This window comes from Antechinus flavipes, chromosome 3 (genome assembly GCF_016432865.1).
Source record: "Antechinus flavipes isolate AdamAnt ecotype Samford, QLD, Australia chromosome 3, AdamAnt_v2, whole genome shotgun sequence".
In the NCBI taxonomy this organism is placed as follows: Eukaryota; Metazoa; Chordata; class Mammalia; order Dasyuromorphia; family Dasyuridae; genus Antechinus; species Antechinus flavipes.
This window is the reverse complement of record NC_067400.1, coordinates 518,645,745-518,717,833: the sequence shown is the minus strand read 5'-3', so window position 1 is coordinate 518,717,833 and position 72,089 is coordinate 518,645,745. Positions and strand designations below refer to the sequence as shown.

The 72,089-nt window shown below is 37.4% G+C and overlaps 2 protein-coding genes across 2 annotated transcripts; one reads left to right on the top strand and one right to left on the bottom strand.

Annotated features, from left to right (window-relative positions):
- Window positions 1-15,335: 15,335 nt before the first annotated feature.
- Window positions 15,336-63,385, top strand: MOGAT2 (monoacylglycerol O-acyltransferase 2). The gene is made up of 6 exons (XM_051987084.1): window positions 15,336-15,482; window positions 31,412-31,590; window positions 50,911-51,115; window positions 54,212-54,386; window positions 55,942-56,141; window positions 59,436-63,385. Exons 1-6 carry the CDS (start codon window positions 15,392-15,394, stop codon window positions 59,588-59,590), a joined length of 1,005 nt encoding a protein of 334 aa, XP_051843044.1. The 5' UTR covers window positions 15,336-15,391; the 3' UTR covers window positions 59,591-63,385.
- On the bottom strand, window positions 41,859-43,393 carry LOC127555063 (histone deacetylase 2-like). The gene has a single exon (XM_051987083.1). It carries the CDS (start codon window positions 43,365-43,367, stop codon window positions 41,928-41,930), a length of 1,440 nt encoding a protein of 479 aa, XP_051843043.1. The 5' UTR covers window positions 43,368-43,393; the 3' UTR covers window positions 41,859-41,927.
- Window positions 63,386-72,089: the final 8,704 nt, after the last annotated feature.

Sequence of the window (72,089 nt, the reverse complement as noted above, 5' to 3'; positions counted from 1 at the left end):
GTCAATTCTCTGTATATTTTAGAAATGAACCCTTTATCAGAACCTTTGAATGTAAAAATGTTTCTCCAGTTTATTGCTTTCTTTCTAATCTTGTCTGCAAAGGATAATTCACCTTTGTTCTCCTAATTTGCTTATAATATCACTATGTCTAAATCTTGAACCTATTTTGACCTTATCTTAGTAAAAGATATTAGGTGTGGGGCAATGCCTAGTTTCTGCCATTATAGTTTCCAATTTTCCCAGCAGTTTTTGTCAAATAGTGAGTTCTTATCCCAAAAGCTGGGGTCTTTGGGTTTGTCAAACACTAGATTACTATAGTCATTGACAATTTTGTCCTGTGAACCTAACCTATTCCACTGATCTATTCTATTTCTTAGCTAGTACCATGGTTTTGATGACTGCTGCTTTATAATATAGTTTTAGGTCTGGCACAACTAGACCACCTTCATTTGCTTCTTTTTTTTTTTTTTTCATTAATTTCCTCGAAATTTTTGACATTTTGTTCTTTCAGATGAACTTTGTTATTATTTTTTCAGATCTATCAGATAATTTTTTGAGAGTTGGTATGACACTAAATAAGGAGACTAATTTAGGTAGTATTGTCATTATTATTATTATTATTATATTACCTCAGCCTACCCATAAGCATTTGATATTTTTCCAATTGATTAGAAAAGGGTGAATGTCAAAAACTATCTTTGCTTGTATTTTGAAAATAAATGATATTATTAACAAAGAATTGATCTATTTGGAAAGAATCAATATTAGCTATTCTTTTTGTTACATTTGTACACACAACATGCACACGTACACACACATGCACATATCAGTGATGCAATAACCACTCATTTAACCACATTAAAAGTTCTGAGTATTCTTTTCCCAACTCTCACTCTCACAAATAAATCTTGGGTATTATAATAAGGTTGCATCTCTTCCTCAGGGTTCTAGAAGTACTCCCGAAGAGTCAGCATTGGTTAGCTTGAGATCCCATTAGTGTCTCTCCCCAAGATTATCAGGTAAGAATCATTCTACTTAGCCTATGTGGCAGTTGCCAGAAGTCCTTTCCTCTTCCCTCCCACCATTTACAAAATACTTAAGTATTTAAGACTTGGTATAATTTCTTTCCGAAACACCTAGTGGAAATAAATCTTCCAGTCTTCTGTTTCCCAAAGCAAACACTGGTTCTGAGATACTGATAGGTCACTGGTGGGAAGTTGGGCAGTCCAAAGATCTTGACCCCTGAGGAATGACCAAGTTTCCTTAATCTTTCCAGATTTCTGTGAAATGTCACTCAAATCCCAAGGACTTTTGAAAGTGGTCTAAAGTCTATTATTATTGATTGATTTTAGTTGGTTAAGTTATCAGGTCATCTTATCTCTTACTTTACATAGAAAAGGATGACATGATTAAGTTAAAATTCTAGAGGGTCGTTCACTATTCCTGGTGGTGGGTCAGGGTGATGAGTAACAGAGCAAATGGCAAGACACCTACTGATTAGGCCTTGATGTCCTGGTGGAGATTGGAGTTAGCAATTAGCTAGGAGGCTGTTAGAAGGACAATAGTAAAAATGGAGAAGGAACAGTTGTGATAAATAATGGGGAAGTAGAATCAATGAGATTCAGCCCCATGTTCTAGGCTAGGATGCTTTCCTTGGAGTCATCTAGACTCTACCTACCAGAAGATTAGGCCCTGCAAGTGAATGAAATCAAGCCACTGCAGATCTTTTATCCCATGAACAAGGACAGCAAGATGTTAGGGATTCCTTCTATAACTTACATACAAACAAAAACATATAAGAATAATATTTTTTTTGTAAATAGAGCTTGGACTGACTACTTACTAGCTTTATGATCTTGCTCTGATATGACATGTAAAGTGAACTGAAAACAATATAGAAATGCTTCATCATTATTATTCTCATAATTGTTATCCATCATTTTCTGTTCACACAGAAAAAAAAAAAAAAAAAAAAAGGAAGCTTAGAGCCTGAAAAGGCACACAGAATTTGTTAGTGACCAAGCCAACTTGACTCCCATTCTGATACTTTGTCCATTGTTTCATGATGGGTCCCTGAGCTTTGGAATCCATAGGCTGGGGCCCTTTAGACAAACAAACCCACCCCCACACACATACATGCAAATGTAAATAATTACATTCACAGATAACAGTGTGTTCATCAGTATGTTTGTCTTTACTGCAAAAGGAAAAAGACATTTCCCCCCCAGACCTGCTTCTAGTTCCTCTAAGTTGGGAAAGATGGTCCTAATATTGAGGAAGCCTGGATTTCTACCTTTTTGTCTTTGATCCTTCAGAGAAGAGAGATTTTATTACTGGGCAACAAATATATTTGGACCCTCAGAAAATGGGAATAAAGAAAAGGGGATATTTATGAGAGGAGAAGGATGATGCGATAAAGATTGAGGAGATGGGAATATGATGATGATGAAACAAAAATTAAGGAACTTGGAGTATGATGTCCTAACATTTACTTAATGCTTATTATGTGCCAGGCACTGTGCTAATGGCTTTTCAGTTATCTCATTTGATCCTCATAATAATCCTGCTATTATCATCCCCATTTTACAGATGAGGAAACTTAGGCAATGAAAGATTAAATGAATTGTTTAAGTTCACACAGTTAGGAAGGGTCTGAAATTAGAAGTGAACTCAGGACTTCCTGACTCCAGGCTCAGTAATCTATCTACTGTATCACTTCCACTAAGAAGATGAGGGCATATGTATACACACACACACACACACACACACACACACACACACACACACACACACATCCATGGAGTTAGTGGGATAGAGAATGAGGATTTGGATTGTATGGATCTGAGCAGAGTGAGCTTGAATAAATCAGGATGGCAGAGTTGAGAGGTTAAGGACAAAGAAGATAGTTATTTTGGGTTTAGGAACAGAAGCTGAAAAGATGGAACAGGAACTAAGGAGGAGGAAGGATGAGTGGGGATGAATGGGGAGGGGTTGAGATGATTGAGTATAGGAATTAAAGATAAGAGACTAAAAAGTTTGGAGTGGGATAAGAATACAGTGTCTTGACATACAGAGCTATGAAATTGATGGTAGAAGAGGATGAAATGGGAATGTGGTTTTTAAAAGAGTACATGGCATGAGAAATCTGAAACAATGGGAACCAAGAAGATGAAGTGGTGGGGATGAAGAGGGCTCTTCACAGAGGCTGAGGAGATGGGTTGATAAAATAAGATTGTCTTGAAAAGAGAATAGTGGATTCATCCTTCCTCATACTATTCCATTTATTCCGGTGGAGGTCTCCCATCATCAAAGGATGTCTTCCTCAATCCTCAAGAGGATACCAAAATGTAGCTTCTTTCTCCAGTTTTGATCCAAATCCTCTCTATATAGGCCATGGCTTAGTACCAGTTTTCCACATGCAGCTGATGATTTAGGGTTAGAGTCAACTCTTCATCACTTCTGTCCAAAAAACATCAATCAAAAAGTATTTATCAAGCCTTTCCTAGTTGCCAGAGATAGATCTTAGCGTAGGAAGCAAAAGTAGACCTTATCTTCAATTAATTTACATACTAATAGGAGAGATAACATATAAATCATAATGTAAATAGGACCAGAAGGGCCTCCTAGAAGATCTTATGTTTTAGCTGAGCAGTATCTCTATTTTAATACACTATATACATATATAACTATGCACATATATAATATGTAATTTATATACACACACAACATATATAATATATATTTGTTATTTGTATGTATATATTTATTACATGCAGTATATGCATACACATACATGTGTATATATTTATATGTATATATTTGTTATATATAGTACATGTATATATACATGTGTGTATTTGCATGTATATATTTGTTATACACAGTATGTGTATATGTATATATATACACATGTTTGTGTATTTGCATGTATTTTGTGTGTAATGTATGTATCACCTGTTTTCAAAGACTCTCTCACAAGTTTATAGTTACTGTTATTATAGCTTTAAAAGTCAAATAAATTCTTGAGGGATCAGTGGTTGTGGCTGGCAGTTTTTGAGAGATTAAGAAGAGAACAATAATGGAAGTGGTTTGATGGAAACTGGAGAAGATGGAGAACAAAGATGAGGATACATTTCTTTCAACGATTATTTTATGAAAAAACAGAATTTTAGTAGTGAGTCTGCAGAGAGAATATTATAGTTTGAAAGAAATTATAGAACAGAAAAAGAAAATAAATCTTCATTCATTATAGAATGGGTTTAACTTTCACAAAGAGATTTTGCTTGATATCTTAAATAAACTGAATGATGAAACTTAAGAAGGTCATGCACAGTTACACTGATAATTCTGACTGTCATCTTTCTCTTAGTTAAAATCTTATAATTATTTATATCTTTGTATTATTTCTGATTGCTGTTAATAAATTGTATAATCAGTAACCTTTAAATTGATTTTGTCCTAGCAGATTAAGAGTTTTGACAATTAGAAGCATGATAACAGCCTTCCAAGGAAAAGCAGCTTCTTTAGCTCATTAAATAATAAATAAAAAATTAATTAATAATATTAAATGATTAAATGATAGACTGGTTTGGGGGTTCTCTGAGACTAATTGATTAATTAATAAAGAAGGTTTTTCAAGTTAGTATTTAATGAAGAAATATCCATTCAGAGCCCTGGATTACCCTGGAACTCAGAAATAATGTGAATGAGCATGGTAACACAAAGATTGATGGGTAACATATAAGTTTCATCAACACCTCCCTATAGCCTTGTTACATTTATATGAAATGTCATCTTCCTCATAGAATGAATTCCTTAAAGTTAGGGACTGTTTCATTTTGTCTTTGTATCAACAGTTTCTAGCTCAGTTCCTGGCAAATAACAGGCACAAAAATGATTGAAGGCAGCTGAGGGGCACAGGGAATAGAGTTCCAGGACTAGAGTCAGAAGGACTCATCTTCCTGAGTTCAAATCTGGCTTCAGATACTTATTAGCTGTGAGATCATAGGCAAGTCACTTAACTCTGTTTGCCTCAGATTCCTCATCTATAAAATGAGCTGAGGAAGGAATTGGCAAAACTACTCCACTATGTTTGCCAAGAAAACCCCACGTCACAGTCACAAGTAAAACAACTAAACAACAAAAATCTAAAGGAGCTGGGATTTTGAGTTCTTTTTTTATTAAAAAAAAAATTTCTATGCATTTCAAGGAGAACAAGGATTTCTAAGACATACTACTGTGCATAAATAATGCACCAACTTTCCCTTTCCTATAAGACTAAAACAGAGAAAAGAAATTGCTATTCTAGGTTTTTCTTTTTTTATATATATATATGAAAGTTAAATAAGTGTATTTTTATATACATATAAAATACATTTATTTATTTATTTTTGGTGGGGTGGGATAGGGATAGGCAAAGACAACATTAAGGGGGAGTCATTCATAGAGTCCAAGTACCTAGGTTTGAGTCTGTATTTTTATTAATTTTCTTAAATATTTCCCAATTATATTTTAATCTAGTTTTATCCCACTTGTATATTTTGAGAACCACTTGTCCCTTGACACTTCTGCTCTGTAGTACTCAATGTAAGTCCTTGTATTATGTTACTTTTGGGAGTTTGTATTACTTCTTATAGTCCTTAGTCCTTCAGGTACTAAAGTTGCCAATAATTCAAGGACAACTAAATGTGAGAATTTTCAAGGAAAATCACTGAGTCAGAGCTCTGAACCAATGGTACTTTATTAAAGGTGCTCTTACCACTACACCAACTAACCATTCTGAAGGAACTTATATTCTAATGGAAGAAAACAACAATTAAAAAGGGATTGAAAAGTTTGTAGAGAAAACCAGGGATAAGAAGATACCCACACAGGATTATGGTAGACATTCAAGAGAAATAGTGTTATGGGCCAGAACTTGAAACAAGATGCTAAGTAGTGGAATTGATAGAGACAATAGTTATCTAATTTAGAATGGTGCTTAACAGTTCTCTAGTTCAGTACATGTACTTAGTGCTTACTATAGTTCTACAAGATTCACACCTTTAAGAGAGCATATATAAGCATATATATAGGAGCCTCAGCCAGGAGCCAGTTGGGGAGATTCAGAAGCCAGAGAAGGCAGATGAGAACTCAAGCTCTCAGAACCAAGGCCAGACTGAAAGGCTCTCCAGAAAACTGCCCAGCCCCAGGAAGGAGATAACATAAGAAAAATCAGACCAAAAAGGAAAAAAAAGGCAACAAACAACAACAAGAAGAGTGGAAATACCATGCTGTGATCTACACTCAGTCCTCACAGGCCTCTCTCTGGATGCAGATGGCTCTCTCCATCACCAATCTATTGGAATTTGTACAGAGCCAGAACTCTGGAGAAGTATAATTGAAAGAAGTATAATTGAAACAAGGTGTAACTCAGAGGAACTGATGAGACAATGGTTATCTAGTTTACATATACTTAGTACTTAGCATGGTGATATAATAGTTCTCTATTTCACACACATTCAGTACTCTGTAATGATGTAATTATAATAGGGTATATAAGAACTGAGAACAGGAAGTCAGATGGAAATCAGACTGGCAGACTGCTGAGGGAGACTGGGTCAGACTATGACAGACACAGACTATGAAGGGGACAATAAAGATTTTGGACTTTATTCCTGACTATTCTTGTGGTGATTATTTTGCTGGTCCCAAGGCCCTGCAGAAAGCTAGCCCGAACATTACAGGATTTGGCCTGATTCACCTCATTGTTGAAAAGAGCCATGTTCATCAAAGTTGATCATCACATAATCTTGTTGCTGTGTACAATGTTCTCTTGGTTCTACTCACTTCACTTAGTATCAGTTCATGTAAGTCTCTCCAGGCTTTTCTGAAAACATCCTGCTGATTGTTTCTTATGGAAAATAATATTCCATAACATTCATATACCATAATTTATTCAGTCATTTGCCAACTGATGGGCATCCACTCGGTTTCCAGTTTCTTGCCACTACAAAAAAGGATGCTACAAACATTTTTGCACATCTAGGTATTTTCCCTTTTTTATGATCTCTTTGGGATATAGACCCAGGAGAGATATTGCTGTTTAAAGGGTTTACACAATTTGATAGCCCTTTGGGCATAGTTCCAAACTGCTCTCCAAAATGGTCAGATCAGTTCACAATCCCACCAACTATGTAATTATAAAATTTTCCATCCCTGTCCTGAGCTTTAAAAAACTCAGTTTTCCCATCTCCCCTCCAATATTTATTTTCAGATATTATTATCCAGAAAACATTTTTTAAATAAAATGAGTAGACAGAGGATATTAATTATTTTCTTTAAAAAAAGTTTTAATTGTCAGTTCCAATTCCCTTGCCTCCCTCAATCCCTCCCCCACTCACTGAGAAGACAAGCAATATAATATTCAATATATATGTGAATTCATTCTATAGATGTCTTTGTTTTTTTTTAGAGAATTATTTATTATTTATATCATATCCCCCCCTGATAGGCAAAAACCACTTCATTGCTCTTTCCTTCATGTCTAGTCTCTACAACTCACTTGAGACAAAGCTACTTTTTTGCTACTTACTCACAGGTGACAGTGACAGTGACAGTTGAACTGATGACAGAGTCTTTGAGCACATAGACATCTTTTACAGGTTGCTAAGAAAGTGTTATGCTCTTTTAATAATAATGTTCCCATTCAACCAGAGGATTGCCAAACTCCTCAGATTTTCTTTGAAACTCAGAAGAGGTTTTTTCTCTCTAGCTATAAATATCAATTTCCTTCAAATAACTCTTCTAATAGCAATTTTATTTTTTGAATACTCAGCTTTCAGCAAAATCAAGTCCTTTCTCAGAGAAAAGTCAATATAAAATCTATCTTTACCTGACTGTTTCTCACTCTTAAACAAAAAAAATCAATAGAAGGCAACATAGACTCTCTTGAGAGAAACCTTCTCTTTCATTCTATAGATGGCACTGGAGCAGAGATTGGTGAACTTTTTCTATAAAGACTCAGACAGTAAATATTGTAGACTTTGAGGAGAGAAAAAATCAAGCTATCATGTAAAAATGGGTGGGTATATAATAAAAAAGAAAATAAATTGCCACAAATTTTCATTGTTGAAGTTCAAAACATGCTAATATTAATTGAATTTTTTTTTTATAATATAGGTCTACTAATGAAAAGAATGAAATTCTTTCTAGGGGAATATATTTCACTGAATTAGGGTTAAAAGTTCTATCACCAAAAGCAATTGCAAATGTTTATCAATTATTGTTGACATCTGACAAGATTTTATTCATTTCTTCTTTGAAAATGGCTTTTCATAGAGATAAGTACTACCAAATGCTGATATTGCTCCACAAGCATATGATTTCAGTTGAACATATTCATCACTTGTGAGGCATTTATAGAATCCTATTAGATTCTTATCTTGATATTTACTTTTTAGCGAGTCATTGCATTATATATTAATTACTTCCAACTGAAGGTTAAATGGAACTTCCTCAATTGCATAGTTAAAACAGATTTTAAAATATGGAAATTTCTTTTATATTTGTATTGAGGTCTAAAAAACACTGTGGAAATGTAGTTTGTACTATATAAACCATATAGTTTATATAGTTCGTATATTTCTATAAAACTGTGTAGAAATAGAGCTCTTATTTCTTGTTTTAATTCTTGAAAGCATGGAAAGTGTTTAAAGCAACTTGAAATTACTTATGATTCAAACAGTGTTATTTTTCATCAAATTGACTTTACTGCAATATGCTTCACATATAAGTATAATTTTGCCTTGTAATTGTAAAATAATTTTATTAAGAGACTTTATCAAGTCTGCAGCAAAAGCAATTTCCAAAACCATTTAGTGTTTGATAATAGAGGTTAAGAGCAATTCTTAATTATAAAGTTTTCCATCCCTGTCCTGAGCTTTAAAAAACTCAATTTTTTTTCTTTTAATTTAAACTCTTCTTTCATATTTTGACATGATGAATATGTACTTGTACTTTTAAAAAATGCTGTCAAAACCATCATCATTCAGTATGCATTGAATGGCAGTGCAAAGGGATGAGCACCCCACAGTCTCTGTTCTGTTCTAACTCTTCAACTCTGCTGTTGATAATATAATTCCAAAATAATACATAAAGGAATGATCATGGCTGTGCTCCAATAATACATTATTTAAATTCAAAAAGTTTGCAGGCCATACAAGACAGAGCATGAACTAAAGATTGTCATTTGCCAAGGGGAAGCAGTAAGTCACTGACACAATTTCAGATTCAGCTCTCTTCCAGTGATCTTCCAGTGACTAGAGACCCCACTAGACGTCAGTACAGCTTTTCTTTCACTTCCTGAGCCCTGATTGTGACACTGCACTCAGCTTCTCTTTTTTCCTCTCTTTAACTCCTATTGGCATCTTCCTAGAGCATCTCCTCTGGTTTCTAATGCTTCAAATTAGTCTCCCCTCAGTTCTTGAGAATGACATCTAGTCACCCATCATTAACAGGATGTGAAAGTCAAAAATGCCACCTTTCTATCAGTTATAACTCCCACATAGTTACTCAAGGTCCTATTTCTTGTTTCAAACCTTTAAAACTCTAAAAATGGTCACATGCAAATGAGCTAATAAAACACAATGTCCTCCAACATTAATTACATTACTGCAGATATTGATCTGCCTCTGAATGAGTTTGTTGTTCAATAATTTCAGTTGTGTCTAACTCTCTGTGACCCCATTTGGGCTTTTCTTGGCAGAGATTCTGGTGTGGTTTGCCATTTCCTTCTATAGTTCATTTTACAGATGAGGAAACTGAGGCAAACAGCCAGGGTAATTTTTTTTTACAACATTATCCCTTGCACTCATTTCTGTTCCGATTTTTCCCCTCCCTCCCTCCACCCCCTCCCCTAGATGGCAAGCAGTCCTATATATGTTGGATATGTTGCAGTATATCCTAGATACAATATATGTTTGCAGAACTGAACAGTTCTCTTGTTGCACAGGGAGAATTGGATTCAGAAGGTAAAAATAACCCGGGAGGAAAAACAAAAATGCAGATAGTTCACATTCGTTTCCCAGTGTTCTTTCTTTGGGTGTAGCTGCTTCTGTCCGTCATTTATCAATTGAAACTCAGTTAGGTCTCTTTGTTAAAGAAATCCACTTCCATCAAAATATGTCCTCATACAATATCGTTGTCGAAGTGTATAATGATCTCCTGGTTCTGCTCATTTCACTTAGCATCAGTTCATGTAAGTCTCACCAGTCCTCTCTGTATTCATCCTGCTGGTCATTTCTTACAGAACAATAATATTCCATAACATTCATATACCACAATTTACCCAGCCATTCTCCAATTGATGGGCATTCATTCATTTTCCAAACTGAGGCAAACAGGATTAAGTGACTTGCCCAGAGTCACCCAGCTACTAAGTATCTGAGGCTGGACACTTAAACAGGAGCTTTCAATTAATTCACTGGAGGATAGCTCTCTGTAAGGTCTTGAGAACAGTTTATGTCTCTCCCATTTTATCTGAGAAGCTATGTTTATTCTCAAGGTGATTTTTATCAGTTTCTCTTATATACATATTCTTTTCTGACCACTTCAATTATAATGTCCACATATAATATAAGTAATGCTTTATAGATGGATTATGAAACCCTCTGAATGACATTAACAATCCTTCTAGGTAACTTCTGAGATCCTGAATCTTAGGGAAGGCAATTTTCTATGACTTTTCAGAAAATTCACAAGTCACTGGGATAATTTTTATATGTTGTTCCATGGGCATTTTTTACTGAAACAGAATGCACCAGTTCTCATGCCAAGTTTCTCCTTGAGATGATACTTCCATTCACCAGACACTAGAACAACTCAAAGGTAAATTTTTCTGGATCCACTCTTGAGTTATCAAGTTTTGACTGGGTTTCCCCAGAGTTTGGTATGTATTCCCTACCTACCAATTTTCTTCAAAGCTGGAGTGCAACTTCCCTTCTTCCACTTGCTAGTCTCCCCAGAAAAGACTTGGTTATTTATGGGTATTAAACTCTAACATCTAAAGAACTTTGGAAATTTTAAAGTGCTTCATAAATGTTAGTTATTATTGTTGTTATGATAGTTTCTGCTACAGCATGTAGGTGGCACAGTGGATAGACTGCTAAACCTGCAATCTGAAGGGCCTAAATTCAAATCCAAGTCACTTCACCTTTGCCTGCCTCAATTTGCTCAACTATGAAATGGGAATAATAATAGCATTTGCCTCTCAGGGTTGTTGTAAAGATAAAATGAAAATATATTTTTAAAGAGTTTTGAAAACCTTAAAGTGTTCTGTAAGTGCTAATTGTTGCCATTTCTAAAAATGAAGTTTTTTTTGCTAGATGGCACAGTGGATAGAATACTAGATCTAGAGTCAGGGAGACCTAAGATGCTATCTATGTGACCCTGGACAAGTCATTTATCTCTTCTACAAAATGGGAATAATGGCACTTATCTTCCAAGGTTGTTGAGAGGATAAAGTGAGAAAATATTTGTAAAGCACTTTGAAAATTTTAAAGCACTATGTGAATGTAAGATATTATTACTTTAAGTAGGCTGGATTTGATTGCCATCAATGCTGCCACTCCAGAGATATTTGCCAGGACTAAATATATCACAAGCTTGGTCTCCATGTTCTCACCACATCTGTGAATTTCCTAATGGATACTATGGCAGGCAGCTACATGGTCCAGAGGATAGAGGGCTAGCCCTGGAGTTAGGAAGGAGTGAGTTCAAATCAGTCTTTAGACATTTAGTAGTTGTGTGGCCCTAAGCAAATCATTTATCTTGTTTGCCTCAGTTTCTTCAACTATGAAATCAGGATAATATAGTACTCATTTCTCAGGTTATGAGGACCAAATAGAAATAACATTTGTAAAACTCTTAGTCTAATGTTTAACACATTAGCAGGCACTATATAAGGCTTATTACAGTGCCCTATCCCAAGGCATAAAACAAATTTACATAGCTTTCTCAGTCATTCTATAGAGATAACATAGCTTGTACAAGAATATGCTGCTAAAGACAATTGAGGAACCGGTATTAAGCACCTACTACATACCAGGTACTAGGGATATAATAAGTATTAAAAAAATGAAACAACCCCGAATTTCAGAGATTATTCCAGTGGGAAAGTTTTATGGGAGTCACCTGTTAGTGGGTGCTGGAGATCTAATTCTGACCAGCAGAATAAATCCCTTTATGTGAGAAATGATAATAATACAAGGAGACTGAGAGGCAGTATAAAATACCAGCTGCTATTATTATTATTACTAAAGGCAATAAGAAGCCATCAGGTTTGTTTAAGCAAGAGAGTCAGATCTGTAGTGAAATCTGCCCTTAAGGATAATTACTTTGGCAATATTTGTAGGGCAGACAGGAAACAAGAGGAGATTTGAGGCAAGGACTACAATTAGGAGATTACTGAAATGATCCAAATCAAAGGTGTTGAGGACTCCAACTAAGGTGGTAATGACAAGTGAAGGGGAGGCGGCAGCTGTGAGAGACACTGGGCAATAGAAACGGCAACATCTGGCAACTGATTAGATATGTGGAGGGAGGAGGGGTGAGAATCTGGGATAATGCTGAATTTATCAACCTGGGAGAATGAAATGATGGGCATGCCTTCAACAAAAATAGGTAAATTTGGAAGGAGACAGGGTTTGGGGAATGACTGTGCTGGTAAACGTTTAACAACATTGAGGCTGGACATGTATCCGTGATACACTTTTAAACTGAATCTGTGTGGTTAATGTTTTCACTTTCCATTTTTAAAGTCTTAAGTGACTAATCTGTCAATAAATTTAGCACTGGTTTTTAGTACTTGCTAATGTTTAAAGTGTAAATGCTTACCCTGAAAAATAAACTATTTGCTACCTCCTAACTGGTTCCATACTCCTAGTTTAGGGAGAAAGATACTGAACTTACAATACTTACTCTGTGCTAACACCTTACAATTATTATCTCATTTGATTCTCATATCAACCCTGAAAAGTAGGTGCTATTAGCACCTCCATTTTACAGAGAGGAAAAGTGAGACTAAATGACTTGTCCAGGGTCATAAAGTTACTAAGTATCTGAGCTGGAGGAGAATTCAGCTCTTCCTGGCTCCAGGCCCATTTCTCTAGTCTACTGTAGCACCAGCTGCTACAGTTTATCCCCTAGGAGAAACTCCTGTTTACCTCTTGAAATGTTATATGACTCTATTTTAACTTAAACGTCATTTCCCGCTATACTCTGAGAGCCATCCAACTGGGCTGTTAAAGTAGCTTCTATGAGTAATATAACACTGTCTCTTTCCTCATGGAATAAGACATCTCCTATCTCTGAAATTGAAATGACCTTCCCACATGGAAATTGACTGTGAAAATGACAAATTAATCAAGAAAGCTTCCAATCACTAGAAAATTAAAATGTATTTGGGAAGTGACAATCAGAAAAAACCTGAGGAGGTATTCTGGTGATTTTTTTTCACTTTCAATCAGGAATAAATTCCTGTTATGTGCCATGTATTGACATCTCTATTATCATTTTTATCTCTATTTTCCTGGTCAGATATACATCTAAGTAATGGGAATTGTTCTTGCTGCCCATTGATTGTGAGATATAACTCTAGCTCATTTGGTCCAATGTTGTTCATCTGCCCCACAGATTTTGTCTCTTTGATGACTGACCTCTAAAGCAGCTTCTTCAAGCAAAACAAAAAAATCAGAAGCCTTGAAAAACTTTGGAATATTTAGAAGAGTGCCAAATACAGAAGAAAATGGCTTCAGCTTTCACCTATTATTTGTTAAGATGCATAACTAAAAGACCTAACTGGTCTTCCTACCTTCTATGTTTTCCCTCTTCAGTCCATTCTATAAACTGTTGCCAGAGCAGTTTTTTAATATTTAATTTTTTAATTACATGTAAAAAAATTTTTAATTTGTTTTTTTTTTATTTTGAGTTCCAGATTCTCTCTCTTTCTCCCTTTCCTTCTCCCTCTCTGAGCCAGCAAGCACTTGATATTATACATGTTATATACATGCAATAATATATAAACATATTTCCATATTAATCATGTAATGAAAGAAAACAGAGAAAAAGAAAACATTAAAAAAGAAAAAAATTAGTAAGCTTTGATCTGCACTCAGACTCCATCACTTCTTTTTCTGGAGGTGGATAAAGCATTTTTCTTCATCAGTCTTTTGGAATTATCATGAATTGTACTGCTGAAAATAGCTGTCATTCACAGTTGGTCATTGTACAATACTGCCGTTATTATATACAATGTTCTCCTGATTCTGCTTACTTCACTTTGCATCAGTTTAGATAAGGCCAGGTTTTCTGAAGTGATCCTGATCATCATTTCTCATAGCATGACAGTATTCCATTACACTTATATACAATTTGTTCCATTCCTGAAATGATAGACATCCTCTAATTTTCCAATTCTTTGCCACCACAAAAAGAGCTGCTGTAAATATTTTTGTACAAATAGGTTCTTCTAGCCTTCTTTGGGATACAGATCTAGTAGTGATATTGCTGGGTCAAAAGAAACACATAATTTAATAACCCTTTGGGCATAGTTCCAAATTGCTCTTCAGAATATCAGTTTACAACTCCACCAACAATTCATTAGTATCCCAGTTCTCTCACATCCCGTCCAACATTCATCATTTTCCTTAGATCTTAGTCAATCTGATAGGGATGAAATGGAACCTCGGAGTTATTTTAATTTGCATATTTCTAATCAATAGTGACAGAATATTTTTATATGACTAAATAGCTTTGATTTCTTTGTTGAAAAGTGCTTGTTCATATCTTTTGACCATTAATCAATTGGGAAACAGAGCAGTCTTTCTCATATACTACTATAATAATCGTATTGTCCACACACACACAAAAATTCTGTAGTTCCAGATTGCTATGTGAAAATTGTAGAAATTCTTATTGTCAGCCCTCAAAGACCTCTACAATCAAGCATGACTCTCCCTTTCCTTTTCGTTTTCCAACAAGCCGGCTGTCAAGTACATCGTTCTGGGACTTAATTGCTGGGTCACCTTAGATATATCATTTTCCTTTTGAGATGGACAATCTCGGAAGGTTCTGGGAGGTCTTTTCAACTCCCTTTCTTATTTTGAGTGACAACTGAAGGCAGCATGGGGGGCGGGGCAGGAGCACAGCCCAAAGCAAAGGTTGACCAGCTTGGCCCCTGGGAAAGCTAAAGTCCCGCCCCCAGGAATGAGCTCCTGGCTGGGCGAGGTCAAATTGCTCGAGTCTTCCAGTCTCCGAGGTTGCTCGGCGAGTGCGGAGTCCCCGCCGGACAACCTAAGGGAGCTTCCCCTCCCCCCTCCCTCCCGGACAGCTTGCCGAGACCGCAGGGACCAAGATGATTTCCTTCGCGCCTCTCTCGGTGCCGCTAGAGCGGCGGCTGCAGACTCTAGCTGTGGTTCAGTGGATTTTCAGTTTCCTGATCTCGGGTAAGGAAAAGAAGGTAGTCCTGGATGGGACTGTCCCTGTGGGAATCTTCCAAGATCCCCCTGTCCTTTACTTTTTCAAGGCCCCTCGGGAGAAGAAAGAGAGTGGAGAGAAAGGAGGAGGAGCAAAGAAGGGGTCAATACTGACGAGCAATCTGAGGGTCCTTCAGCCTAGTCCCCTCTCCCCCTACTATCCCAAGGTCCTGATGATGGATGGGAAAGGAGGGAGACGGAAAAAGCCGGAGGGATAAGAGGCTCCATCCAGCATGCAAGGATTTGAGTTCTAATCCCTGCGTTGTCTTTTACTACCTAGGAGATCTTGGGCAAAGCCCCTAACCCCTCCCATACCGCCTTTTATAGTTGAACTGCTAGATTTTACAGATGAAAAACGGAAGCCCAGAGGATTTAGGGAGTCGGAGGGGAAAGGGATTTGTAGCCTGATCATGGAAGAAGGGAGGGGAGGACATTCTAGGAAGGTAATCCTCAACCCCATCTCCTTTTCCTCGAGGGTGTGGTGGTGATGAAGGGGCGGGGGAAAGGGTCCTAGAGGATAAAAGGAAAGTCTATCTAGTGCAGTGCCCTGAGGATGTGCTCTTGACCCCTGTGGAGTTCACCATTTTTTTTTTTTTATCAATGCTTTGGATGCAGGCAGAAGTGGCGTGCTTGTCCAATGTCTTGAGAGCACAAAGCTAGAAGATAACATATTAGCTGCCAGTCAGCATCTAAATGAGTGGATTGAAGCTTTTAAAGGTTCATTCCCACTCTACTACTTACTTGCCACTTGTCAAGTTTTGCAAGCTTCAGTTTCCTCCTGTAAAATAGAACAGATATAGGGTTGCCTAAAAAGTCACAATGCCGTTTAAGATTTGTAAGCTTTGGGGACATCCTGTATTTCCCCAGTGTTCCTCACAAGCATGTTCTGTGAGGCTAAAAAAGAAAATTTTGTAGGCTCAATTCATATCCTCAAAGTGAACAATATTCAACAAACATTTATTAAGTGCCTATTGTGTACCAAGCACTCTGGTGAATGATAAGATTTACCATCTACAATCAACCAAACTGTCATTACATCATGCTTTCTGTGTTACAATTTTAGTACAAAGCAACCTCTGTTGGCTTTGTGCAATGTAACCTGGAAGGGCTGATTTCCTGAGAGGAGTATAGCCTCCACTACGGTGAGCATTATGTAAAGTAGAGGAAATGTGGAGGCAAAGCTGAGAAGGGAGGAAGCACTCTCTATTAGAGAGATCTGAGGCTTTGTATATAATAAGCCAAGGTGCCTATCCTCTGCTTGGGAGTTAAGGAAGGGTCCTGAGGGAGTCAGAAGGAGTACCTTCCAGGTACTAGGGATGGCTGGGCCTCAAGGTAGCCTGCCCCAGAAAGGAAAGGGTTGTGTGATTTGATGGTGTTCAAGCAACTAGTAGATTTAATTAAATTCCACTAACATTTATTATGGGCCTAATTAATATGAGCAGAACACTATGCTAGATTCTGGGATACAAAGACAAGTGAAAAACAGGCAGTGTTCTCATAGAGAGAGAGAATGTGTGTGTGTATGTACGTGTACATATATATTAGGTTAAATATGTACAATTCTTTTAAACATATTTCCATATTTGTCATGTTGTGCAAGAAAAATCAGACCAAAAGGGAAAAACTACTAGGAAGAAAAAATAATGAAAATATTTTGTTCTATGTTCAAGCTCCATAGTTCTCTCTCTGGCTGTGGATGGCATTTTCTACCTCAAATCTATCAGAATTGCCTTGAATCACCACATTGTTAAAAAGAGCCAAGTGCAACACAGTTGATCATCACATAATCATCACACATACTATATAAAATGTTCTCTTGGTTCTGAGTGTTTATATTTTGCTGAGGGAGACACATATATAAAAAAATAAATAAATACACAATAATTTCCAGAGGGACAGAGCTCTGGCTTCTCCAGGAATTGGGAATGGCTTCCTACTAGGTGTGGCACATAATCTGTTGTACTGAAGGAAATGAGATCCTAATAAGTGGAAGTGAATAGGAAAGACCTTTGGGGGGAGAGGGCCAGGACCACTTGAGCCCACATAAGTTGAAATGTTGATTTCAGATCTAACATTCAAATGTTCCTCGCCTGACACCAAGTCTATTATTTTTTGTCTCTGGCTTTTCTTGATGAGTAGGATTATAGATTTAGAGCTATGAATCTATAAAATCAACCTGAAAAGTCATTGAGTCCAGTCTTTGTATTGTATGTGGAAATTGAGGCATAGAGCTTAGACTTTCCAAGAGACACCATTATTAAATGTCTGAGGTGAGATTTGAACCAAAGTTCTAAAACAGTGGTAGTCATTTCAAATAGAAATGAGAGCTACTTAATAAACATCATTTTTGACACCTCTACTTTAGAAGGCAAATCAAGCGAAATATTTCTCTATAGAAATGTTCCAGGATTGCCTGGGATCTAGACATTAGGTTGAAAGAGACCTGAATTTACAGTCTGAAAACTGAAATCTTGACTCTTCTGAGGTTTACCTGTGTGATCTTAGACAATATATTAATCTCTGGAACAATACGGTAAATATTTCCTCATCAGTAAAATAAGAAGCCTTCCAATTCTAACAGTGTGAGTTTGTGGATCTGTAAGGTGAGGAGTGATTTGGAGGCTGAGATGGTTGAAGCCCTGAAAGTGGGCTCCTCTTAGAGCTTATCAGGGAAAAGTAGGATAAGAGAAGAGAATTTACCAGGAAGACAAGATCAAAGGAAGTCTTGTTTAATGATAGTGAAACCTGAAAAATTTATTGGCAATGAAGAAGAAGCTGGTAGGTTACGGAGAGACTGAAGATTAGAAAGAAAGGATTGTGGGAGCAAGTAGAGAGGTTAGCCTTAGCAAAAAGAAGGGCTACTTCATTCTCTGAGCCTGGAGTAGAAGTGGGGAGAGTTAAAGATGTCAAGAGGTTTTGAGAAGATGAAATGAGGGATCTCATAATGGGAAGGAAGGAAAAAAGAAGGAAGATAAAGGAAGGAAGAAGAGAAGTGAAGGATGAAGGGAAGGAGAAGAAGAGAGGGAGGGAGGGAAGAAAAGAGGGATGGATGGAGGGAGAGAAAGAAGGAAGGAGGGAGGAAATATTAAGCACCTAGTATATGCCAGGCACAGTGCCAAGTACTTTACAAATACCTTGTTGATATCAGGATGTCAGGTAAAGACATCAGGCCAGGATGGCCTTTTGGAGATGAGGAAACTGAAGGAGAGTTTTATTCCAAGTAAAATAGGAGCAGGCAAATGCTGCATGGGGTGAGAAGAAGGAAGGGAAGGGGGTTTGAAAAGACAGGATAAAATTTTGTACAGATATTGTGGGGGAATGAATAGGGAGGCTATCATAGATGGATGTAACTATAGAAATAAGTGCTTAGTTGGGGTCAGAAAACGTGAATGTGTAGTGGATCCTATTTTCATGAGCCTGTGATTTCATCAAATATCATTCAAAGGCTTAGGAGCAAGAATAGAATCAGGTAGATGGTGAGGGTGACCCAGATTGTGGATTAGTAGGATTTAACAATGAATGGTGAAAGTCAGGGGTGAAGGACAATGAATTTGAGCGTAAAGGAAAGTACCTTGTTGAACTGGTTAATTAGACTCAAAAAAGATTGTGAAGGAAAGAAATCAACCAATATCTATCAATATAATTTATCAATATAAAGTATAAAGAATAAAATGGTTCCTACTCTATAAGGCAGCTCAATGGAGTCCCAGAAACAGGAAGACGAGTAAAAATTCAACTTCAGACGCTCATTAGCTGTGTGAGCCTAGGCAGATCACTTACCTTCTGTTTGCCTTAATTGCTCCCTCTTTATTTCCATTTTACAGTTGAGGAAACGATCTCCCAGATTGTTGTGAGACCTAAATAAGATAATATTTATAAAGCACCTAGCGTAGTGCTAGTAGACACAAAGTAGACAACTACAGAAATGCTTATTTCCTTTCTTTCCTCCAACTCACATTCTAATAGGGGAGTCCAACATATGCATATAAACATGTGTAAAGCACAAATAGAAAATTAATAAATATAAAGTTGTTAAATAAAAAGTAATTTGGAAAGGACACTAGCAATTAGGAATCAAGAAAGACTTCAAGTAGAAGATAATGCTTCACACTTTTTTTTACTTAAAAAAGTTTTTAAAATAACACTTTATTGATGTCTTTTGCTTTTTACATCATTCCAGTATCTTTCCCTCTCCCCTTCTCTCTTTAAAAAATTTTCCTCCCCTTCTCAAGGAGCCAGTCTGACTGACAGATAGCATTTTTTAAAGACAAAAAAAAAAAAAAAAAAAAAAAAGAGGAAAAAGTCAGCACAACTGATCAACACAATGAAAAAATCTGAAAACATTCAATGTGTAACACTTGTGGTCTCCCACCTCTAGCCAACCCATCCCAAATATTCTCTCATATTTTTCATTCAGGCCATTCTGGATCTTTGTAATTTTGCTACATTCACATTTACTTTTTTTGTGTTTGACTAATCTTTCTATTTATCTTGTGTTCATTGTGTGTGGTTTTTTCTTGGATCTGCTGAATTTAATTTGTGTTAGTTCAACTAGCTATCTTTTTCTATGTTTCTCATATTCATCACTTTCAACATTTTTTACAGCACAAAAACAAAATGAAATTAATGGACATTTATTTTAAAGACTCTGTGAAGTGGCTATAAGGAGGAAGTAAATTCCTGACTTTTGGGAAGACCAGTGCAGAGGCTTAGAGACTACAGGGGAGGGTCAGATTAACTGATCTCAAAGGGCAGGAAGATGGGTGGTATTCATTGAGATTATGAAGATAGATTGAGGCCAGGTTTTGTAGGGCTTTAGAAACCAAAAAGAGGAATTTATAGTTTATCTTAGAGGCAGTAGGGAGCCACTGTAGTTAATTGAGTAAGAAAATTACATTAATTTATGCTCTTAAAGACAATATCTTTGGCAGCAAAGTATAAGAGAAAGGAGAAAGGAGTGACTTGAGGAAGGAAAGGTAATGAGGAAGTTGTAGACAGAATCTAGGTGAAAGATAAGAAAGGCCTTGAAATGATATTTATGTGAGTAAAGAAACGAGTCAGATGAAAGAAGTGCTGTAAAGGTAGAAATGGTAAGATGTCACAACTGATTAGGTATATGGAGTAAGGGAAAATAAGGAGTTCCTGAATAATTCTTAGGTTCCTAACCTGGGAAGTGGGAAGAATGGTGATGAATTCAAGAGACACAGGAAGGTTTGAAAGAAGGGACAGAATGTTTGGGAAGAAAGTGAGTTTGGTTTTGGACAGATTGGGTTTGAGATATTATCAGGACATTTAATTTGATGATCATTGGGCAATTGATGATGTGGAATTGAAGCTCACTAGACAGACTAAAACTGAACACACAGAGAGACACATATATATATAAATATGTGTCTTTATGTGTGTGTAAATATTGTTGTTTATCCTTCATTCTTGAAGAGGACCATGGGTGATGCAGCGACACATGTGTGAATTGAATTTAAGGGAAGGTCACCTGCTTCACTTTCCCCTCCAGAGCCATCTGGGTCCAATGGCCAGATATAGATCAAGACAACTGGAGATGGTCCTGGATGCAATGGGAGACTTATGTGTGTTTGTGTATGTATGTGTGTGTATATATGATATTTGCAAAGAAATGACAGTTTAACCTGTCAGCACTATACCAAAACAGGAAACATTGAGGAGAAGAGAAGAGAACTAGGACAGAACCTTAGTTAACACAGAAGACATGTTCCGAATAATGAGCCAGGAAAGGTACAGAAAGAGAGTAGTCAGGCTGGTGACAATCAAACTAGGAGAGTGTTTTCACAAAAGCTCAGGGAGAAAGAGTGTCTAGCAGAAGTGAGTAGGCAATAATGTCAAACGGAGCCAGATTAAGACTGGGGGGGGAGGGGGAGAATGAGATGATTTTTCATTTATGAGATGAGAGGTAACTTTGAAAGGTCAGTTTTAATTGAGAGATGAAGGCAAAAGATAACTGAGGAGTGAATGAGAGAAGAGTAAGTGAAGAAACTGTCCACATCATTTTCTAGAAATTGGGTTAAAAAGGGAAGAAAAATACAGAATGATAGCTTGAGGAGATGGTAGAGTTCATTGAAGGATTTTTTTTTTAAGGATGGGTGCAATTTAGGATATAGTTGTGGACAGTAGAGAAGAAACCTGTTGGTAAGAAGTTGAAGATTCATGAGATGGTAGTGGGATGACTAAAGATTCATTCTGTTAGAGAAGATGGGAAAAGATGTAATCAAGTGCACTTGTTTCTGACCTTGGCAAGGAGAAGCAGCATCTTCTTGTCAGAAACTGGGAGAAATGAGAGTAAGAGAGGGTATTGGAGAGGTTTAGAGCCACATACTTTAATTAACAAAACATTTAAAATTTCTGAATTTGTTTTCCAATCTTGAGCCACTTGGAATACAAAAGATTATAAAAAAAATTTCAAAAAATTTCAAGAGTAATAAATATAGGAAGACACACACACACACACACACACACACACACACACACACACAATCAAGAGACTCTGTAGAGTCTCTGTAGAGTTACAATCTATGCCCAGGCCTGGCCACCTGATGAGGTAACAGTCGAAGCAAGTTCTGGGGAATTTGTGCTTGTTATCAAAATCAAGTCAACATCACAAGAACAGATCTAAGTGGATTTCAGACAGGTGAGCAGAAAATGGTGACACTTGGATGATGCAGCAGGGAGCGACCTCAGTCAAAGGGGCACGTAGCCTGAGGTTTGAGGGGAATACAACACACTCCATTAAAAACAACAACCACTCGGGTCTTCTCATCCATAGCCAGAACATCCTTTTTACTTGCCCTATGGCGATGAAATGGTGTGGAGGATGTCAAAGAGTTTTGAAATGAAGAGAATGGAAAAGGAGGGGACTCATGTCAAATGGCCTCAATATCCTTAGTAAAGTATGAAGGGGGGCGATAAGCCAAAGGGAAGAGTCAAGTTGCAAACTTGGTTCAAAAAAGGGTAGTATTTGTGGGAATGATAATTAGTTCTGTTTTGGATGTATGAGTTTGAAATGTCTATGGGACTTCAGTTCAAATTTTCCAATAGGTAATATGGGACTATAGATCAGGCAAGAGACCAGGGCTGGATATTTAAATTTGGGAATCACTGGACAGAGATAATAATTGAATTCACGAGAACTGATGAGATCACAAAATAAAGAGAAGGGACAAAGACCTAGGAGGGAGCATTGAGGAAATCACTTAGGACATGAAATATGGATGAAAAGTTAGCAAAGGAGACTGAGAAGAAGCAGTCAGCCAAGTGGAGGAAAATTAAAGAGAAATGTTATGAAAATCCAGAATGGAAAGAGTATTCAAAAAGAGGGAAAAAAGTGGCCAGAAGTGTCAAATGAAGAGAAATTAAAAAGGCTGAAGCCAAAGAAAAGACAAATAGATTTGACAATTAAAAAGTTGCTGATAACTTTGTGCATAATCTATTTAGTTGAGTAATAAGGTAAGGAGCTAGACCATAGAAGACAAAGAACTGAGAAAAGGGAGAAAGAGTGGAGTCAGTGAGAGTAGATAGCTTTTTCTAGAAATTTGTGTGAGAAGGGAAAGATAGATATAGGATGTTGGCTTGAAGGAATGATAAGGCCTCAAAAAATATTTATTTTATTTTTTTAAAGGTTAGGGAGACTTGGGCCTATTTGTGGACAGCTTGGAAGCAGTAAATAAAGATCAATTAAAAATTATAGGCAAGGTAGGATTACTCTGGGGAAAGATACTAGAAGAAATAGGAGAGGAAAGGATCAAACTCATATTATTATTATGTCATCATCATTTCATTCTACTTTTAAAATCCTTGAAACATATTAAAAGCACTTCTAGGATCTTTGCCTAATTAGACTTCTGTGACCCTGGATACATATCATCATCCCATATCAGAATATAAATAGTTTATGTTTTAGTTTTTTATGATTGTTTATTCCTAATTCTTTTCTCCTACACTCATTTATTGAATCATTTTGACTCTTTTTTAAAAAGACAAAATTCTTGTGTCATTTCTTCCAGTAATTCTAGTTGAATTTAGGCCTAAGCTGTGCTTTTTCTTTGAATTTTTGTTTGTAGATGTTTTGAAGTTTTCTCCAAAAATCCTTCTGAATTTATATTTTGGGTGGTCTTGTCACCATAATATCTCTTTGTGGTGGGATTCTTTTTTTCTATTTGTTTTTGTTCATTCTTCCAGCCCACTTCCTAACTTTGAACTTTATTAGGAGCAGGCTCTGCGTACTTCTGGAAAAAAATATCTAGACTGTGCTCCTGTTTCTTAGGTCCTGCTAATGCATTCTTAGGGATACTGATTATTGTATTATTATTATAGAATCTCAGGGAAAGCAAAGGTTAAAGAACAGTGCTCTCAAATTGGTCTGCCTCAGGGAAAAGTCTGATCACTTCTCTCCTGATCTGAACTCTGAAAGTTCCAGATAGGTATGAAAGCAACATACCTTGTTGGGCTTGTCACTAGTTGGAAGTACCAATAGATGTGTGCTGGACTCAACCACTGTAAGCCAACTAGAAAACTCTTTTTTTTTCTTTTTGCTGAGGCAATTAGGGTTAAATGACTTACCCAGAGTCACACAGCTAGGAAGTGTTAAGTGTCTGAGGTCAAATTTGAACTCAAGTCTTACTGACTTCAGGGCTGGTGTTCTATCCTCTGTGCCATCTAGCTGCCTCTTGGAAAACTTTTAAGTTCATAGTGACAGAACTTAACGCTTCCCTGCCCAGTTCTGGTTATTCCATGGCATTTTTCAAATTGGAATGGAGTTTGGCAGTAAGAGACTGATCTGTTTCTGGGATGTGAGCTACCCAGCTGCTACTTGCTTCTGTATTTGCACCTTGTTCAACACATAGTCTAGGGCTTCCTTTTGTTTTTCATCCTGGAATGCCATCCATAAGTGGAGGTATCTATGATCTGGAACTAAATAAAAGAGCTGCCAATTAGCACCTGCTCCTGCAACATGCACAGTTCCTAGAATCTTTGGCGTAGACCTAGAATGTTATTTTACTGTTAGCACATTCTTACTTCTCTTTCAGTTGCTGCTGTGGAATGGGATGTGTGTTTATTACTGACTATAATCTGTCTCCTTTGTCTGTAGGCTTTTCCGTCTCTGTGCCAATCTGCACTGGAGAAATGACTTGCTGTTAACTTTCCCCCGCCTTATATTTCCCAATCAGGATCTAGGTTAGTGTGTTTTTTAGACATGTATGGAGGAGTTGTGGGGCAAAACTTAGCTGTACTCTTTCTTGCTATTCTGAAACCTTGGCTCCACTTCCACACTGATTTTTTAGTTGCCAAATCTATTGACCTTTTCTTGATCTTCATCCTTTTGAACCTCTTTGTACCATTTGGCACTGTTAATCACCTTCTCCTTCTTGATACTTTCTTTTATTTAGATTTATAGGAGGTTGTCTTCTCTTGGCTCCCTTTTTGCCTTTTCAATTTTCTTTGCTAAATCTTCATTCAACTCATACTACTAACTTTTTAAAGGTGTTATATTCTTCAGTATTTTTGTAGGCCCCCCCCTTTTTTTTTTAACAAGTTGTTGTCTTTTTAAAAATAATATTTCTGCATTATTCTTATTTCTTTTCCCTTTTTTTCTCTTAGTACTCTTATTTGATTTTTTAAATCTCTCACAGAAATTCTTGTTGAGTTAATATCAAATTCACATTTTTTTTTCCTTTGAGGCTTTGTTTCTAACTTTTTAAATATTAGTATCTTCTTCAGGTTTGTATCACTCTTCCCTATCACCATAATAGCTTTTTATGGTTGGTTCTGTTTATTGTTGTTGTTTGATTATTTTTCTGAACTATTTCTTTACTTTGAGCTTTATGTTAAAGTTGGGCTCTGTCCATGAGGTGAGGATGGGTAGGATAGGGCCCATCCCAAGCATCAGGCTCTTTTCATAATGTTTTCAGAGCTAGTTTTGGAGGATTGGAAGTTTTCAGAGCTCCCAAAGTGGTGATTTAGGGAGAGGTGTGGTCACAGAAGTGTTACCACTCCTCAAAGCTTCTGCTTTCTTGAGACTGCAGACAGTCTTCTCCACCCTGAAAGTGTGGCTGAAAATAGGTTTTGCCAATGGAATTGTCAAATAGTACCCAGTTCTGTATTTAGAACTAGCAGAAGGGTTCCCTGTAATCTCTTTCTGATTGGTAACCTAATCCCTTTACCATCTGGGCTTTGAGAGATCCTCAAGCTATTGCTGCTGCTGCTACCTCCAGTCTTATTGCTGATGTTATTGCCATATGGTCATATCATTCCAATGTCACGGACCTTTCCTTCCAATCTGCTAAATTGTGTTGGACTGGCAAAATGTCTCACTCCTACCTTTTGTTAGCTCTCCTAATCCAGAAGTCAATTTGAGACATTATTTTAAGATTGTTTAGAGAGGAATATTGGGAGAGCTCAGCTGCTTCCTCTGCTCTGTCATCTTGGCTCTGCCCCGAGAAGTTCCCAACTGATTGATGAAAGTCAAGGCTCTTGGGTCCTGGACTCTCATGTTTTTGTTTTTTTTAAATTCTATTTTTTATTCTATACTATGCCACTTTATGATTTCATCAGCTTTTGTGGGTTTAATAGTTTTAATAATCTGTATGTAGATGATTTCCAGGTCTATATATCCAGTCCTCATCTCTCTCCCGAGCTTCAGTCTCATATCACTAAATGTTTTTTGTACATCTTGAACTTGTTCAGTAGGTATATTTTTTTGTTTTTTGGTTTTTTTTTCTCTAAGGCAATTGGGGTTAAATGACTTGCCCAGGGTCACTCAGCTAGGAAGTATTAAGTGTCTGAGGCTAGATTTGAACTCAGATCTTCCTGACATCAGGGCTGGTGATCTACCCATTGAGCCACCTAGCTGTCCCTCTGTAGATATTTATAACTTAACCTATCTAAAGCAGTATTCATTTTCTTTCCTTCTAAACTCTCCCCTCCCTTAAGCTTCCCTATTATTATCAAGGGCATCACACTATTCCTATTAACTAAGCTTACAACATTGGTGCCATTTCTTCATTTTCATTCATCTCATTCAATCTCTTACCAAATCGTGTTCTTTCTATTTTCACAATCTGGTCTTCATTCATTCAGTGACCTACAAAATGGTAGGTCATTTTGTCTGGAGTATTGCAATAGCCTTTTTTTTTTTTTTTTTGAGGTTTGCAAAATTATTTAATATTTGATTACAGTAACCCTGTACTCAGAAGGCACATTATTTTCTCCATTTTACAGATGAGAAAACTGAGACTTAGAGAAAATAAGTGAGTTTTCCATGCTTACATAGCTAGAGAATGTCCAAGGCAGCTTTTGAACTTGAGTCTTTTTGACTTCAAGTCCAATGTTTCATTTTCTGTGTCACTTTAGTTACCTCTGGACTGCTATTAATAGAATCATTTTACAAAGAAGGGAACAGGAATATTAATTTGGATTAGAAAGTTTATTTTGAAAAGGTTTTTCTGAGACTCCATCCCATTTTTAATACCTGATACTTTTTTTTGTAAATAACTATTAGTTAATTTTTAATACATTTTTTATTAATTATGTTGGAAGAGAAAAATCAGAGCAAATGGGGAAAAACATGGAAGAGTTTAAAAAAAAAGGCAGAAAAAACATAGCAATGTGTTTAATTACATTCAGTCTTCTTAGTTCTTTCTCTGCTTGTAGATGACATTTTCTTTCCTAAGCATTTAAAGTCCTGTACAATCTTGCCCCTTCCTGCCTTTCCAGTCTTCTTATACTTTACATCACTCTGTACACTCTGATTCACTTAAATTGACCTTAATGCTCCTCTTAGACAATACTCTATCTTTCATTTCCATATAAATTACCTCCCATCACTATCTGCATATCTTGTCTGTAGCTTATTAGGCTTTAATTAATCTTAAAAGTATGTCTTCCTTAAACATTTTTTGCAGGCATATTCATGTAAGTCCTGAGAGCATCTTGCTGGATGAACTCTCAGATACTTTGTATTTGTCTAGTTACCATGAATGGATTTTCTTTTTCTTTTCCATCCCTTTCAGAAAGAAAGAGAGAGAGAGAGAGAGAGAGAGAGAGAGAGAGAGCGAGTGAGCATACTCAAGGGATGTCTCCTCCAAGTCTGGTTAATAAAGAATTCCCACCTTTATGGAAGTCATTGCTATTTTTGTTGTTTAGTTGTTTTTATTCTTGTCTGACTCTTTATGAACCCGTTTGGGGTTTTCTTGGCAGAAATATTGGAGTGGTTCACCATTTCTTCTCATTTTACAGATGAGAAAACTGAGACAAAAAGAGTTAAGTGAGTTTCCCAGGATCACACAACTAGTAAGTATCTGAAGGCAGATTTGAACTCAGAAATATGTGTCTTCCTGACTTCAGAACTAGGACTCTATCCATTGTACCACTTAGTTACCCCAATATGATGAGTAATTAAATTATGGGAATATTACATAGACATGCATAAGTATTTCATACAATATTACACAATATAATGCTTAAGAGTTTGATAAGTCAAGTTTTATGTGAGCTCTTCAGCTTTGTACAGAAGCTTTGTAAATTCAGGCAGAATTTAGATAGAGATGACAGAACTGGAGAACTAAGAATTTCCTGATAGAAAACAATTGTCCTAGGGAAGCTAGGTAGTATAATGGCTAGAGCATTAGCCCTAGAGTAAGGAGGAACTGAGTTCAAATATAGCCTCAGACATTTACTAGCTGTATGACCCTAATCACTTAACTCTGATTGTTTCCTCTTTTCCCTTCACCCCAAAAAGAAAATATTGTTTTATTCTTAGTACCTGGTATAAGACTTTGCAGAAAGGAGGCACTGAATTCTTTCATCCATTCATTTAATTCATCTGACAAATATTAAGCATCTAATATTATTCTGTATGTTGTATTATGCACTAGAGAAATAAAAGATTTTTGTATCTATTCATTAAAAAATTTCTTAAAATTTTTTATACATTTTTATTTTCTCTCAATTATACATTAAAACAATTTTCAACATTTATTTCTTTTAAAGTTTTTGAGTTCCAAATTCTGTCTTTCCCTTCTTCTCTTTCCCCCTCCCTAAGATAGATTAACAATCAGATAGAGATTATATATGTGCAGTCATGTAAATATTTCCATATTAGTTATTTTGTACAAGAAGGCTCAAATAATAGAAAAAGAACAAAAGAAAGAAAATGAAAAATAGTACATTTCAGTCTATATTCAAACACTTCTTTCTCTGGACACAGATAGTATGTAGTCCTTTGGTATTTTCTTGGATTGTTGTATTGTTGAGATTAGAACAATAGTACTGTGTACTGTGTACATTTTCCTGGTTCTGTTCATTTCACCTTGTATCAGTTCATATAAGTCTTAATATATTTTTCTTAAATCATCCTACTTGTCAGTACAATAATATTCCATTATAATCAGACCACAGCTTGTGTAGCCTTTCCCCAATTGATAGGCAATTTGATTTGCAATCTCTTTGATTTCCAATTCATAGCAATCACAAAATGTACTTCTATAAATATATATTTTTTAATATTTCTTTGGTGCCTACTATCAGTAGATAATAAAAATGCTTGGATGAATCAGTGATCTCATCCGGGGGTAGAGAGTTGCTCCACAGGGTAATTCTCATCCTATCCTTATCTATTCCTGGGTGATTTTAGTCCATGCCTTTAAAATCCTCCATTAAATACTGTGGGTAGGCTGTTTTCTGTCAGTTCTTTTTAAAATCTTGAATGTGTCCATAGAACCCTTAGGCTATCCGTCACTTAAAATTCACTCTAGCTTCATGACTGACCTACTTCCTTTGGTGGTCATACATGTTCTTGAAGTTCTTAATCATTCTGAGCTACTACCACCATCATCTGTATGTAATGAGAATTGGTCAATGAAGTCTCAATCCTGGAGAACCTGATGATGTAGAATACAGTCCTTACTTCTTCATTCAAACAATCAGAAGAGTAGGAAAGAAAGGAGGAGGGAAGGATAGGAGAGATGGAAAGAGCAGAGAAAGACACATGGAAGAGAGGAGAGGAGAAATGGAGGGGAAGCAGAGAAAATAGGAAAGATGAAGGAAGGCAGAGAGAAGGGCCTAGGAAAAGGGAGGAGAGGAGAAATGGAGCAAGGAAGACAAAGAGAGACTGACAGAAAGAGAGGAGAAGTGAGGAGAAATGGAAGGGAATCAGAGAGAAAGAGAGACAGAGAGACACAGGAGGGAAGGAGAAGAAAGGAAAGATGAAGAAGAGGAGAGACACTGATGGACCAAGAGGAAGAGAGGGAAGAAAGAATAGTAGAGAAGGACAGGGAGAGATTTGGTCAGATAGTGTCTTCTAAATGCATACCCAATTCCAAATCAGCAGTCAATACAAAGTCTGTATCTTTATCATGCCTTGAAGGGGAGAGAAGGGTCCCTCCATCCCAAGTCTTCAAGCATTTCCAGAAACAGACTTACACATGTTCCTAGGACTTCCTCTAAGGATGAGAAAGTTGGAATAGATTTCCAGCTGATCTCCTACCAGTTTTTAATCCCATGTTCTTATGATTTGACAGCCAAGCTAGATTTAAAACTCATTGTATATAGGAAGCCTTCCCTGGTTAACCCTAGCTGTATATTATGTGTGTGTGTGTGTGTGTGTGTGTTTGCTTTGTGTCTTTCAAAGTGGGCTTCTCTAGACCTATGCAATCGCTGACTATATATTTTCTGAGTGCCTCCAATGAGCTAGACAATAAGATATCGAAAAGGAGTAAATATAACGTCACGATTAAAGGACAGAATTACTAATATGAAATTCTAGGGACCTGGAGTGGGAAATATGCTGACAAGATTAACAGAAGAAGTGGATCCAAGGCTCAGCTACGTTGGTATAGAGGCAAATACTTTTTAAAAAGGGCCCTTGGTGGTTGGTAAAATATACTGTCAGACAATTGACATATAGCTCAGCTTTTCTAAGCTACTATTCTCTCTGTGTGTGCCTTTCTTTTACCCTTCTTCTCTCTCTCCCCTTCTCTCTTTCTTCTCTGTCTCTTCTCTATTTCTCTCTTCCTTTCCTTCTCTCCCTCTCCTTTCTCTCTTCCTCTCTTTGTCTCTCTCTCTTTTTGCCTTTCTCTCTCTCTCTCTCTCTCTCTCTCTCTCTCTCTCTCTCTCTCTCTCTCTGTCTTTTTCCTCCTTCTCTTCCTCCTCCCCCCTCTGTCTACCTCTCTTCCTCTTCCTCTCTTCTCTCTGTTCCCTTCTCACTTTATCTCTCCCTCTCTCCCTCCTTCCTCCTTCTTATCTTCTTTCTTCTCCCTCTCATTTCCTTTTTCTTCATCTCTTCTCCCCCACAAGAGATGAGTTCTGGATACAGAAAGGAAGAGAGATGTAGCTAAAGTAAGACGATACAAAAATAAAAGATATCCACAAAAAAATTTCTAAAGGAAAGGGGTCTTAGAACTGCCCTAGTCTGATACTCTCATTTTACTGGGGGAAGAGGGGAGACAATGTAGGCCCCAAGGATTAATGAATTGCTCAAAGCCACACAGCTAATGAATGGCAGAGAGCCAGAGACTGGATCAAGGTCCTCTTTCTACCACATTATGCTGCCTCAGGATTACCTTTAGATAGAATGTGAAATGTCAGAGACCTTAGTGCATAGAAGGCAAAATATCAGAACTGGCATTTCATTGACTCTAATCACATTGACTATCAGGGTTTGTGACCTCATATTTATTCCAGTGTGACCTCCCATCTAATGCAGAGGTCTCCTCTCTAACTTCCCTGATGTAGTCATCCAGTCTTTGCTTATAGACCTCCCGTGACAGGGAGCTCATTACCAAAACAGCGGCCTGACTCATGCTTATGCTGAGGTGGGCACTCGGATCTGAGCTGTCCCGCTGATTACATTGCATATTTTCTTCTCCCAGGCATAATCTGCATAGCCATCTTCATTGGGCTCTTCTTCACCCGCTTTTGGTTCCTCAGCATGCTATATTCAGCCTGGTGGTACCTGGATAGAGACACCCCAAGGAAAGGTGGGAGACAGATCCAGTTCCTAAAGCGATGTCGTGTGTGGAAGTACATGGCTGACTACTTTCCTATCTCAGTAAGTGGGCTTATTGGAGAGTTGAGAGTGGGTGAGTTATTGCTTTGGCACAGTGGAAAGAATCTGGAATTCAAGGCAAAAGCAGGAAGTGACCATTGAACTTCAGATTCTAGTCCAACCTAAGAGAGGAGAGGAAATGCAGCTACATCTAATTAGTCTATCCACTTTTATTAAGTACCTATTATGTGCCAAGTATTGTGTTAAGCACTAAGAGTACAAGAAGAGGCAAAGGCTAGTTCCTCAAATTGCTGATGTGGAAGACAACAAACTAATGTATATAAACAAGCTATATATTGGACAAAAAAGCTATAAATAAGAGAAAAAACAGTAGAATCTGGACAAAAAGGAAGTAAATAAATGAGAGAAGACACTAGAATTAAGAGGGGTTTCAAAATATAGAATATATATAGAATATAGGATTGTAGTTGGGACTTAAAGGAAGCCAGTAGACAGCAATAAGGAGGCAAAACATTTCAGGTCTTGGGGACAACCAGAGAAAATGCCTAAAAGGAGATTGAGGGGTAGCTAAGTGGTACAGTGGATAGAGCACCAGCCCTCAAGTCAGGAGGACCTGAGTTCAAATCTGGTCTCAGACACTTAACACTTCCCAGGTGTGTGATCCTGGGTAAGTCACTTAATTCCAACTGTTAAAAAAAAAAAATGAGTATTTTGTTTGTAATAGAAAATAAGGGGTAAAAAACCTAGAAAGTTAGGGGGATGTTTATAAAGGGATTTGAATGCTTGTGGGATGACTCCTAGGTTTCAAGCCTCAGGGCCTAGAAAGATGTCATTGCCCTCTACAGTAATAGCAAAAGTGGAGATGGGGAAGATTTAGGAGGACAAATAATAAGCTCCATTTTGAACATGAGTTTCAGTGTCTTCTGGCCATCCCAATTCGAAATATCTGAAAGGCAACTGGAGATGCAAAATTGGAGGTCAACAGAGAGATTGGATTATGATAGGTATATTTGAGAATCACACGCATTAACATGGTAATTAAATCCATGAGCTAATAGCTAATGAACTAATGAGATCACTAAGTAACATAGAGGGAGAAGAGGGCCCATTACAAAACACTGGGAGATATCTATAGTTGGAGGGCATGCTCTAGGCAAGAATTCAGCAAAAAAAGAACAGAGGAGTAATTAAGACAAGAGGCAACCATGAGAATGTGTGGGTATCCTGAAAACCTAAGGGAGCATCAAAGAGGAAAGGGTGATCATTAGTGTCAAGTGCTGCATTCTCCACTCCAGGAGAATGAAGATAGAGGATGAGGATTGGATTTGGCAACTATGAGATAATTGATAAATTTGCAGAAAGCAGTTTCAGTGGAATGATGAACTCAGAAGTTGTAAAGAATTAAGAAAAGACTGAGAGGAGAGAAAATGGGGACACCTATTGTAGGCAGCCTTTCAGGTTTAGCTACAAAGGATAGAAGAGATAGAGGATGTTGTTTTTCAAGGACAGAAGGATCAAGTGAGGGGTTTTTTTTGTTTTGTTTTTTAACAATAAGGGAAGTATAGAGATGTTTGTAGGCAGTAGGGAGCCAGTAAAGTGACAGAGTAGAAACGACAGAGAAAGTGATCTGTTGGGAGATAGAATGGAATGGGATCAATTGAGGAGTTAGCCTTAGTAAGGAGTGAGCTCATTTCCTCATGTGAAATAGGAGTAAAAGAGGAGACAGTGGCTAAAGGCATCTGAGTGACAGGAAATGGAAAATAGAGAGTACGTGGTAAATTTTTTCTGTAAAATATGAGACAAGGGTCTTAGCTGGCAGAATGGGGAAGGAGGAGCCATGAAAGGTTTGAAAAGATTTCAAGAGCTGCTGTGGAGAGTGAGGTGATGAGGGAAGTACAGTAGGATTGCCTAGCAGCAGTGAGGGATCCAATTGATGTTGTATAACCTAAGCTTTCCTTCCTAAATTCATTCAGTAAAGCATTAAGTTCATTTAATATTTTTTTTTTGCACTGTGCTCTTTCATTGTCCTATCTGATTATTCCTTATCATTTCTCTACTCCACTTACTTCCCACACTCCTCTAGAAGATCTTGAATTCAGCCAGAACTGGCTGGCACAGGTCCATAAGATAGGCTTTTATCACTGTTAGAGAGAAACATGGCTGGGGCAAAGGGCTATCTGAGGGAGGTGATCTGAAAGAGAAGGAAAGGGAGCATTGGTGGCAAATAGGGTTGGAAGGAGTGAGGACTGAACGGGGTAGTAGGAAGCAGATCTGAGGAGGAATGAATATGATCGAGATGGCACAGAGAAGGGTAGGAGTGAGCAGAACTGGAAGGATCAAGAATACTAGAAGAGAGGAGGACTGATGGAGGATGTGGACAAGGAGTAAAGGGTAGGGTAAGGGAATAGAGAGGATGAGAGTATTTAGGGTGGGGATAAGGAAGGAAGTCAGGAGTGAACATGGCTGGGGTGGAAAGAAGGAATTAGGACTAAGCAAAGCTGGAGGAACTCAGTGGACTGGGAGTAAACAGGATTTGGGAGTAAAAGAAAAGAGGGTCTTCCCTCTCAAAGTCATTTACTTGAACTCAGCTCCTAATCTGATAAGGAAAATTGCTGATGAATTTATCAGTCCTTCAGCCCTCCCTCCCAGGTCAGTTAAATCATGCATTTCCTATTGCTGCCTCTGAACAGACTCTGGGACAGATCTTTGGACTTTTCTTGACAGGGTAGATATTGCCCACCTCCAGCTCTTAGAAACCCAGCTCTCAGAGACCTTCATTCCATACTCTTTGGCACTATCTTTATATGACTTCTCTCTCCCTTCCTCCCTCCCTCCCTTTCCTCCTCTCTCCTTCCTTCTCTCTCCCTCTCTGCCTCTATCTTTGTCTCTCTGTGTCCGCCCCATTTTTTTTCTCGCTATGTATCTCTGTCTCTCTCTCTGTCTCTGTCTCTCTCTCTCTCTCTCTCTCTCTGTCTGTCTCTGTGTCTTTCTCTCACTTGTTATGTCTGTCTCTGTCTCTGTCTCAGATTCCTCAATTTATATTTGTTCCCCAGGTCCTTCTGTCTAATTCCCATGGGGTTTTTGGTTCTAATATCTAGAGTCAAGAAGAAAATATAAGCCAGACCTTTGAAAGCTCAAACTGCTCACTGAATCAGCCATCCATCCAGTGAATCAGTCAACAAACATCAAAAACTTATTGCATTAAGAGCTCTGTGACAGGAAAAGATGCAAAGTATGATAAAAACTCACAATTCTCTAGTAATTTAAGATTCACAATAAGCTTTCCTCACAACTACCCTATAGGATAAAAATAGAAGATGCAAGTATGAGTGTGTGACAGAGCTGGGGTTTGAATCCAGGCCCCTGATTCTAAAATCAGTAGGGCTCATTCTTTTTTTTTTTTTTCCAATTAAATCTTTTTATTTTCAAAACATGCATGGATAATTTTTCAACATTAACTCTTGCAAAAGCTTGTGTTGCAAATTTTCCCCCCTTTCCTCCTCCTAGATGGCAAGTAATCCAATATATGTTAAACATGGTAAAAAATATATGTTAAATCCAACTATATGCATACATATTTATACAATTAACTTGCTGCACAAGAAAAAAATTAATCAAAAAGGGAAAAAATGAGAAAAAAATAGAAACAAATAACAACAACAAAAAAATGAAAATGCTATCTTGTGCTCCACACTCAGTTCCCACAGTTCTCTCTCTCTCTCTGTGTATAGATGGCTCTCTTCATCATAAAATCATTGGAACTGGCCTGAATCATCTCATTGTTGGAAAGAGTCACATCCATCAGAATTGATCATCGTATAGTCTTATTGTTGTGTATAATGGTCTCCTGGTTCTGTTCATCTCACTCAGCATCAGTTTGTATAAGTCTCTCCAGGCCTTTCTGAAATCATCCTGTTAGTCATTTCTTACAGAACAATAATATTCCATAACATTCATACACCACAACTTATTCAGCCATTCTCCAATTGATGGGCATACACTCAGTTTCTAGTTTTTCGCCACTACAAACAAGGCTGCCACAGACATTTCTGCACATTTGGGTCCCTTTCCCTCCTTTAAGATCTCTTTGGGATATAAGCCCAGTAGAAACACTGCTGGGACAAAAGGGATGCCCAGTTTGATAGGGCTCATTCTTTTAGGAGAGAGATCAAACCTTCCTTCTCAGACCAGAATAGGAGCCATGCTTGGGAACACTTCCCTGTTAAAGCATGGCTAAAAATAAAGTTCCGATGACTCTGAATTGATCCTGCAAGGCTTTGGGATCCTACTTGGACAAATTAAGTTTGCATGCAAGGTTCCAGGAAATCCTCAGAGAGGGTCCCTCACAAAATCACGACCTTGAGCCCTGTTCAGGGAGCAATGAGGGTATTATTACAGCAAAGGGTGGGGTATATTGCATGTAGCTTTTCCTGAGCCATCAGCCTGGGAGAGCTTCAGAAGCTGATATTGGGGTGCAATTAGATGCACAAAATTTGGGTTTCTTCAGGGAGTCATTCACAGAGAAAGCCCTGAGTTTTTTTCTTTCTGTGTAGTGAGATCCCTGTCACTGGAAAGCTTCAGAGTCTGGCTAACCATTTGTTGGGGTGTTGTAGGAAAGTCTCCTGCTCAGGTGTGAGTCGGACTGTCTGGCTTTTGAGGCTTCTTCCAATTTCACCCAACCTAGTCTAGGCTCAGTTTCTCCAGGGAAATGAGGGTATTGGTCCTGTTTTTTTATAGGGTGTGTATAGGGGAACTATGAGTATGGAGCAAAGCATATAATGTCAGATTTTCTCAATATGGGGGTTAATTTATTTAAATTGTTTAATTTATTCTCCTCTTTTAAGAAATTGCTCTCTAATAGAAAGAAAGGGGATACATTGCAAAATGTAGGTATTTTATTTAACTTTGTATTTCCCAATTCATGAAAACATAATTTTCAACATTCACCTCTGCAAAACCTTGTGCTCCAAATTTTCTCCCTCCCTCCCTTCTGACCCTTTCCCTCTCCTCTAAACACCAAACAATCCAATATAAGTTTAACACGTACAGTTCTTTTAAACATATTTCCATGCTCATCATCCTGTGTAAGAAAATGTATTTTTCAATGCAAGTGTAAGAAAATATTTTTAAAATAAAAGATAGCAGTATTTATTTTTTTAATGATGCATTAACCAGATGGCTTCTGGGGCTCCTTTCAGTTCTAGATTTATAACCTAGGACTTGCTAAAATTAAATGCTCACAAACTATGATAAACCAGTGAGAGTTGTTGAGGACAGATGCCTGTTAAAGTCACATCTTATGGATTACCATTGATTTCACTGCAGCCTAACTCATCCACAACCTAGTTAAGAAACTTCCCTTTCCCCTTGTTTTGCAAACTCTAAAGGATTTTACACCTTTCTGGATAAATAAAAGTCCAAAGTTTCTAGGGTATATAGATTAGATGAAAGAAAGGATCTTTGACCTCAGGAAAGATCACTGAGGTTCCGGGTCCTATTCTTGCCCTTGGGATTGGACTTAAAGCTCCCCAGACCTGCCACCTCTCTTAGGGTTTCTAAGAATAAGGCACTTTGATGTAATGGGGAAAAAGTATTTTGTTAGAAGTCAGAAGACCTGGGCTATAGTTGTGACTGTTTTGCTTACTACCTTCATGACAATAAGAAAGTCATATCATCATTCTGAGCCTCAACTTCCCCATCTGTAAAATGGAGTTGAACTAAGTGATCCCTAAGATTTCTTCTATCTCTGTGTTCCTATTTCTATGGGGGCATAACAACAGTCCATAAAATTGTCCCTGTGGTGATTCTGTTCTTCTTTTAAAATAAGTAGAATAGTTCTCTCTGGGGGAGAGCAGGTAGGTTTCTCAGGGGAGGTTTTCTTGGAGGCAGCCTTAGTATCAGTTCAGATCAATAATTACCCCAAATGCAGCCAGCTGGTAAAAATACAAACGTTTATTTTGTCCTTCCAAATTAGCCTGGTTAGTTGAGGCCTCTCTCTCTGCTTGGTTCCAAGAGCTCCCTCCAAATGTCTCCAAATCCAAAGGTTTTGTCCTTCAGTCTCTGCTTCTGCTTTTGCTTTCTTCAGCCTCCAGTCAGCTCCACTCTTCATGTAATTCTGTTGAAATCTGTCTGAGAGCCTCTGTCTTTTCTTTTATACGAGAGAGAGGGATTATGGGTTTTCTCCCATAGTGCTCTCTAGCCCTAAGAGCTTCAAGGGAGGTGTGAATTCACAAAGTTACATAGTTAACTTTGTGAATCTCTCATACTTGTGAACTCCAATGAGTAAAGGTGTGAACACAAGCGTTGTATCAATTAGTTCTACTTAGTATCTTGTTTCAAGTTCTGGCCCAAAACATCTTCTTGTAAGATTAGATCAATAATCTGTCAACTCTAATTAGTTAGCAGTTTTGTAAAGATTCCAACATCTCCCCCTTTCTTTTGTTTTAGAACATAGGGTGGTCATGACCTCCCTGACTTCTCAAGGAGGTGAGAACCCCCCAAAAAAGGTGATCACATCTTCCCTGACACCTCAGGAAGGGAGATGAAAACACCAAAGGAAATAGGAAGTCAAATCAGATTAGCGGGTTTCTGAAGGGGCTCACTTGAAACAGGTACACATAAATCCATCAATATGGGCCAGAACTTTGAAACAGATATACATGGTATACATGAATCCATCAATATGGGAGGCATTACACATAATTTACATAAGCACATAGCAATATAACACAGGCTAGTAGTAATGTAACAAATAACAAGAATCAACATGAAAATTTAAGTACTGCAATAGTCTCATCAACAATTTTTCATCTCAAGAAATCCAATGATTCTTGCAATTACATAAAATACATAAGCACATAGCAATATAATACAGGCAAGTAGTAATGTAACAAATAACATAAATCAACCTGAAAATTTATACATGTCCATAAGACCTAGAAATTGTCCAAAAGGATTCCATTGTCCATTAGTTTATGTGCCAGGAATCCAATAGTTCCTGTAAGCTCTGAAGTACTGCAAAATTCTCATCAACAGTTTTTCATCTGAAGGAATCCAATGATTCTTGCTGGTTTTTCAAGAACTAAAACAGTCTCATCTTGTGTTAGGAAATCCAATGATTCCTGAAGATTTTAAGAGTCCTGTTAACAGTCTCATTGTCAGCCATGCTCTTTCAGTGTCAGATGTTTCTTAAATCTCCTTTGTTTTGAAGTTTTTCTCTTTTTCTATTTCATCTACAGAAATACAATGATTGTTGCTGGTTTTTCAGGAACTGAAAGCTGAAGATTTTAAAGTTCTTTTGATAGTCTCATTGTCAGCCATCTGATTCCTTTTCCACCTGTGGAAATATAAGCAGATCCTCTTCCCCAAGCAGTTAACCTATCTAATTCCCTTCTATTTTGAGAGTTCATTGTAGAAATGGAGATACAATGAGAAGACAGGCTGAGAGAATAAAGGGCCCAAAACCCCATGTCCAAAATGTAATGGAGGCTTTCACTGGGCCTCTGAATGTAGACTGATCCAGAGAAATGAGAGGCAGGGCCTAGGCCCAAAGTATCAATCAAAGAACAGGTGGGGCATGATAGCAGCTGAGGTCACACCCAGAGAGACTTTAGAAATTTGGGATTTCTCCTCATCATCTGGTAATTACATTGGAGTTGTTTGCACTGGACACTGCCCAGTTGGGTTAAAAAATCTATATTCTCTCCAACTGTAATCCTGATTGCTTTTCTGTTGGTTGATGACATCAGAGTCCTGAATTTCTAAAGTCTCTCTGGGTGTGACCTTAGCTGCTATCATGCCCCACCTGTTCTTTGATTGATACTTTGGGCCTAGGCCCTGCCTCTCATTTCTCTGGATCAGTCTACATTCAGAGGCCCAGTGAAAGCCTCCATTACATTTTGGACATGGGGTTTTGGGCCCTTTATTCTGTCAGCCTGTCTTCTCATTGTATCTCCATTTCTACAATGAGCTCTCAAATGTCCAACCTTTCCACACTGAAAACATCGACGAGTTTCTGTAGAATTCCTTTGCCAAGAAGGACCTTGTCTTTCCATGTTCATCATAGTTTGGACACAATAAGCATTTGTGCCCGCTGTGGCACAGTGTCTTATGATCTCCTCTAAAGGAGCATTTTTGTCTAGCCCCCATATAATTCTCTTGCAAACCTCATTGGCATTTTCCTTAGCCAAATGTCTAGTCATTATTTCTGTTGCTGCATTTTCTCCAATGGTTCTTATTACAGCTGTTTGCAAATGTCCCACAAAATCTGCAAAAGGTTCATTGGGACCTTGCTCTAGTTTTGTGAAAGCATTATTTCCATCTTTCTGTCCAGGGAGAGAATTCCAAGCTTTTATTGCAACCTTAGAAATTTGCTCATACACTGTTATGGGATAATAAATCTGTTCTGAACTCTCTGCATACTGACCTTGACCAGCTAGTTGGTCAAAAGTGATTTGTCCAATAGCTCCTGTTTGCCTATTGCATTGGGCTTGAATCCTACATAATTCATGAAACTCCGAAAGTCACAATAAATTTTGTCCCGGTTCTAGACATGTCTTAGTATGGATTTCCAGTCATTCAGTGTTAAGATTTCATAAGACAAATTATCTAGTAACATCTTCATATAAGATGATGTAGCCCCATAAAGAGTGCAACCCTTTTTCAAATCTTTAATTTTTTCCAAATTAAAAAGAGTGTATTTTCTCTCTTTTTGACCTGAAGAGTCAAGCTTTTCAATCACAGGATATGCATTTATAAAATCAGATATATCTTCTCCTTCATTTTTTGCCTTAATTAATGCTTTTTCTAATCTTGTCAAATTCTGCTTTACAGGAGAAGTTGACTGTGTTTCTGCCTCTCTCCCTCCCCCTTCTTCTTCCACCCAGGAAGGGTTAATTGTGGGGGGAAGGTCATGAGATGTAGAATGACCTAATTCCTCCTGCTGTGAAGTATCATACTCAGAATTGTACTTAACTCCATTCTTATCTGATTCTTGCTCCTTTTCACCTAGTATAGTTGACACCTCTCCCTGCTGCTGTTTCTTCTTTTTCCTTATTTTAATAGTTATAAAATTTCCTAAAGCTAGTTGTATTAAATTATATGTATTAAATATGTCTTTGGAAATTGAGTTAGGCCCATTTTTATTATAGAATTGACAAAGATCCTCTCCTACCAATTTCCACTCGTTTAGATCTAATTCCTTTTCCAAAGAGAAACATGGTTTATTTCTTTGGTGTAACAACTAGCTTCATCTAGGATTGTCTTATACCATATTTAACTGAATTGGGACATCTTAGAGAGTTATCTGAAGATCAGATAAGAGAGGTAAAGCTTATCAAATAATGTAGAGTAGTTACTGATACTTTTACAATCTGAATACTAAGTTAAAAAAAAAGTTTTACTGTATTTGAATAATGATTTCTAGGGAATTCATTAAAATCAATAATGCAGGTACTTCTATATCATACTATGGTCAGTTCAATTTGAGGTATATGAACTTAATAAGATACCCAAGAAATTTTCACATTAACTGCAATCAATCTCATCACCCCCAATGAAACCCAATATACAAATTCTATGTAACCCTTGTACTCTACCCTGTCTACCCAAATTTGACAACCTATTACAATGAAAAATGAAAGACAACCCAAGTACAATTTGTTTTTTAATAAAGATAATTACAAAAGATGGAAAATCAGTTCAGAAAGGCAAATTACTTCTTTAATAGATCAATTTTTAGACATAATATAATAACTCACATCAATTTTAAATACTATCACATAAAGCATGGTGGAGAAAGAAATTTTGCATCATAATTAGAAAAACTCACAATACAACTTGCCAACAACCATAAAAAGCCATTTTGAAAATAAATACGGTCCATTCCAAGTAGTACAAAATGAAGTCAGCAGTCTCTTTTGAAAAGAAACCTGTATTTTTTTTTCCTCCCAATATGTTCCCAATTTAAACTTTTTCCTGAAATTGGTGTGAGGCTCCCTTAATTCAAGGATTGCTGAACTGTTCCAATTTGGTTCTGTTCAAAAGGCAAAATATAAAAGTGGCACAATTTTAGTTTAAATGCATTTTGACTAAACTAACATTTGTAACTATATATAACAAAACAAATATTATAGTGGCAGAAAATGTCTGTTTATTTTTTGTTCATTTAGTTCTCATTAAATTTTGAGAGCTAGGATTTGGTATAGTAATTCATTTTGTAAAGTCTAGCATCAAGAGCTGATGGTTGATGTAGATCATTTCTGAATATATGATACTAAAAATTCCTTAGTTGTATTCATCATTCTTAGAATATATTAATTTGGCTAGGTTAACTGAAACTTAACCACATTTAACTTGTAAGAGATTCAATTAGTACTGGGTTACCCTTTGGTGTCTGTCTTTTCACCACTGTTGTCCTTGGACTTCTCCTCTTCTTTAACATCTGCTTTCTTGTACTCTGTTTCCTTTTTATCTTCTTCTATTCTTGCTTTCTTTGCTCCTTTCTTATGATCAGCCACATTTCTACGTCCTCCTTCCCCTTCATCCTCAGAATCTGAAAATTCTTCATCACAAGCTATCCGCTTGTCAGATGCTCGAATAGAAATTCGTTTGTCTGGATCTTCTCCATCTTCATCCTCACTGTCTTCATGAACAGCATCTTCAGGGATGGCTTGCATCTGTATACCAGGCGCATGAGGTAACATGCGCAAGTTTTCAAATAAACATTGTTTGATTTTCTCCATGTACTCTGGAGTATTCTGATTTGTCATATTTGATGGACTAATGTGCAATTTAAAATCTGGTCCAAAATACTCAAAGTAATCGTTGTATGGCAACTCATTTGGAATTTCACAATCTAAGGCAACAGCAGTTTCATATGTCCAACAACGGGCAACATTACGGATTGTGTATCCACCTCCTCCAAGCATCAAAAGGGGCAAATTGAAAGTTTTTACAATTTCTACACATTTAGCATGACCTTTGACAGTAAGATTGAAACATCCAAGTCTATCACCAGATAATGAATCTGCACCACACTGCAACACTACTGCATTAGGCTGATACATCTCCATCACTTTTGATATTATTGGTTTAAATATCTGCCCATAGGACTCATCATCTATACCATCTCTCATTGGAAAGTTGACAGCATAGTACTTGCCTTTTTCTGCACCAATGTCCCCCAAGTCTCCTGTGCCAGGAAAGTATTCACCATATTTGTGGAATGATACAGTCATTACACGGTCTGTTGTATAAAATGCTTCCTCAACAGCATCACCATGATGGATATCAATATCAATGTACAGGACTCTCTGATGGTACTTCAGCAATTCTAGGATAGCAAGGACAATATCATTAACATAGCAGAAACCTGATGCTTCTGATTTCTTTGCATGATGAAGACCTCCAGCCCAGTTAACAGCCACGTCAGTCTGTTGTCTGTTTAATTTTACTGCCCCAGCAACAGAGCCACCAGTTGATAGTTGGCAAAACTCGAAAAGCCCATCAAACACAGGACAATCTTCTCCAACGTTAAATCTTTGCATCTGCTTGCTATACTCAGACATATTATCTGGTCTTATTGAGCGCAGAAATTGTATGTATTCATCGCTGTGATACTTGGTCATTTCTTCTGCTGTAGCTTTGTGGGGCCTATAAAATTCCATTTTCCTACACAAGCCATAATTTAATAGCAGGTTATGGGTCATGCGGATCCTATGAGGTTTCATAGGATGACCCTCTCCATAATAATAATTTCCAATATCACCATCATAGTAGTAGCAGACTTTCTTCTTGCTGCCTCCCTGACTGTACGCCATGGACTCCCAGTTGTTGCCGCCGCGGCTGCCGCTGCTGTCTCCAAAATCCTGGGCTTCTGCAGCTGCTGCTGCCTTTGCGGCTGGCTGGGAGCGTGCAGGGGACGGAGGATGGTAGTGATAGTGGTCCCTGTTCAGGTGCCAAAATGTGGTGATTCTGTTCTTCTTTTAAAATAAGTAGAATAGTTCCCTCTGGGGGAGAGCAGGTAGGTTTCTCGGGGGAGGTTTTCTTGGAGGCAGCCTTAGTATCAGTTCAGATCAAGAATTACCCCAAATGCAGCCAGCTGGTAAAAATACAAATGTTTATTTTCTCCTTCCAAATTAGCCTGGTTAGTTGAGGCCTCTCTCTCTGCTTGGTTCCAAAAGCTCCCTCCAAATGTCTCCAAATCCAAAGGTTTTGTCCTTCAGTCTCTGCCTCTGCCTCTGCCTCTGCCTCTGCCTTCTTCAGCCTCCAGCCAGCTCCACTTTTCATGTAATTCTGTTGAAATCTGTCCGAGAGCCTCTGTCTGTTTCTTTTATACGAGAGAGAGAGAGGGATTATGGGTTTTCTCCCATGGTGCTCTCTAGCCCTAAGAGCTTCAAGGGAGGTGTGAATTCAGATATCTCATACTAAACCCTCAAATTTCCCAAAGGTGTGAACTCCAATGAGTAAAGGTGTGAACACCAGCATTGTATCAATTAGTTCTACTTTGTACCTTGTTTCAGGTTCTGGCCCAAAACATCTTCTTGTAAGATCAGATCAATAATCTATCAACTCTAATGAGTTAGCAGTTTGTAAAGATTCCAACATATTCCCACAAGAAAGGGCAGGGGTTGGGGCCCTGAACTTCTCCCAGAGTCCTTTAGGGATTCTGGCTTGAGCATGTGTCAATGTATAGTCTGCATCTTAGGGAATGAGTACTCTAAGATGATTAAAGGAATCCTGGGTTAGTGAAAAGAAAATGGGACTTGCTAACAGGAGACTTGGGCTCAAACTTAGCTCTGATGCTTACTAAGTCTATGATTTAGGGCAAATCTCCTCCCCAGTCTGGGTTTTAGTTTCTCTTTCAGCAAACTTAGTTGGGATATCCACATCAACAATCTTAATAGCTAGTGTTCATATCATGCTTTCAGGTTTGCAAAGTGCTTTTTATGTGTTATCTCACTTGATATACAGTAAGCTTAAAATGGATATGTGGCCAAGTTATATAAGACCATATTATAAACCAATTATAGGAAGTTGGAAAGAGATTCTTTTCATAAGTATTAATAAGGAAAGGGCTCTTGCTGAAACAAAGGAGAGAGATGATCGTAGGAGATAAAATAAGCAGTTTTGATTACATGAAATTAAAGGTTTTGCCCAAATAAGAACAATGCAACAAGAATTAGAACAGAAAGTTAATTGGTGGGGGGGAACTTTAAAGCAAATTTCTCTGATAAATGTCTAATATCTAAGAAATGTAGGGAATAGATATACCTGGAAGAAAGAATATAGACTCTGAAATCATCAGGGCATTTTGAACATCCCCTCCATGTCTATGTAACAAAATTATTTTCATTAATAATCATGAAATGAAACTACTATTAATAATAATGTCCAGAAAATAGACACAATGGAAAATTCTTTTTATTAAACATTATAAATAGCCACGCCAACCAAAAAAAAAAATGAAATAAATATTATAGTACAAAAAAAAAGGAGAAAAAGTTATGTGTTAATACTTTAAACTAGATTAATGTGATATCCATGAGTTTCTTCGGCCAACAAAGAAGGTCCTTGTAAGATTTAGGGAGCTGCTCGTCATCATATCTTCTTCCATGTCCCATGGCCCACAGCTGCCTTTTGCCCCAATCTCAGCAATTCATTTCTGCTGAGAATACATTCTCCTCTTTTAGAGGAGGTGCTATTCTTAATACAATCCTTAAATCTTGAAACCAAAGCAGATCTTCCCTTGATGCTCCATTGAGTCAGGAGATCCCAATTCAAATCCTGTCTCTGATGTCAAATTACTTTGGGCAAATTACCTTTCTATGACACAGTTTCTTCATCTATAAAATGAAGTTAGATTATATTGCCTATGGAGTTCCTTTCTGCTTTAGATCAATAATCCCATGATCCTAAATAAAGCTCAGTTCCTACTTTCATGAATAGTTAATAACTGAAAAAACACAGTCTGCGCTATATAATTTATTAGCAAAACAAGCATAATAAATGGGTCAGTGGACTTCCCAGTCAGCCCACTGGGAATATACCTAAATATCGAGTAAGATGGATTTTTATTTTAAAAAAATCAAGTAATGTCAATTAATTAAAAGAAAACAATAGGATACAAAATTAGGTAACCTAATATCTAATTGGAAGGATGGGGGCTTTCCCAGTTGGGAGGAGAGAGAACAGTGAATCTTGGTCAATTTGGAAAGGTGGCAAGTAAGTGTCAAGATCTTTGTTTTCCTAGTATCAAGAGATGTTGACTAATTGTATCTACCTGCATTTATGAAACACAGATGATTTATACCATCTAATTTCCCATGGATGATTTGCAGAAAAACAAGAAGGAGAAGAATACAAGATAGAGTTGGTGTTCATGAGACAAATCTGTTGGTTCTCTTGCTTATCACACCAAACCAACCCCATTTTTGTAACTGGTCTCTATTTCTTGGAAATTAATGTCCAGTAGATGAGAATGAGACATATGAAAATGGGCTGTCTCAGAAGAAAGTGATTTTCCAGCCATTGAAGATTTTCAAGCAGAGGTTTAGATGACCAATCATGTCTGGCACATGTTGGAGTAAAAATAGAATGTAAGCTCCTTTAGGAAAGGCAGCACAATGCTGGGTACATAGTAGGTACTTAATAAATACTTATTGACTGTTTTTTTATCTATGATGACTTTGTATCTACCAGCTGGTAAAACTTAAAGGTCCATTTGATGGACTGTATTTGGATTATCCAAGGACCAGTCTGGTCAAGGGCAGAGATGGCTAGCAGGGACACAATTTTCTGGGATTCCCGTCCCACACTAAGACATGGGCAGCTATAGTCTGCAGTTGTGGAAGGAAGATCTATCCTCCTGAAATCACAAATAGCTGAACTTTAACGTGTAAAGTGTTTGAAGGTTGGTAACCTCATTTGATATAAGTACTTGTGTGACAATGGACAAGTGACAACTCACTTGGACTTGGGTTTCCTTATTTGTGAAGTAAGGGCATCTCTTTGCCTTCCCTCTGAATTCTTTATACCTAGAATGCTCTCCTGCTTCACCTCAACTTCTCTGGCTTCCTTCAAGACTCAGCTGAAATGCTCCCTTCTTCAAGAAGCTTTTTCTAATCTCCCTAGCTCATGCTGCCTTCTCACAGATTACCTTCCATCCTACTCTCTCTGTATATGTGTGTGTGTATACATATACACACAGATGCATATATTTATTATATATGTGTATATGTATCATACACACACAAATTCACACACACACACACACACACACACATATCTTGTCTGTACCTTGATATTTACATATTATCTCCCCCATTAGACTATCAATTTTTTGAGGGCAGAGACTATTTTCTGCTTTTCTTTGAATCCCCGATGCTTGGTACAATGTTGGGCACATGGAAAAGACTTTAAAAACGCTTGTTATCTGATTAATACAATATGTTGTAATATGAAAAGGTGTATGATATGGCATTATTCTCAGAATCCTAGCAAGGGCTTCAGCTTAAAAGGCATCTATCCGACCTCTTACTGGGCCTGAATTCCCCTCCATTTCCTTCCCCAACAAATGACCATCCAGCCTATCCTCAAAAACACTCCCCTTCAAATTTACTTTGTATCTTAAGTGTCTATATCTTTTCGTACACCACATGGCCTCTCCTGATAGAAGATAAGCTTCTTGATACTAGGAACTGTTCACTGTTACCTTTGTGTATCAGGTCTTAGCACAGTCTCTGACACAGAGTAAGCACTTAATAAATGTTTGATGATTGATTGATCTCCACTGCTAGGGAATTTGCTGCCTTTCATGACAACTTATTGATAGTTGGGATACTTTTTCCTTATATAGATCAAAAACCAACCTCTCTTCAATCTCCATCAATTTTTTCCTAGTTTTCTCTTCCAGGAATAAGAGTAAAGAAGATAAGAGGGTTTAGTACTATCTGCAGTTCTGTTTGTAATGGGATATTGCATGTACTATTAGACATAGGGAACTTGTTGCTAAATTTTGCTGAACTATTTTTTTTCTTTTTTAATCTTTTTACAAGGTTCCTTCAGATTCTGGATGACGGTCAAGTGTGTAGGTGTGGGGGTGTGGGAGAAAAATTCAGAAATGAAGCCAAATTTTTTTAAATAAAGAAAAAAGTCCTTCATAATATGATAACTTGTCAGTCATTGAAAAATTAATACTATAAAATCAATATCTAAATTCCTATTTAGAGATCATCTAAAAACTGCATCCTCATTAGCCTTGTCTGCTCTGACAATTTTGTCTTTTTATTTATTTCATGGATCATGGTGACCAAAGTGTTTTTTACTGTATGATCAGTTTCCAGTGATGACTTTGTCTTTGTTCAGCAAGGCTTGCCCCTGGGTGGCAGGTACAGACTGTCACTGGAAACCTTTCCAAAGGCCTTTCCAATTTGGAAGAACCCATCACTACTTAGAGTCTGCAAACACAATTGACTCAAAATGTTCAATTTCAAAATATTATTTATTGTGATCTTAATCATCAAAAAACACAACCATTTCAATAATGAAAAATAAGAAAGAGGATTGTAGAATAGACAATGGACTTCCATTGTGGACAGTTTTGTTTTTTAAATAAATATATATATTAACTTCTATAAGTTAATTGTAAAATTGCCCTATTATGTGTCCTCCTGCTCCTCTTTTTGCTCTCTTATTTGCACATTAAAAATTACTATTGATGCTTTGATACTTTTTAATACTTTAATCCAACAGTTCTCTCCAATAGAAACTCTCCTTTGTAATAATTTTATATCATCATCAGCAATGAACACCCGTATATCTCAATCTAGGAATTCTTTATCTTTCCTTTTCCCCTCTTCTGCCAAACTTCCTAGGAAGATACCCTAATACTTCAGTTTACCTCAGTTTCCAATCTCTCTTTCCTCTTTAACTCTTCCCCATCTCTCATGACCAGTATTCACTCGAATGTCCCAACCTAGTAAATATCCACCACATGTATTTCACTTCTCCCCTTTGCATTTAAGCAGGCACCATCCTGATTCAGGATCTCTTTACTTCTCATTTGGACTATCTCACTAGCCTCCCAAGTGGTCTCCCTTATTTTAATCTCTCTTTTCAAACTCATCCAATAAATGAAGCAGTAAAACAGGAGAATATATTAAACATCTGGTATGTGTCAAACACTGTGCTCAGCACCACTGATATGAAGACAAAAATAAAACTCTACCCTTCCAATGCTTACATTTCATTAGGAAAGACAATATGTCCATGTACAATAAGCATATGTAGAATAAATGGATATAACAGAAATACAAAGTATTTGTAAGGAATTCAAAGTAGGGAAGGAGGGCACCAGCAGTTGGGGGAGTCAGGAAAGGCACTGATGCTTAAGAGAAAAGCTCTCTTACCTCTTATACTCCTATTTTTAGAGGAGAGAATTAGGAGAAACTGGTGGAAATTGAAGAGAGGTCGATTTTTGATCTATATAAGGGAAAAAATGTTCAAATTTTGAATATGTTGCCCTGGAAGGCAGCAAATTTTGGCTGACAAAATGATATGTTGATGCTATGGATCTAACAGTGCTTCTCTTTGTAGTTAAAATTTTTCACTTGCTCCCTAGTGCCTAACAAAACAAAACAAAACAAAACAAAACAAATGCTACAACATTCTTAGCAAGGCATTTAAAGCACTTTCTTTCTGCCTCCAGATTATCTTTCTAGAATTATTTTATATTACTGCCTTCCATACATTTTTCATTCTAGTCAAACTGGTTCATTTGTTGTTCCCCTGTTTAGTATTTCATCTCTCATTTTCTTTTTCTTTTCACAGGCTATCCTGAATGTCTGGAAGGCTTCTCTTCCTCACCTCTGCTTCTTAGAATCTCTACCCTCCTTTATAGTTCAGTATATAAGCTATTACTTTTGTGAAGGTTTCCCCATTTCCTCTAGTTGTTTGTTCCCTCGCTCTCTCTCTTTCTTTCTGTCTCTGTCTCTCTTTCTTTCTCAGATCATATTTTGTCCATCTTTTTTTTTATTGTGTCTCTTCCTCCATAAGTGTGTAAGTTCCTTGAGGGCAGGAATTTTATTGATTTCCACCTTTGTATTACCAGGATCTAGCACAGTACCCTACATGTAAAAGGAATATAATAAAAGCTTCCTGAATTGAACAGAAATAAGATGGACGGAACATAAGTAAATTGAATTGCCATAGTCTCATGCTCAGCTTCTTAAAAACTGTGGTTTGTGACTCCATATGGAGTCTCAGAACTGAATATAGGGATCATGAAAAATGATTTATTATGAGTAAATTTTAATCTTTAAAATACTAATTAATCAGTAAAGTTTAATTTATATACCTGTTTTATATACCTATACACTTGGGATCACATACACATTTCTCAGGTGAAAAGGGGGTCACAAGTAGAAAAAGTTTAAGAAGCCCTGATTTCATTAGCACCTGAGTAGGGCTGTCATGAACATGTAAATGTACAAAAGTATGCCCAACTTGGCATGGTTTTATAGAAAAGTCATTTCTTTATAGATGTTTTCCAAGTTTAATTTTTTACATATGTCAGTTTTCTCTATTTTAAATAGGCCATAATGCATCTTTATTAGTGTTCCACCTTTCTTTTTTAAATACTATTTTATTTCTTCCAAATACATGTAAAGATAGATTTCAACGTTTATTTTTGTAAAACTTTTGTATTCCAAATTTTTCTCCTTTCCTCCCTTAACTACCCCCTTCCCCAAGAAAATAAGCAATCTTAATCTTTTAAGGTTAAATATGTGCAATTCTTTTAAAAATATTTCCTTATTTGTTGTGTTGTGCAACAAAAATAAAATCAAAAGGGAAAAAACCATGAAAAAGAAAAAAACAAGCAAATCACCACCACCAATAAAAACATGAAAACGCTATGTTTCAATCCACATTCAGTCTCCATAGTTCTCTCTCTGGATGCTTATGGTATTTTCCAACCCAAGTCTGTTGGAATTGCTTTGAATCATCTCGTTGTTGAACAGAGTCAAGTCCATCACATCTGATTATCATATAAATTTGTTGTTGCGGTGCACAATATTCTCTTGGTTCTGCTTACTTCATTCAGCATCAGTTCATTTAAGTCTTTCCAGACTTCTCTGAAATCAGCCTGCTTATCATTCATATTCATATACTATAACTTATTCAGCCATTCCCCAACTAATGGACATCCATTCAATTTCCAGTTCCTTGGCACTACAAAAAAAGCTGCTACAATGGGTCAGTTTTCTTCAGATGGGACTCCTGGAAGATTTCCTTAATATGAGATTTCTAAAGCCATTAAGATGAGGAGGGTTCTTACTGCTCTAACAGATGGTATTTCCCTAGCTCATCAAAACAGTGGACTTGGACCCAACCCAGAACTATATTGCCGGCTTCCACCCACATGGTGTTCTGGCTGCTGGACCCTTCATCAATTTCTGTACTGAAGGTACCAATTTTTCATCTTTGTTTCCTGGGATCCGATCCCACCTGATGATGCTGACTTTGTGGTTTCGAATTCCCGTCTTCAGGGACTATATCCTGGCTGGAGGTAGGTTTCTTCCCCTTCCCATTTCTCCATTGCCAATTCCCCATACCTGATTTGAGAAGGAGGATGTCTCTGTACGATGACTTGGTTCACAAAGATAGACTCATTAAAAGAAACCAGACAGGAGTACTTATCCTTCTACCAAGGTAATGACCTCTGATATTCAGGAAAGAGAACTTGTGGGTAGATGGGAAAAGCATTTCAGTACTAAGTGTTGGGAGACATTGAATTAGACTGCCAGAGCCAGGGATACTGACCCATGGATGATAGGATGGAATTAGGGAACCCAGGCTCAAGTTATGAGTCAGGTATTTACTATCTTTTGGATCATTTAACTCTTTTGCCTCAGTTTCCTCTGTAAAGTTGAGGGTTTGGATTAGTTGATCTCTAACGTAATTTCTAGCTCTAAATTTATGATCCTGTGAAAGGCTTCGTTTGTTAAATATTTACTGTGTTCCAATAATTATTCTAAGTGCTTGGGATACAAAGAAAGACAAAAAATAGTCCCTCCACTCAAGGAGCTTAAAATCTAATGGGGGAGCCAAGATGAAAACAATTTTGAACAAAGTAAATAAACACAGAATAACTTGGATGTAATTTCTTTTTATTTTTTATTGAAGCTTTTAAATTTCAAAACATATACAAGGATAATTTTTCACCATTGACCCTTGCAAAACCTTGTGTTCCAATTTTCCCCCTTCCCCTACCCTCTCTCCTAAATGGCAAGTAATCTAATATATGTTAAACATGGTGAAAATGTATGTAAATCCAATATAGGTATTCATATTTATACAATTATCTTGCTGCAAAAAAAGAATCAGATCAAAAAGGCAAAAAATGAGAAAGAAAATAAAATGCAAGCAAACCACAACAAAAAAAGTGAAAATGCTATGTTGTGATCCACACTCAGTTTGGAAGTAATTTCTGAGGGAAGCTAAGCCCAGATGTGTGTTCATAAATATTTGCTAATTGTTCAGAAACCTGTTTGTTTTGGCTCTGGCACACCTCTAGAAGGCATTTAGATTAAGCAGATAATGAGATTTTAGGTGAACCTGGAAAGAAGTCAGGGAAGCCAGGAAGCTGAACTTAGCACTCTAGGCATGTGGAATAGCCAATGAAAATGCCTAGGATCAGACTATGGAGTGTCTTGTACGAAGAACAACAAGGAATCTAAATGGAGGTGTGTATGTGGTAGACAAGTAATAGTAAACAAGAATTTTAAAAACCAAACAGGATTTTCCATTTGATTCTGGAGATGATAGGAAGCCATTAGAATAGGAAGAATGGTATGGCCAGCCCTGCACTTTAGGAAGATCACTGACATTAGAATGGAAGAAGGGTTAAAGCAGGGAGATTACTTGCAATAATCTAGGAATGAGGTGATGAGGGCCTGTACCAAGATGGTGGTACTTTCAGGGGAGGGCAAGGGGGCAAATACTCCAGAAAATACAAAAAGTGAGGGTGGAAGAACATGCAACAGAAATTAAGGGGGGTGGGGGAGAAGTGGTCAAGAAGGACACCTAGCCTGGATGACTAGGAGGATGGTAGGACCCTTGGCAATTGTAGGGAAATTAGGGAGAGAGGAGGGTTTGGGGTGAAAGATAATGAATTCAGTTTTGGACAACTGAATTTAAAATGTCTATTTGACACTCACTTTGAGATGTCCAATAGGGAGTTGGAGATTCAAGTTTGGACATGAAGAAAGAGGCTGGTGATAAATAAGTAGATCTGAAAATTATCTGTATAGAGAGCATAATTGAATCCACATGAGCTGATGAAATTGCCAAGTGAAATAACATGGGAGAAAAGGACCTAAGAAAGAGCTATTTTGCCCTCCCAGTTTGCAGATGAGAAAACTGAAGCTGATAGAAGGGCTTTGATTCAGTTGTGGTTACACAGATATTGAGTAGCAGAGCAGAGACTCAAACCTAGTTCTAACTCCAAAGTTAGTGGTATTTCCACATCACCGAACTATCTAAAAGGTTTATGTGGAAAAAAGAATATAATGCTTTTTTGCCTTTAAGGAACTTCCGCCTTCACAGAAGAGAGACATGATGCTTGCTAGTTTCTTTACTAGCTATGTGATCCTGAGAGAATTTCTGTCTCTGGGTCTCCATTTCCTTTTCTATAACTTAAGTTGATTGAAATAAATGACATCTGATGTTCCTTCTAACCCTAAATTCTTTTGATCTTATAATAAAAGATAGAGATCCTACACATAAAGACCCAGTCTGATGGGAGATACATGGTTTCTGCCTTTGGGGAGTTCCAAGTTTGAACAGAAATGGTTGTCTCCCCAGAGTACTCTATCTGGTGTCACAAACAAAGAAATGACAAAAGAGAAAACTTTTTCCAGAATGTATATTGACAGTTTGACATGGATACAATATAAATTGAGTATATAAGCACTGGGACATGCCTTGAAAGGAAGAATGAATTATTTAGGGGGTACAATACTAGATAGCTTCCTCAGGCAGATTAGTTTGGCAATGGGTAAATAATGTAGATCATTGAAGAGGACAAGAAGAATTTTCTGGATGGGGATAATAGCAAATGCAAAGGAACAGACCATGAAATAGGTCAGCAGGAACAGAAAACAACTCTTTGCTACAATAAAGGGTTCACTTCGGGGGGTCATGAGAAAGATTGATAATATGAATAATTCACATTTTTCTAACCACTTGAGGTATCTGATGCACTTTCTCTACAATATTCCTGTAAGGAAAATCATACAAGTGTCCTCCTTTTACAGAAAAGGAAACTGAGGCTGAGAGAGAGAAAATAGTTACTCATAGCTCATAGCTACTCAGCTAGTAAGTTTCAGAGTTGAGACATAGTCTCTTATTTTTTCCACTATTCTTGATGACCTTTGAAGCATGGAGAGAATATTTTAAAAAAACATATTATAAGCCTTGTTCTGGGACACACCGTAATCTCCCCCTTTTAGTTGCTTTCCCATGTAATGACTGACCTGGAACCTAGAGGATGCTATGGCCCTTCCTGATTTGTATCAAAGCTGACAAATAGGGTGGGGTATCACCATCATGCAAAACAGTGCCTTTGTCTCCTTCTCTGCTCCCTAATCCCTGCCTCCCTTAGGTCTAGTCACGTCAGAGAAGGAGTGTGTCTCATACTTGCTGAACAAGAAGGAAGGTGGAAACTTGCTAGTGATCATTGTGGGAGGTGCCCAGGAGGCCCTGGATGCTCGACCTGGAAACTACACACTGCTACTGAGGAACCGAAAAGGATTTGTTAAACTTGCTTTGCTTCATGGGTAAGGGCCAATCTTAATTTTTTTAGTCACTCTAAGACCAGTATGTCTTATCTTCTTATGTCTTATATGGCTTATATTATGTTGAAATGCCAAAATAAATAATATTTTATTTTTTTTTAACATGTTGCCAATGAGAACATAGATCCCTACTCTTCTTTCCCCCCAAAAAAACCCTTCAAATAATTTTTTTTAAAAAAAGAGTGTATTTCAATCTGTATTCAGATATAATGAGTTCTTTTTCTAGACATGGATAGCATTTTTCATCATAAGTCTTTCAGAATAGTCTTGGATCATTGTCTGTCTGAAAGGAGCAAAGTAATTCACAGCTGATCATCTCACAACATTGCTATTACTTATTACTTTGTATATACAGTACATTTCACTTTGCTTGAGTTCATGGAAGACTTTCCAGATTTTTATGAAAGCATCTTACTCATAAAAAAATTATATTTTAACAAGGAGACTCCCTGTCCTCTACTACACTTATCCCTTCAACATTGTAGGGATTAGGGTTTAATTGCCCCCCTCCCCCCCCACACACACACCTGGAAAATCCATGCAAAAATTTTTGGCTCCTCTTTTGTATCAGAGAAAAAGTTTGAATTTTTTGTTTCTATTTCTTTTATGGAAAGTTAATAGTATCTTATTGTAAAATTTGAGTTAAATATTTGGTAATAGGCTATATTGTACAATATTATGAATATAATTTTATACATTTCTGAATTTCTAAACTTTTTCTATGGTGCCTGCTGACTTTCTCATGTCATCTACTTCTTCTGCAAAACTCCCCAAAACTTCGTATTTAATTTTTATGCTAATTTACTATGAGGAAAATCACAATGTGGAAGGGATAATTGTATCTTTTTTACTTTATGACACAGACAACTGCTCTTTCTAGCTCAGTGCTCAATCTCTTTGTAGTTCCCTCTCTTGGGATGGAAGGAGGCATCTGAGGTCATTTGTGCCTTTAGCAAAGTTATCTAAAAGTTTGTCACCCTTGTGAAGACCAAGTGATTGATACACCATCACAAGTCCTTCAGCACTGAGCGCATATCCCCAGCAGTAGCCAAAGGAACTCACCTGAGCTCCAGGCTGACTCAATGGAGTATGCTCCACCCCCACAACATTTGTATTTGCTTATCTATAAATATGTTGTTTTTCCTTCCCTCCTTTATGACTCTTTATGAAAATGTAAGCTTCTTGTCAGGGGCTATTTCCTTATTATTATCATTATTATCAGCAGTGTCCAACACAGTGCTTTAAAAATTGCCTGTTGTTATTGACCGATTCCTGTTCAGAACAAAGTGGCCTTTAAAGCATCTTCTAACTCTGGGATCCTGGGGTGCTATGGGTACCTAAAGGGAATGTCAGGGATTAAGAGCTGAGTCCTGTCTTGTAAGGATGAGATGAGGAATTGTGGCCTCAGGTTTCCTCATAGCACCCTCTAATGGCCATTAATCAGAACTCCTGGAGAAGTGGCCTTGGTGCTGAATTTGGGATTCCTTCTCAGACGCTAATATTTGTCTCACCTCTGCTTCATCTCCTGTCTCTCTAGGGCAAGTCTGTTGCCAATATTCTCCTTTGGGGAGAATGATCTCTTTGACCAAATTGACAATCCCCAAGGGTCCTGGCTACGTTGGTGCCAGGAAAAACTGCAGAAGGTCATGGGCATCTCCCTCCCGCTCTTCCATGGCCGTGGGATTTTCCAGTACAATTTTGGCCTGCTTCCTTACCGAAGGCAAATCACTAGTATTGGTAAGTTACAGGGATGCCAAGGGATGTGGGACTGGCCTTGAATGGACTCCAAGCATCCCACTTTTCAAGCTTCATCCTTACCTAGGATCCAGCATAGCCCCCAAGCAAGCCATCTTTCCCTGCTAGTCTCCAAGACCCTCTTCCATGGAAGCCAATAGACAAAGATGTTTTGTCCTAAGACCATAGGACTTAAATCTTACAGGAAATGCAATCCAACCTTTTCATCTTATAGATGAAAAAACTGAACTCAAAGAGCAAAAGTAATTCTTCCCAAATGCACCCAGGCAGTAAACAGAAAAACAGAAAAAGAGTCAGGCACCAACAAGCAATGACTTATGAAGTATTTAAATTAGAAGGAACAGCCTTCAGGATCAGCCAGCCCAAAGCAGCATGCCCGGCAATTTCCACTTGAACTTACCAGGGATGGGTATTTTACTTTGGATGCTTAGGTTGTTATTTCTTTCTTCCTTATATGGAGAAATAGATATCTGCTGTTTAGACTTAAAGCATCATAGATTTATAGCTCCTTAGATCACTTAGTCTAATACTTTCATCTTATTTTATTGATTTCTTTTTAGTTTTTGTTGTTTTTTGGTTCTGTCACTTACTTCCTAAGTCATTTACATTTATAGGGCCCAGGTTCTTTAAGTGACAGAACCAGGCTTCCAACCAGGTTTTCCATTGTGCTGTGTATTTTAGCCTGAGTACTTCCCTGATTATTCCTAGGTTCTGCTCCAGCACAGAATAAACCTTCTTCTTCCACAAGAAAGCACTTTGTAAATCTTAAAGATCTAGATGATGTCAGTTATTATAGGATCATAATGTAATATATTCAAATGTGAGTTTTTATTATTATCATTTTTTATAATAATAATTATTATTAGCATATAAATACCACCTGCTATGTGCCAGGCATAAGCCAGTGCTACTCCAGCACACTAAAACTCATCAAGCTTTGCCATCAATATGTGCAAATTAAAAGTAAATTGGTATTGAGATATAGTCTTAAAGCACTCTTTAATGAAAGAATGACATGCATTTTAATGTCTGGGATTAATGACAGTTGTTTTGGCTGTTCATAGGTTTTATTCATTTCATGCTTGGTTCTGATGAGTGGAATTATTTTTGGAAAGGGAAATATTACTATATTACAAAGTAATTTATTATCATTACAATGAGTATTTTTATCATTATAATTTTACACCGCCAAAAATATTCATAGATTATGGCTCTTCTATACTTTGATAGTTGATATTTAATGAGTTGATGTGACTGAAAATCTAGAAGCCCTAGAGAGAGGTCCTTCCCATTTCCCTAGGCTAGTTCTTAGAGGATCTATATTTAAAGTTTTTCTAGCTTAGTAGAATCTATCAAACTATTGCTGCCCTTATTGTTATTACCATTATTAATATTTTTGGCTTCAGCATTTATTAGCTGAACTTTGGGAGAGAGTCAGTCAATATCATGGAGCCTCAATTTCCTTATTTGTAAAGTGAGCATACGAATTTTTGCACTACCAACCTCATACAGAGAGAGGGTGTGGAATTAGATGGTATGCAGGGGATAAAGCGGATAGAATGCTGGACCTAGAATCAGAATGACTCAAGTTCAAATTTGGCTTCAGACACTTAATAGCTGGGTGGTTCTTGGCAAGTGATGACTTTGTTTATCTCAATTATCCTCATATGCAAAATGGCTGTAACAATAGTATCCACTTTCCAGGACTACTGTGAAGATGAACATTTATAAAACACTTTTCAAATTTTAAAGTGTTATGTAAATTCTAGCTATTATTCTTATGGAGAGAAATAGAAAGACAGAGAGAGAAAAAGAGACAGAGAGGGAGGAGGAGAAGAAGGAAAGAGAAAGAGAAACAGATAGAGGGAAGAGGGGAAGAAAGAGAGAAAGGAGAGGAAAAGAGATAGAGACAGAGACAAATAGAGGGAGGAGAGAGAGGAAGACAGAGGGAGGAGAGGGAAAGAGAGAAGGAGACAGAGACAGATTAGGTGGCACATGGGGGATGACAGAGTGCTGCTTCTGAAGTCAGAAAGACTTGAGTTCAAATTTGGCCACAAAAATAAATAATTGTATAACTGGGCAAATGACAATTTCCAGTCATCTCAATTACCTTAATATGGAAAATAGATACAACAGTAGAATCTACCTTCCAAAGTTGTAGTGAGTTCTTAATAAAGCACTTTGCAAACTTTAGGTAGGGAAAGGGAGATGGAGAGACATGAACTAGAAACAAAGATAGAGAGAAAACATTTCTTAATTGTTTGCTAGGCACTATACTAAACATTGAGAATACAAATAAAAGCAGAGAAGACAGCCCTTCCTCTCAAGGAGCTTACATTCCAATGGAGGAAGACTATATCTAGAACTAAAAAAGAGAGGGATGGAAAGATCCACCTGAGGGAAGAGAACATGAAAACTTACATGGTGCCCTGTGTCATGGAGAGATGAGGCAGTGAAGCTTACCTGTAAGAGTCAGTGGCCTGAGCAGTGGATAGTGTGCTGGCCTTGGAATCAGAAAAATTGGATTCTAACCCTGCCTCAAATACTTGTGAGCCTAGGCAACTTACTTAACTTCTCTAGACCTCAATTTCCTCATCTATAAAACAGGACTCAATGGATTCAGTGGATTCAATGACCTCTATATATTGTTATGATATGTAGCCTTCATGTCAGTAGGAAAATTGTTTCATTGACCCTGAAGCTACTGGATTAAATGTTGAGTTGCTTATTGAGTCATTGAGTCGGTTCAATCATGTGCAACTCTTAGTAACCTCATTTGGAATTTTCTTGGCAAAGATACTGGAATGATTTTCCATTTCCTTCTTCAGTTCATTTTACAGATGAGGAAACTGAGGTTAACAGGGTTAAGTGACTTGCCTAAGGTCATAGATTAGTAAATAAGTGAAGCCAGATTTGAACTCAAGAAGAAGAGTCTTGCTGATTGATTCCGGCCCAGTGCTCTATTCACTGAGCCCCTTAGCTGCCCCTTTTCCTAATATCAATGCCCATTCAATCCCTAGGCATTCAGTAGCCTTAACCTAGAGAGTGTGAGCATCCATGGTGCTTAGAAATGCTTCAGACTTAGCACATCACTGGATGAATTCCATTTGGCAGGCAGATAAATGAAGACCAAATATATTATTAGCCTAAGCTAGAAAATGATTGTTGGTGTGTCAGATTAGACCCAAGAATTTGCCCATTTACCAGAGCTCCATTTCTTGGGTGAGGGAAGAACATAGGTCTTCTCACTCTCTCCTTCTGCTTTGTTTCTCTCAGTGGGGAAACCTATCAAGGTGAAGCAAAATACCAATCCATCCCAAGAGGAAGTGGACCGTCTGCACCAGCAGTACATGACAGAACTATGCAACCTCTTTGAAGCCCACAAGACCAAATACAACATCCCCCCGGAGCAGCACCTGGAGTTCCGATGAGCCCACCACCTGCCATGCTCTCCCTCTGCCCTGTCCTTGCGTGACATCAAAAAATAATGGAGCCCTAACTAGCAACTGTGGTGCCAGAGCAAACAAAAGAAACAATTCACACCCATCTTTTTCATACTTAGAGGATCATAGATTTAGAGAATATAGAATCTAGCCCCTTTATTTTATAGATGAGGAAATAGAACCCCAGAGATGGAAAGTGACTTTCTAAGATGACACAATTTTGAGATGTCAGAAACAGGATCCAAATTAAGGTTTCGACTCCAAAGACAACATTTATCTACTTAACTGCTCCATAATTCATGATGTGAAAAAATATCTAAAGTAGTTAAGAAATCTTCAGTTTAGGGGTTCTGAAAATTGGGGAATGGTGGGGAAACTACAAATCAATACAACTATTTTGGAAAGCAATTTGAAGTCATTCAAATAAAGGGACTAAAATGTTTATGCCCTTTATTCTAGAGATTCTACTGTTGGTCATGTGCCGCAAGGAGGGCATTGATAAAAAGAAAGGCACCCGATACCAAAATATTGCTATCAGCACTTTTTTGGCAGCTAGGAACTAAAAACAAAATAGCTGCCCATTTACTAGGGAATGGCTAAACAAACTGTGTTCCATGAATGTAATAGGATGTTACTGTACTACAAGAAATTATATGTGTGCTGAATACAGAGAAATATGAAAAGATCTCCATGAATTGATCGAGTGAAGTAAGCAGACCCTAGAAAACAATATTCACAGTAACAACAATGAGAATGTAAAGAACAACTACAAACCAATCAAAACTGAAAGTTGACAGAATTACAAAAAATAAACAACCCCAAAGAGTTATGAGAATATTCCTTCCCCAAGTTCTTGGCAGAGAGGGAAGCCATATAGATATGAAATATCAAATCTGTTGTCAAAATTTTTCAAGTATTGGTTTTTCTCTTTTCCCCCCCTTATCTTCCTCTTTTTTTAAAAAAAGAAATCTTTTGTTATATGGGATGGTTCTCTGGGAGGTAGAAAGAGAGAGAAGCATTCAGAGAAAAATTCAAACAATGTAAAGGCAAAAATGTCATTAAACATTTTGTTTTAAAAATCTTCAATTGAATGGGAATGGGAAGAAAAAAATTAGTTATTATAACTATGAATCAGATGCCTGGGCCACACAGTTTCATCACTACAGAATGGATAATTGCTTCACTAATTCTGAAGCTCTAGCATTGAATGATAAAAAGCGAGTTCTGACCCATAGGACCTTCTCTCTTCTGAACCTACACTGGCTGCTCTATTCCTAGGCATCAAGAGGCTGAAAAGTTGTTTTTATTGTTGTTGTTTAGTCATGTCCTGCTCTTTGTGTTGCCAGCAACCACAGAACACAAGTGCCTTCTATCATCCACTGTGTCTCAAAGTTCAAGTTCATATTTATTTCTTCTGTGACACTATCCATCTCATCTTTTCCTTTTGCCTTCAATCTTTCTCAACATCAGGGTCTTTTCCAGTGAGTCCTGTCTTCTCATTATGTGACCACAGTATTTAAGCTTCAGTTTCAATATTTGATTTCTGCTACCCAAAGGCAATCTCAGAAGTCTTCTCCAGCACCAAAATTCAAAAGCACTGATTCTACAGCACTCAGCTTTCCTTATAGTGCAACTCTCACAGCCATACATTGTTGCTGGAATACCCATAACTTTGACCATTTGGATCTTTGTGGGCAAGATGATATCTCTGCTTTTTAATATGCTATCCAGATTTACCATAGCTTTCCTTCCAGGAAACAAGCATCTTTTAATTTTAATTTCATGATTGCAGTCACTGTCTACAGTGATATTTTAAGGACCATGCCTAGGTGAAGGGGCAGGTCAATTCTCAGAGAGCATCCACAGCTGTGAATCATGACATTTGAAGGAGTTGCAAAGCAGCCCTTACTTTCACAGATGTTCCTTGTGGATTGGGAATAAAATAAAATTGGAGGCAAGAGGGAAGAGGTCAGAGAAAAGCAACTGCCTCTCAGTCTTCTTGTATCATCATCATCCTCTCACATGAAGAGATCCATTCTACAGGTCTGAGTTAGACCTCAGCAGCCACTGGCAGGTGACTCCTCCTGTATCACAACAATCTTTGGGCCCAAGAATATAAAAGCTGACACAGCTTCCAACTTCTTGTTGCTCTGTTTGCCAGTAAGTAATGGGATCAGTTGCCAAGATCTTAGTTTTTTTGATATTAAACTTCAAGACAGCTTTTACAGTCTCCTCTTTCATCTGCATCAAGAAGCTTCTTAATTCTTATTCACTTTCAGCCATCAGAATGATATCATCTGCATATCTGAGACTGTTGATAATTCTGGCTACTGATTTATCCAGAAGGGCATTTCACATGATGTACTTTATATATTCACTCCTTAAGAATTTTGCTGCTGTGAGACAGACCCAATTGCTTGGCTTAATTATTACTCAGCAAAGTAAATCATACGTTCCCAAGATGTTTTTAGTTGGTTTCTTTGAGAGGCAATATGGAATATTGGATAGAACAATGGGTTTGGAATCAAGATCTGGGTGACTCTCAGAAACTTAATAGTTATGAGATTCTGAGCAATTCTCTTGACTATCTGGCCTGTTTCCCCTTTGTGAAATAAAAGGGATGGACTCAGTGGCCTCTAAGACTCCTTCTAGCTCTAGCTAGACATGAACAATTTTCAGATGATGAAATTAAAGCCATTTATAGTCATATGAAAAAATGCTCTAAATCAATATTGATTAGAAAAATTCAAATTAAAACAACTCATCAGCAACCTCATCAGATTGGCTAAGATGACAGGAAATGATAATGATAAATGTTGAAAGGGATGTGGGAAAACTGGGACATTAATGCATCATTGATGGAATAGTGAATTGATCCAACTTTTCTGGAGAACAGTTTCGAACAATTCCCAAAGGGCTATAAAACTGTGCATACCCTTTGATCCAGCAGTGTTTCTACTTGGTCTGTGTCCCAAAGAAATCATAAAAAAGGGAAAAGAACCCACATGTACAAAATGTTTGTAGTAGCCTTTTTTTGTGGTGGCAAAGAATTGGAAAATGAGAGGATGCCCATTCATCAGGGAATGACTAAGTTAAGAGTATATGAAAGAAATGAAATGTTGTTATTCTATACGAAATGATGAACAGGCTGATTTCAGAAAAGCTTAAAAAGACTTACATGAATTGATGCTGAGTGAAGTGAGCAGAACCAGGAGAACAGCTTGTACAGCAATAACAAAATTATGTGATGATCAGTCAGCTATGATAGGTTTAGTTCTTAGAAATCCAGTGATCCAAAGTAATTTCAATCAATTTTGCATGCACAGAGAGAACTTTGGAGACAGTGCAAATTGAAACATGCTTTCACCTCTTCTGTTTTTTCTTTCTCGTGATTTTCTCCCTTTATTCTGAATTTTCTCTCCCAGGAGACTCTTATGGAGATATGTAAAAAATGAATTTACATGTATAATTTAAAAAACAAATAAAATTACTGAGATTATGAGAGTGAATGAAATTGCTGAAAGAAAAGAGAGTTGGGCCCAAGACCATGTCCTCCGTCTCCTAATTTTACTTCTAAGAAAAACTTCCACAATTTTCTGATTCCCCCTCACCCAGTGACTCCCATGTGAGGACAATATCTTTGAATCCCCAGTAGATACTTAAATATCTGGTTTGTTCAGGGGAGAATTGGACCCAACCTGAAATCGTGCTGAAGAGTCAATTGTTTGAAATCAGAAACAAACTTTATAATGCAGATTAAAATAAAACTGTGCTGTGTATGCATCATTTCCCCCCAGGGCAGTTGATTGTTGAATATTTACCAGAATACTCTTGGTTCACTGAATTGAATTGAACTATTTATCAGATAAGGCCAGATCTGAACCGGTCTTTCTCTGTGCCACTGGATGTCTTTGCTGGCTTGTGTCAAAGGCTCCTTTCTGAGCTACAAGGCCGATAGACTTTAATGACTTCTCACTTCTGGCTGGTTGGCTTCCATTCAGATTTTATGAAAATTTAAGTATCTGACCCTCCCCCATGGATAAGCACTCTCTTTCCCACTGAGATCCTAAGGGAAGGGGGATCAAAACAAGTTGGTGAAGACAGGTAAAGCTTGCATTGGGCTCATAGAAATTAGTGGCAGCCCCCTCCCCCAACCCACTTTAGGGAAGCATGTAATCACTAGGTTTATCAGACTCTGACATTTTACCTGCCTTGTATTGCTTGAACTCTCCTGAGCTAATAATCAATGTATTGATACTGACTCATTGTGGGCTAAATATGTAAAACGTTTCCATCTATGCTTATTGCTGGGTTGCCCCAGCCTCAGTCTTTAAGGATGTCTGAGCACAAATCTTATGGCATCTGTGAGGCTGCATTTCCTTCGAGGTTGTGAGACCCTGGGTGTGGCTGGGAAGGGGCAGAGTAACCACACAAGCAGAAGTGGATGATGTTGCCATGTGCATCGTTGGCCATTCAACAGCAGATTCGTCTTGTCCTTGACTAAGCTTAGTGGCTGAGAGAGAGCCTGTCATGTTTGGTTATAGCTGAGCTAGTAGACCCCAAACAGGCAAAGTCGGGCATTTGGTCCCCTGCAGCTCTACCCTTTTACTGTGTTTGGATGCTCTTCACAATCCAGATCCCCTCTAGATAAAGTAATGTGTTTACACATAGATAGTCATGAGGAACTCGGGGGATGTGGAGATCCAGATGCATGAATGAATGGAAAAATCATTAAGCATTTGTTCAGGACAAGGCACTGTGCTAAGTGATAAGGACATAAAGACTTACAAAAAGATAGTGTCTATCTTCAAGGATCTTACATTCAGTTGGGAAGACAAGACAGCAGGCAGGATCCTAACTACCTATCTCCTCACTAATCTATTCTGGGCAGGTCAACTATCCTTCAGTAGGTGACATTCATCCCTCTGGGAGACTAGATCTCTGATCTACCCTTTATGGCACTAATTAGAAACCTGAAAATGTCAATCATGTTCCCTTCAAGTCTTTATCTTCACAGTTTATCCAGACATTCAGATACTTCACCTGCCTATCTCCACTGACATGATCCCTTGGACTTGGATCAGCACTTTCCACACTTGACCTACTCACCCCCTTCCCATTACTCCAGAACAAAATTCTCTTCCCTGGTCATCTCTCCCTTCTATGCCTTGTCTTTCCCATTAAATGTAAGGTCCTTTAAACAGAGTTTTTTAAAAATCCCACCCCTTAGTATAGAGCCTGACATAGATAAGTTTAATAAATGCTTATTCATTCGTTCTCTCTTCCACATTAAATATCCCAACTTCCTCCTTGTCATTTACACACACACACACACACACACACACACACACACACACACACACGTATGTATGTATTTTAGCTATCAATGTATTTTTTTTAATCTTGGGACTCCCATATATAGTAGATGTTTAATTATTGTTTGCTGTTTTCTTGTAATCCCTCCTGTGGTCTGATCTCTAGTCCATTTACCATCCTAGTTCATATCTGCTGGACATGCTATGGCTTGTCAGGGCCCTCCTAAAATATGGATCAACAACTGAACCCATCATTCTTCTACACAAGCATTACTGAGTTGAACTGAATCTTTCACTATTACCTGATGTAATTCTAAAGCTGTCATACCCCTTTAGCCCCATTGATTGTTTCCTATGGCATAAATGTCCTGGCCAGGAACTCCTTGCCTAAAGATATTTCCTCACTGAAAGTTTCTTCTACCAATGAAATTACAGCTTTTATTTGGGAGAAAACAATTAAGTTTAAAGTTCCTTTCCTATAATGACAGTGTATATTCTAAGGTAACATCTCCTCACATTGGAAGTCTCCAGACAATAGACTAGAGGAGGAAGAGGGAATGCCAGTACTGATATGTTAGATCGCTCCCTTCTAAGATTCTCTCATATTTTATGTTTTAGGGGCCCTTCTTCCATCTATAACATCCTCTATCATAAGGTCACTTCCCCTCTCTCTTTTAAGGTCCCTTCTGGTTTTGACATTCTATACTAGAAAATCTCAGAGCCATTTGATCTGCTTCACCTCTAAGATGCTATAATCCTAAACTTGGCTATTGGGGAATTAACTGATTTTGCAAGGGCTCCTCATAGGTTACTATAACTACTATTTCAGTTTTACAATTGATAACATTCTTTCCATGGGGAAAATATTTTCCCAGTCTCAACTCAGAAATCTAGAAACAAATCTTCCCGGGCACTAGTACAATCAGGGAAATCAGTGTAGGGAAGATCTAGGGCACCATTGGTTTATCCACTACAGTGACTGGCCAAGTACCCTAGGAGCTAGCAACCTTTGCCAATCCCTAACCTTTGCCTGCACTAGTGGTTTACCTTGGGTTCATTGCTCTAGGATTCCCTGCCAATCAAATCAATAAGTATTTATTCAACACCTACTAAGTGAAAGACACTATACTTGCTGGAGATGTAAAGAAAGGCATCAAATAGTCTCTACTTTCAAGGAACCCACACAATTTTATGAGGGAGAGAAGATGAGAACAACTACATACAAACAAGATATCTATAGTCCAGCTTGGAGTAATTAAGAAGGAAGGCACAGGCATTAGGAGGATTTCAGAGGCTTCTTGCAGGTTGGGGCATATGGGTTGAGAGAATATATTGAGGGAATATAGGAGAAGAAGAGAAAGAAGAAAAGAATTCTAATTCTGGAGTAGTCAGTAAAAATGCATCCATTCAGAAGGGGCCAGGGGATTTCTGAAAGGCCGTATATAATGAAAGGCCTTAAAAAACAGATTTTATGTTTGATCATGGAGTTAATAGTAAGTAACTAGAGTTTTTTGAATAGGAGGTTATGTGGTTGGACTTTTATTTTAGGGAGATTGCTTTGATAGCTAAGTGGAGGGTGGATTAAGGGGGAAAAAAAAACTTGAGGCAAAAAGACCAACCAGGAGGCTATTTTAACAGTCCATTTTATGGGGATCTGCTCTGAGTCAGTGGAAGGTAAGGGCCAAATTTGAGAGGAGTTGCCAAGGTAGAAGTGATAGGACTTGTCAACAGATTAGATATGAGGAGGTGGTAGAGAAAGTGAGGATTTGGTGATATCTAGCCTCGGATACTGTGATATATGAAGATTGGTGGTGCTCTTGACATTAATAGGCATAGAAGTAAATGGGTCAAATGAGGGTTTTTCTTGTGGCTTTGTTTTTTAGTTTGGAGTATACGTAGGTGTGTTTATAGGCAGCAGGGATATAGTAGACAGGGAGAAATTCAAGAGAGCAGGAATGATTTTTTTTAAAACCATCTAACGCAGAAAACAGGATGGAATGAGATCATTTGTCCATTTATACAAGGCAAAGAAAGTAATCATCTTTTCATGAGACACTATAAAGGTGGAGATAATACAGGGCAAAGAAAGGGATCATCTTTTCGTGCGACACTGTGAAGGTGGAGATGTCAGATGTCATCTTAGTGATGTGAGGTGAGGACAGAAAAGGGAGTTTTTGGAAAATGACCTCAATTTTTTCAGTGAAATACTAGGCAAGGTTTGCAGCTCAGAGGGTGAGAGAGGGGGAGCCATAATAGATTTGTGGAAGAATGAAAAGATTTGTAAAAATCGTTGTGGTGAAGTGCTGTGAATCAGTTACAAAGGAGTCAAAAGGTTGCCTTGTCACATTGAGGTCCCAGGGGAGATTATGGAACATAGATGTGTAGTCTATACTGTAAATTTGCAGCCCATTTTTCACAGTGGAGGAAACTAAGTACCCCAATACTCTAATACCATTCCCACTTCTGAAAATTATTATTGAAAATAATTATTTATAAAAATATTACTGTAAATAAAATTTCAACTATAATCTAGATTAGGTTAACCTATGTTAGCCCTATTCTAGATTAGTGGGATGGGGATGGAGGAAAGGACTTTCTAATGCTCCCTCCTTCTCTGTCTCTCTCTGTCTCTCTCTCTGTCTCTGTCTTTCGGTCTCTCTCTCTCTGTCTCTCTCTCTCTCTCCTTCCTTCCTTTTCTTTTCCCTTCCTCCCATCTCTCTCTCCACACTCCTCACCTTGTCCCCCATGCCGGCCTTAGAAGATGAGGACAAAGAAGTAAAGATTTTGGCTGCCTCCATGGAGGGAGTGATGGAAAAAGACTGAGGAGAAAGGTTTAAGGACTAGGAACGAAGAATCAGAAAACAAAAGGGGGTGGGGATGGTGTGTCTTCCCGTAAAGGGAGGGACATTTTATGAGTGTTTATAGGAAACAGGATCAGGAGGAGGCCTTCAGCAGAGGTCATTTTCTTCCAGATTGCCAGATTGACCCCTCCCATCCCATGAGAAACCAGACGGCTGCCGTATAGAAGGCCATCTCCACCTTCATCTCCAGTTTACCCCACTCTGTAGACCTTGATATGCACCCAGAAAACCAGAGCTATCACTGGCCAGTCTAAATATATTTGCATTATGAAATTATTTGAGAAAATCAGGGCTTACTGGAACTAGTATTTGGCATTATGGCAACATATTTAGAAACTGCAAAAGTAAGTTTGGTTAAAGGCTTCACTGGATCAAAACTATTCTAAAATGGCTTTGAATATAATCAGTATATAATACCAAAAGTTATCAAATTTCCTATGTAAGATAATTTAGAAATGCATTCATTTAAATTGATGAAAAGTGACAAGTTGTGTTTCATGTTTTAAATTCAATATACATTATTATTGTGTTTCTAATTTTTTTGTATTGGGAATTTGAAGATACCTTTGTTTCTGAAATGTCCTTAACTTATGTAAAAAGGAAATTATCATTTTCATATTAATTACTATGATATGTATAATGAATATATTAATAATTTAGATTTCTCAGAGCTGCCTTTTCTGGTTAGGGAGTCAGAAACCCACAATGCAGCTTAACATTATCCTTCATTCAATGGTTACATTCTTGTGCTGGATGATCTATACTTGTGTACAATAGGTGAAGCAAATCGAGTGCTATAGAAAAGTGTTCCTGTCACAGAACTCTGATTCTGTGATGTAGGGGAGGATTAGTCATGCCCCTCAAGATTTGAAACAATCCAAGAATTGTTGTATTATCTTCCACTCATGGGCTGGTCCTGAGAAACTGCTCCAACTCTGGGAATGATTCTATTGTAATCATCTTCCCCATCCCTTTCCACTTATGATTTATGTGTAAAATTTCTATCTTTCTTGCAACGGGCAAGGTCTCTCACCCAGTAGAGTTTCCATTTTGCAAACTGCATCCATCACTCTGAAAATGATTAATTAAACTGCTACTTGATCTCTAAAAACCTGCCTCTAGGCCTACTTTGTGCAGCTTTAGCTTTTCAAAAGTTAGAGACCAATACAGAAAAATTCTGTTAACACTTGAAAAATGATACTCAGAGAGCATTACAATTATATAATTTAAAAAGTAACTTCTCTTTTAATCTGGATGTTGTTAGATTATAAATTGATTCATGTTAAAAAAATGGTCAAAAATTCATGAAAACTGTTAAATGTCTAATTAGCTACATTTTGCCTTAAATGATTGATAATAACAATATACTGTTTTGGAGAGAATGTGATAAAACCTTTGTATTGTTATTATCTGTGAAATTTTTAAGATTTTCTGTTTGGGCAGAGTTATAACATCCTATTAGCTGTGATTTGTAAAATGCTAAAGTAATGAAGTTTGGGAAGCTAGGACCACTCTCAATTGAAATGGGAGAATTTACAAGTTTGCTTCTAGTAAATATTATTTGATCAGCTCTTATGAAAATTATGCATTTGTACCTATTAATAAATAGTATGTATTGAAGTTACATCTTTGAGCCAATTTAGTTACAATAGACCTTAGACTATTTCATTTTTGCTTTGGGGGCGAACAGACAATACAGATCGGAGGTTTCCTATAGTCAGTATTTTTCTTGGATTTTGAGTGAATGATCACATGTGTAGCAGCTAGGAGATGCTCTGGATAGAATTCAGGGGCTGGGTCAAGAAGATTCATTTTCCTGAATTCAGATCTCCCCTATCTATGTGACCCTGGGCAAATCACTTTACCTTGTTTGCCTCAGTTTCCTCATTTGTAAAATAAGCTGGAGAAGAAAATGGCAAATCATTACAGTTTCTCTGCCAAGAAAACCTCAAATGGAGTCATAAAGAGTTGGACACAATTGAAGAGACAATCATGTGTTCACTTTGTGTGAAACTTCAGCGCATATTTATTCTTAATTTGAAACTAAGGGTAAGTAGGATGTCCTTATATGCTCATTGTTAACTCTTATTGCAACATATGAAGTATAATAATAATATCCTAGCTTGTGTGAATAAACAGTGGAAATTTGTTGTTACATGCTAAATCTATTCACTAATAAGTTAATACTAAAACACTCTTGTTACTATAATGGGATGCAAGTATGAAAAAATCTTACTATTTTAAATCTGCATTTGTGCTTAACTTCATATCATAAGCAATTAAGTAGATAAGTTCTTAGACTTGCCATCTGCTCGCTAATAGTTATGTATTCATTATTTTTTTATTCTTATCCACCCACCTACATATTTCTATATATACACATACAAACACCTACATGCATACATACCCATATATATACAAGTAAATAAATATGCATTTGCACATATGTAAACTTGTATCTAAAACAGTATTAATATGACTGGTGTAATATAGATTTCTCTCTTGATTGAATCTTAAAGTTTGACTTTGAGATCAATAATTACTAGCCCTAATTTTTTTCTAATAAATTTTATTCCTGTTCCTTGTAGTGTTTCTGTATATCTCTTATTTCCTATCTCTGAAAAGTCTTCTCCTTTAATTTTACTCCCTAACTTGTTTAGCTATTATTTAACCTCCCCCCACCCATGGATTCCTTTCTTATCTTCTCCCCCTACCCTTTCCTTCCATTTTTATCCCATTCCTATTCATCTACACATCTTATCCCATGACCATAAATCTACATATTCTTTTTTCCCCTAAGGCAATTGAAGTTAAGTGACTTGCCCAGGATCACACAGCTAGTCCAGATCTGAACTCAGATCCTCCTGACTTTGGGGCTGGTGTTCTATCCACTGCACCACCTCGCTGCCCCTACATATCCTTCTATAACCACTTTCTCCTATTCCCCTCTTATTTTTTTTAATAGATTTTGGAGGATAGTTATATATTCATGTATAAGATCAGGTCAGTGAAATATCTCATTCTCTCAGGCTCATATGAAGATAGAATATATCCTCAAAAGAGAAGTTTCAGATGAATTGTGAGTTCATAACTCAAGTTCTTCATATAATTCTGCTGTTAATAGGATTGGATCTATAAGTTCTGAAAGGAAATTTACCACATGAACTAATTACTGCAAGGCCAATCTGATTAAATTTTGTCACGTTGTGCTAAATTATACTGTCTTAGTACTTTAGCAACATTATCTAGAAAATCTCCACAAGTAACTAGAACCTGGAGAAGTTCACGGAAATATCTCCTCAAACCTGCCCTAATCCATGCACAAATGCATAGGAGAAAGGTGCTTACGGAAGATCATGGATTCTGCTGAAAAACCCCTAAAGTTACAACTATAATGGATCTCTTTATTCACCTTATTATAATTTTGCTTGTTTTATGCTTGGTGTGTATTATGGATCTGTTACCTATTCTGTGTGTAACTTATCATTTCTGCTTGGACTGACACCAATTTAGGAACTGAAACCCTTGTACTACAAGTTCATCAGTTATGGTTTTTTCATAGTGTTTATGCAGAGGCTTATCCTATGGTCTCTAGCTGCCTTTTGTTGTCAGTAGTTTTGTACCTCTGATCCAACATGCCTTTAACTGGACCCGCAGTTTCTTCTACGTTGTATGGTTAAGCATAAGAAATTAAAAAGGAATTTTTGGGGAGTTTTGTAGAAGTTCCAGACAATACATGAAGGCCAGCAGACAACATGGGAACAGTTTAAAAACTTAGAAATGCATAAAATATATGTTTGGTATTACATAATATCAACATTTTGTCTCTTACTACCATAACAATTCAGACTTGTGTGGTATTAAGGGACAGCTAAAAAATTTTATGCAAATTCTCTAAATCATGGATGAGTGGGGGATCACTTGCTTAGCCCCCATGATGTGGAAGGGATAACTCTACTGGATATGTCCATGCCCTTTTGTCCTTGGGGGAAAGGATATTGCTAGTAGGCATGGGAGCAGACATCCAGGACTTGTGTGGTCATTCTTTTGCAATCAATAGGACAAACAAATATAGCATCACATTGTATTGCCATGGGCTAGAAAATTAACCTCTCATTCACTTTTAATTGGAAAAAGTCCATCCTTGGACACTTAGTATGTATCTAAATATGTGACATTCTCTTCATCTCCAAAATGTAGAAAATAATATTATCTACTTCATAAGGTTGTCGTGAAAATCAAAAGACAAAACATGTAAAATACTTTGCAAACCTTAAAACTCTGTATAAATTCTATCAATGGTTCCTTATT

Bases quoted from the DNA above. Each gene is read 5' to 3' on its own strand.
- MOGAT2 (XM_051987084.1), top strand. From the start codon at position 15,392: ATGATTTCCTTCGCGCCTCTCTCGGTGCCGCTAGAGCGGCGGCTGCAG. The intron at 31,591-50,910 runs GTAAGTGGGCTT...GTATTTCCCTAG, and splicing joins CTGACTACTTTCCTATCTCA to CTCATCAAAACAGTGGACTT. The intron at 54,387-55,941 runs GTAAGGGCCAAT...CTGTCTCTCTAG, and splicing joins AAACTTGCTTTGCTTCATGG to GGCAAGTCTGTTGCCAATAT.
- LOC127555063 (XM_051987083.1), bottom strand. From the start codon at position 43,367: ATGGCGTACAGTCAGGGAGGCAGCAAGAAGAAAGTCTGCTACTACTAT.